General features: G+C 45.8%; 1 protein-coding gene and 1 long non-coding RNA gene across 2 annotated transcripts; one reads left to right on the top strand and one right to left on the bottom strand.

Moving 5' to 3' along the window:
• Window positions 1-26,590: 26,590 nt before the first annotated feature.
• On the bottom strand, window positions 26,591-48,891 carry LOC125757298 (uncharacterized). Its single transcript, XR_007415225.1, has 3 exons — window positions 48,346-48,891; window positions 44,853-45,100; window positions 26,591-27,404 (listed from the first exon to the last, which is right to left on the bottom strand). It is a non-coding gene; the product is annotated as an uncharacterized LOC125757298 (long non-coding RNA).
• A 5,130-nt stretch (window positions 48,892-54,021) lies between these two features.
• On the top strand, window positions 54,022-54,931 carry LOC119381464 (elongation of very long chain fatty acids protein 7). The gene has a single exon (XM_037649269.2). It carries the CDS (start codon window positions 54,075-54,077, stop codon window positions 54,909-54,911), a length of 837 nt encoding a protein of 278 aa, XP_037505197.1. The 5' UTR covers window positions 54,022-54,074; the 3' UTR covers window positions 54,912-54,931.
• The last annotated feature ends 17,158 nt before the right edge of the window (window positions 54,932-72,089 follow it).

Raw genomic sequence — 72,089 nt, 5'->3', positions numbered from 1 at the left:
CGCGCGTCTCGAGGATTAGCCGCAGTTGGCAAGAACAGCCGCCGAGCGAGAGGCGCCGCTGTGATCGCGCGATGTAGGCTTAGCGCGGTGGCGCCGGCAGCACCGCCTGGGAGGTTAGGCTGGCGTACTGGAAGCAGGAGCGAGTCTCTTGGAAGTTTGAAGGCCTGCGCAGGACGGACATCTCCCGCAGTGGGTCGATGGGGACGATACCGCAGCTCGTTTCCCGTGGACCCCTCGTGGTCATACGGACGTCGGCGAGGCCGCATACGCACGTTCTATGTGTTATGTTTTCCTGTGTTTTGAATGGGCATGGTATAAGGTTACTTAGCGTGTTACTAGTTGTGTATCACATTCGGCAGGCGATCTCGTCGTATGTAGCAGTGTTTAATAAATGTACACGTGTTGTTGCACGACCGCGTGAATTGTCTCCAGGTGTTCCGAGAGCGACTCATCAACTTCAGACCCCGCAAGCTCAAGCGTCGTCCAAGTTTTTTCTTTTTTGTTTGCCTAGTAGCACCATTGATACTATGCTCCATCTCAGAAGTTCCCTTCAGCACAGTGGAGGCTACTCATAATTCGTAGTTCCGCGTTCTTTCAGCAAGAGTGCTTCACATAGGGAATAGACAATCATAGAGAGGGAGGTCGCATAGCAAACACACTGCACCATTTAAAATGAGTAATAAAGGTAAGTAAAAAGCAGCTAAATGCAAACAAACTAGACACTGTATTCTTTGAGTCGCTAACACTGTAATTTTTTTATTACACAAATTATTTATTTAAAAAAACGATTATCATCGAGTGATTATGTTTAGTCCAAATAATTACGAAAGTTTGATCTGAATCTGTGAAAATGGAAAGAGCATCTCAATTGTGACATGGTTATGAGTTCCAGAGTAGTGTGGCTGAAATTTTAGTAGTAAACTTAGCATAATTTGTTCGAAGTTTCGCTAATAAAGAACAGTTGGTTGAAGCGAATCGCGTAGACATGGAGTGAGGAAACTGGCTGTCGATAATTGCAGGGAATGGGAGCTTTTCGTTAATAGATTTGGTGACAAGTATTACCAGCGAGCATTCATTTCGTTTTTAACAGCGAAGCTGTTCTTTGAACCATTATTCGAAAAATTGCAGAGTATAATATCCCCGCACAAAGCACTACTGCCAAAAAAAAAATGAACTCCAGCACTTGTCAAATGGGTGCCGCAGTGCCACAGTTAAACTGCCGAGGGGGGGGGGGGGGGTAGGCGAGCCCCTCCTTGATAAATGGAGCCCGTCCCCCCCTCCGGCCCCTGACTTTAAGCCCTGAGCTACACGTGCCGGTCGACGGGAAGTACGAGCGGCGACGGGCCCGTGCTTCTCTGTGCCGAGCTTTGCGCGACTTAGTGCAAACTACCCGCACTTTTTGTACTGACACAGCTACCGCATGCCATTACCAGGCCCCAGTCTGTAGCGGAAATTACCGCAATAATTAATCTTTTTCTGATCAAGTCTGTATCGGTAGCGGCAGGAGTAGAAGTTAAACGCACGAATTTTGGATAGCGATCAGCGATAGAAGCTTGGCCAACACTGTAATAATTGTTGGAGCGCTGTTGGGACATTGTTCATGTACCGAAACCATGATACGATTATGAGGAACGTTGTAGAGGAGGGCTCCGGAATTTTCGACTACCTGGGGTTCTTTAACGTGCACCTAAATTTAAGTACACGGGCCTCAAGCATCTTCGCCTGCCTCGATAATGCGGCCGCTGCAGCCGGGATTCGATCCCGCGACCTTCGGGTCTGCAGTCGAGCACCATAACAACTAGAGCACCGTGGCGGGTGCTTGGCCAACACAACAGTCAGGGTTAGTGAGAACATTAGATAAAAAATGATCAATAAGCGTGCCATGTTTGTTAGTGGCACAGCGAGTTGGAAGCGCAATTAGATTTTCGTACCTCAAGTCATTTAGGCAGCTAACATAATCATTAAATAGCGACTTGGATGTATCTAGAAGGTTAATATTAATGTCACCCATGATAGTGATATTTTTATGCTCTAGTGATAATTTATGCAGCAAATCACCAACGGATGAGCAATACGCACTTCCACATGATGAAGGAGGAGGAGGAGGAGAGATTGAGGAAAGGAAAAGGCGCAACTTCTGCAACCCTAATTGGGAGCACGGCTCAGCGCCTACATGATGAAGGTAAGCGATAGATACAGCCCACTATCAAGTTTCTTATTATCATGTAATAAGAATGAATCATCAAATTCGACACAGATTCGCAGTTCGCACGTTCAGTGTCGAAACAAATCGTCTATCGATACGCAACTCACAGGACACAAAAATAGCCGCAGCGCCATGATTACTGTTATCGCGGTGCATATATTCAGCGGAGTACGAAGGGAAGTTATACAAGTTATTGTGAGATGCGCAGATCTATGTTTCACTAACGCAAATAACACATAACTTGTGACTGGCATATTAAAAGAAAGTTGTGATGCCATCCATTTTTTTTCTTGCAGACAATGCCCATTGAACTGGATTAATGAATGGCCGGGCAATGAAAAATAGGTCTCAAGTTCTTCAAGTAAAATGTGCGAAGCCATTGCACACAACTTAAAGATTTACTATTAGACGGTTTATGCAAAGTTAGGAAATATTACATAAACCAGGATCAGGAGCGATGCGGAATACCCGACTATCGGTGGATTTCCGCACCTTCATCAGGCATTCTTGCGTCCAGGTGAACTAAAATCACTTTTTAGTGGTCCGCATCGCTTTAGAGCACTTCAAATCACCCGCCTGAAAGCGGTCTTTCTCACGTCACTGTTGCCCAGCGCAACGTTGCCCGCCTTTACTGCGAAGCGGCCTGCAGTGGCGGCGTGCACCATTCGGGCATCCGGCAACATCACATGCATGCGGCATTTTGTCGAACTTTCTGTCAGAGCGACTTTCAGGAGCGCGCAACAGACGCGGCAGTACGCGATACCGAAACTACCACTGAGACACGGCCACGTGAGCAAAGCAGGGCACCGGCGAAGCGCAGTTCGGCGAAACGGAACGTTTGGATCACGCGCGCCGTTCCCCTTTGCAACGCCAAAGAGGCTCTTTTTTCCATGAATCAAACAGAAACGAACAAGCAGCATTTTATTACGTCTCTTGATGCATGGAAGTTTCTTTTTTTTATTGCAGCTAGTTTGATTAGGAGTGATTAATTGTAGTCGAACTCTCTCACGTCATCGGGATCACTTCCAAAATGTCCCACTCGTGGCGCTCATCGTGTGATACATTTAGGGACAACAATGGAAAGCTGCACACGTCCGCGATAGAAATAAGTAAGAGACGGTTAGAGTATTGGTGGCAGAAAAGTAGAGATAAAGAACAAAAATAAATAATGGGGGAAAAATAAGGTCATTCTGCCTTAAGAGGAAGAGAGATGGACCGTGAATTTATATTTTTTTGGTATAATAACATAGATTTAATCAATGTAGATAAGGTATTAGGCCAACATGAAACAAGGAAGCTTTTTTTTTTTCTCTTCGAGCCTGGTGGCAGACATGTCACCGCCCCGTTTTAAAGGGGACGCTCATAGCATCCATCCATCCATCCATTTAGCTTAATTTCTCGGTAAGTAGGGCACTGCTGTTGACAATATTGCCGTTTTAGACGTTGTCATACATTGAGCTTTCACTCTGACAGAAATTGTTCTTTGCCGTTGGTGTCCCTTTAAGCAGTGCACTAAACGACCTTAGCTGTGTTAGTCCACTCTGTACCATCATCGTCGTCGTCGTAGGCGTCACGCAAATTGCGTGACCAGAGTGGGAGTGCAGAAAGAAGTAAATAAAACGAAATGAATTTTCTTGGAGAGGCGGGCTTTGACCCCCGTAGGCAAGTGTCATAACCGCTGGGCTTCACACACTTTCACACTTTCAGAATATGAATTTATGGGATGCATATGAATCCGTTATAACGAAGACTATAACACAATTTAAGAGAACACCTACTGGGTGATTCCACGTAAGATCGAACAAACGATGGCTGGTCGACCTCTCAAATTTATTTCAAATTTATATATTATTGCCTGATGAGTGGAAAGAAGAGATCCGCAATTTGTTTGCGCCAAAAATTTTTTCGAACCACAGGAAATTAATAATGACGAAGAGGTGGAGTGGAGCGCTCATCCGCTCTGCTGTTTTGGCCAACTTTCGTTATGAATTGCACAAAATATATTAAAGTTAGGTAGCTGAAATTTAGTTACCTAAATATATGCATGTTTTTGCTTCTGCTCAGGTATTTTTAGTGTTTCATGTGTAGTGTAGATGTTTTTATAAAAAACCTCAAAAATGGCCCAATCGGCAAATTTTCTTTACTTGAAGGTCTTTATCTCAAAAAAGCCTTGTAGCAGAGGTACGAAAATTCCGCATTACGTTCTTCGCATGCGTATCTACCAAACTGCCAAATCTTGTACTTATATAGCTTTTCAGTAAAGAGATATGATCGGGCTAAGTTCAAGAAAACACCGAACAATGAAAAACTTCTGACGACAATTAAAAAAAAGCCCCATTTTTAAATTTCTTAAACTTTGTCCAGTTATTCTCCTCCACAATCAGCTTTCAAAATCATTAAAAACATGTTGCATAATGTCGTTGCACTAATAGTTACGGCCCCTCCAATGAGACCGTTAGGCAAGGATGGGCAATTCCGACTTCTTGCCACAGCAAGTGTATCAAATGCAGGCAGGATTGAATTTCTTTTATTAAAATGTTAGCAGGTGCCTAAAAAGGTGTCGCCGGCACTGAAGACGTTAATTTTGAAATTATTTGGTCACTGCAGCGACCACGAGCGCGGAGCTACCGAGTAGGCGCGCGCGCACCGAGATGCTCGTTGTAAGAGACGGCGCAGTGAGAGCTCGTTCTCGCATCCTCAGACCGATTGAGTTCGAAACAGCAACACCTCTCGGGTGACTTGAATGCATGTGCACTGGAGCTTCGCTATTCTATCCGACCTCTGTTCGCATCTCAGCTAGGCGCTGATAACACGGTGGAGGTGTAAGCAAGATGAAAACTCTATAAGGGAGCTATGAGCGCTCGCTTCACGCACGCCTGCTGCCACAGACACTGCGCTGCGCCAGTTGCGATCAGTGGAAAGCATGAACGTGGCGCTCCAGTGGCAAAGCAAATATTGATTGTCAAAGAAAAGAAAAGCAAAACTATCGGTAACCGGATGCGCTTGTCTATATTAGATGTCGGCAGCAGACGGCGTGAACTGCCGCGCGTTCGGTGCGCTGTTCACACTTCATTCGGCGCTGATAGTTCTTGTGCTTTGCTCTACTCTACTCCTCCTGTGCGTCTCATGACGAGAAAGTATAGCTCTGAATGAGTGGTATTGTGGAGACTACTTTTCGAAGCACAAGAAGCTTAAAGGAGTACTGACACGAATTTTTAAAAAATTCGGATTGTTGCTCTAAATAAAAATACTGGTGTCGAGAAACGTAAAACGACTATTGTGGTGCCTGGGAATGCATCCTATATATTTTAATTAGCGCCACCTTAAAAAGACACTTTCGGTTCGATATCGAGGGGATGGCTTCTCAGTGTCGTTTCATAGCAGTGTGACGTCACGGAGATACAGAAATTCGCGACGTACTCGCGGGAAATCCGTCATCTGCTCGTGGTGCAATAGACAACGATGAGAGTGAATCGTCGTCCAGTGACCCTGACAGTGATTTCTACTATTTAGGGCTGCATGCAGGACGCAGAAACTCGTGAACTCGGAGGAAGTGTCTTGACTTGTCGGGATAATGTCCTTGCAGTGTGGCTGGCTTGCAAATGCTCAGCGACGAAAACTTCAAAGTTAAATTAAAATATTTTATACGTGTTCTCCGACTCCAGTGTGTGGACAGCGTGGACACTGCATACCAACGAAGCAAAAAATGTCTCTTTTGCGATGTCTCAAAATCGTGTCAGTACTCCTTTAATTATTGCAAAGAAGCTAAAATTTCGCAGGTTACCGACCTAGACATAAATGCTTTGAAGGAACGTTTAACGCCCGAAAGATCAGTGACTGTCAGTGAGACGGACTACTTGTGCTACGCGTGCTTTTGCTGCCACTGCAATGAAAGATCTTCACGGAACGCACAGTTTAACGATGACATTCTTATGCCCCCTAAAAGAAATCGACGCAATTAACCAGATCACTGCGACTACCGGTGCACGTACGTTCATGTCACCCGAGAGGTGTTGCTGTTTCGAACTCAATCGGTCTCAGGACGCGAAAACGAGCTCTCACTGCGCCGTCTCTTACAACGAGCATCTCGGGTGCGCGCGCTCCTGCTCGGTAGCCCCGCGCTCGTGGCCGCTGCAGTGACCAAATATTTTCAAAATTAACGTCTTCAGTCCGGCGACACCTTTTAGGTACCTGCTGGCCTTTTAATAAAAAGAAATTCAATCCTGCCTGCATTTTATACACTTGCTGGGCAAGAAGTCGGAATTGCCCATCCTTGCCTAAGGGTCTCATTGGAGGGGCCGTAACTATTAGTGCAACGACATTATGCAACATGTTTTGAATGATTTTGAAAGCTGATGTGGAGGAGAATAAGTGGACAAAGTTTAAGAAATTTAAAAAATGGGGTTTTTTTTTAATTGTCGTCAGAAGTTTCCATTGTTCGGTGTTTTCTTGAACTTAGCCCGATAATATCTCTTTACGGAAAAGTTATATAAATACAAGATTTGGCAGTTTGGTAGATAAGCATGCGAAGAACGTAATACAGAACTTTTGTCGCTCTGCTACAAGGCCTTTTTGAGATAAAGACCTTCAAAGTAAAGAAAATTTTGCCGATTGGGCATTTTGAGGTTTTTATAAAACATACACTACACATAAAAACTAAAAATACCTGAGCAGAAGCAAAAACATGCATATATTTAGGTAACTAAATTTCAGCTACCTAACTTTAATATATTTTGTGCAATTCATAACGAAAGTTGGCCAAAACAGCAGAGCGGATGAGCGCTCCACTCCACCTCTTCGTCATTATTGATTTTCCTGTGGTTCGAAAAAATTTTTCGGCGGCAAAACAAATTGCGGATCTCTTCTTTCCACTCATCAGGCAATAATATATAAAATTTTGAAATAAATTTGAGAGGTCGACCAGCCATCGTTTGTTCGATCTTTCGTGGAATCACCCTACTATGGGCGGTTCATACATTTTCTGAAAATTAAGGTGAAGACATAAACCGTAGCGGTGCTTCGGTGGAAAATACCGGGACATTAAGTGTAATAAAGGTTTAGTTTATAACAAAAGCACTCTCGAGGACAGGATGTAAATCGCCGTACAGCATTGACCGCACCAGCAGAACTTAGAGTTTTCGAAAAGTTAATGCCTAACTCGCGTTGCGGTGGTCGCCAGGTGCAGCTGCTGCGGAATCGTTTCAGACGCTGACGAATGCTAGGTATGAAGGTGAAAGACGCTAAACCGATGCCGTCCGAATATGACGTTCTAGCGAAAGCTGCAACCTATAATAAAACTACGCTTATATGCATCGCTTATACAACTGCCAAAGAAACTTCTGCAAGTATTTTTCATTCATTCATTCATTCATATCATTCATTCATTCATTCATTCATTCATTCATTCATTCATTCATTCATTCATAGCTATGGCTATCACTGCTTCCTTTGGTTGAACATGCGCCTTTTGTGGTCAGGAATTCGTAACCGACATTAAAACAGCACCATTCCAAGCGTTTAATTTGTATTGTATTCGTTTGCTTAAAAGATAAAACAAAAATATTATTGATATTTTGCGGTACTTTTTATTGTGCAGGTTACGAGTGAAGTTATTTGAAAAGGCAGCCGAACATCGAAATACACCGAGATCTAGAACTCAGGCAATTCAGGATGGCTTAGATTTTGTGGGCGCTTAAATATTTGCCTTCATCTGCAGTATATGGGTCAGCCTCTCGGTGTGTTCTGTGCATCCTTGTTCAAAGAAACCATTTGTTTACACGTGTAGGCGGTGTGCAGCGCCTAATGGTCGCGAAATTCAACAAAGTCGGCACCTAGCGGCGAACGGACAAAACCCCGAAGTGTGGATGCCGGTCAGTCGTGGCCGCTTCAGCAGCATTGTATACGGTGCTTGTACTTCGCGAACTTACGATGGAAATTGACGACGACGCTTTGGTCGACGGTGAGTAAACTCTCAACATCTTATTCTTTGCTTTTTGCAACAGAAATTCGTAACGTTAGTCGCTATATTTCGTAAATGCATTGATGCGAAAAGCATTTGCGTGAGGCAACCGCACAATATGCGCTTCTCGCCTTTTAACATGTTGTGAGGCTAAAATGCGTTTCCTTTTTCGTTTCCGGTGCCCTTGTCTTTGAGCACCGTCCTTAACCATGGTAGGAACGCTGTCAGGTGTCTTGTTGAAGGCGACGAGGTCGTTGCAGCGGACCACATTATTGAATGTAGTGCCATCGCGTCCACGTGCTGCTCTGACGGTCCGGTGCACATTATCGCATTCGTGCTGCAATCGCCCAGGCTTACAAAGGATCCACATCGAGTCGACCTGAAGTTGGCCGGCGATGAGAACATAGCAGGACTGCACTGCGCATGCCCTGCAGCTGCAGGGAAAGTAGTGGCAGTGTCACACAGCCCCTTTTATTGCGATCAGGGCCGATGTGGATCAGGTTCTGCTACACGGTCACTCTTAACAGTTATCAGGCCCAATCGGAATCCCGACGTTCGCGGTCTAGGCATCTCGGTCTGGTTGATGTATGTGCCGGATAACTTTGGACCATGCAGGAGCGACCATTGTCGATCTATATCCAGAAATCTTATCCATATCGGCCCTTATCGCAATAAAAAGTGTCCGTATAATCCTCTAGTTGTCTTGATGTAGTTGGTCGCGGCACGTATCGCGATTTGTTTACATCATACTAAGCTGACTTTCAGATTCGGGCGCTGCTAAACCGTTACTTCACATTGTTAAGGGGAAAGCCTTAACAATGTGAAATTGACCCCCAAAGTTGACCGTTGGCGGCGTGAACACGAGTGATGCAAAACATCACGTGATCACCACATGACGTCACAGACAGCCAAATTTTGTGATGTCAGAGTGACGACATCATATGACATCGTCGCTTTGCACTGCCTCCGTGATCAGTAGCCGATGCAAAACCAGGTGAGCTGCAGAAAATTGCAATCACACGGCGTCATCATGGCGTCGCACAGCGCCGAATTTGGTGATGGCACTATGACCTCACATGAAGTGACGTCATGCGATGACGCCGTCACATCACCGCTTTGCACTACCTCGGTGATCAGCCTGGCGATCACGTAGGCAGTGCTAAATCAGGTGAGATGCAGAAAGCTTTGACGGGATGGGGGGAGGATCAATACATTGACTGAAGAAAAAAGAAGATGGCTGTCGCCTTCGAGTCGTCTTATTCGAATGCATAAGGGACCCTGCGACTATTTTAGAATCAGTGACACCTAGTAAATATTCAAAGTAGACTGAAGAATATTTTGCTTACTTTTCCTTTTGGGCACATCTCACGAATACAAGCACTGTGTTGCTGTGCTGTTGCATATCAACAAATTAAGGCAATTAACCTTTCTATCAACAACTGACTTGCCCCAATCATAGAGACAGAACGCAAAGTACACTGTGAAACAGAAATATGAACTATACCCCCATAACTAAACTACCATGCTGCCCCAGACATTGACTTTACTGCCCGAGTTCAGTGTCGGAAGTGGGGCAGGCCTTAATCTCTTGCACGAGAACCCTTAAAGGAGAGAGAGCGAGCGAGAGAATAATATCAAGATCATCAGTGGCAGTTAAACTCGCTTGCACATTTTCATCGCTTTCGTAGCGAGTCAGGGCTCACAAAACGATACTCTTTACCATGCACCAGGTCATGCATACACACTTGCCGCGTGTCGGTGCTCGTATTTACTCTGCGGTACACTGAGGACTTCTGTTAGCTCTGTAAACAAAATGAAAGACCTGCAAACTGCAATAGGGTCCGGGAACACTCGTTTAAACATGCTCGCAGCTGAGCGGCAACTAACATCGTAATCGCAGCGCAGACGGCACATGAAGGACAAAGAGTAAATTCTGTCAATTAATTTTCTTCTTTCTCCATTGATTTTCTTGCGGAAGTGTATGACAATCAAAGCACAGGGAGTCATGACTGGCACACCTGACAAAGTTTTCTTAGGCGTTCCCTTACTGCAACCGTCTGCACGCTCGTAGTGCACAGCAGCAAAAAGCACAAATGCACACATTACCGAAGTTATCGCTCACTACTCACCATCCTTTCTCGTCCGCGAACGCTTTAATGCACCGCCGTCGAAGTGCTTGCTGCACACCATCGCGTACTTGGAAGGCGTGTTGCTGTTACGAAGCCTAACGAGCTAAACACGACGATGTTCTGCGTCGGTGGGGCAGAACTGGAAGCTTATCCCTAGCTCTGTGCAGTATGTACGGCAATATTAGGACATGTTTACTAGCGAAAAAGACGTGTATGAGAAAAAGAAATACAGGACAACGCTAGCGTCGTCCTGTATTCATTCTTCTCGTCCACCTCTGTTTCGCTAGTAAACATGTCCTATTATTCACGTTACCAACTAGCCCAACTTTCCGCCTTAATGTATGTATGGCATTGTGGCACCAAACAAAACCTCACCATCGAAAGCGAAGAGTTCTCTGCGGATACGGAACACAATCACGATGTGAAAACAGCAGCCCCGTACACTTCAACGGACCGCACGAAACCAGTGTCCACACTAACGGGGCAATGGTGCTGCCACCTATTCGCATCGAGATCTTTGAGTGGCGTACGCTCGCGTGTAACGTCAGAGGGAGGACTCGGGTGCCGCTTTTCGCGCGCGCGCTCGCTACGTGAAGGCGGCGTGACGCTGTTGGCAAGTCTGTCCTGCTCGAGTTAAAACATGTGTGGGCAAGTTCATAAAACAATTTATACTTAATGTTCAAGCAAAATGCCCCACGAAACCGACCGGAGTTGTCATCAGGAGCTCGTTCAGTGTCGATTGCTGCTGGTGTCGTCAGCAAGCCATCATTCTGCATGTATGGCGAGGATTTCCTTTCCTGACTGTTCTATGGCGGCGGTGCATACAAAAATGACTTTCCGGCCCGTTTTTGATCACTGTCTTCAACGTTCGGGCTTCAGCTTCCGTGTCTGCGTCATTCGCCGCTAGATCGGCCTATAGGTGGCAGCACCGTCGCCGCGTTTGTGTGGATCGGCTGTCGGCGGCGCGTATACAAATGTACGCACCGGCGCTTCGCCGTATGCGGTTTGAGTCGAGTGTCGGCGAATAAAGCGCGTTGACTGCAGCCTAATGGTGATGTATACGCCCTCTATTGCCACCTCAATGCACAAAACCGACCTAACGTTCCCATTACGTGGATTCAATGGGGTATGGCCTTCGGGACATTCGTGTTTTGCACTGTGCTCGATGTTTTATCTCACTTTATTTGCACGTGTTTAAATTGTGTTTTGCCTATAAAACAATATAAATTTTGTTGCACGACTGAGCCAATTAAGTATTTACTTCTTGCTCTAGCGGATACAAAAGGGAGAGCCTGTATTTCTGCGTAATCAGATGAAGTTCAACTTTGTGCACTCTGTTTTTCTGTTCTCATGAATACGCGTACTGCTATAGAAATGCTTGGCTTCAGGCCTTTTTTGCCGCTAACCGGCCTCTGCACACGCTAGTTCATGCTTTGTCGTGGGATCGAATCCCCGGCCGCGGCGGCCGCATTTTCGGTGGAGGCGAAAATGCTCGAGGCCCGTGTACTTAGATTTAGGTGCACGTTAAAGAACCCCACGTGGTCGAAATTTCCGGAGCCTTCTACTACGGCGTCTCTCATAATTATATCGTGGTTTTGGGAAATGCCAGCAATTATTATTATAGTTGATGCTTTGCGGTATCACAAGGGTTTCCAAATCGCAACCACTTCACGAGATGGTGTCGCTAAAATTCTGCATTCACACCTCGACATTTAGCACTTTTTTTTCGTTTAGCACGAGGCCAAATGAACTATATGATGTGCTTGAACGACAAAATGGTACCCGCATTGAAATAATTTTGGCGAATGGACGGTATGATGGTTAGACCTTGCACGATACTGACACGTGCGTGCACTCGCTTGGAGTGCATACAAGTCTCGTAAGGCGAAATCCTCATGTATATCGTGTAGGCATACGTACAAGCATATGATACAGTGCTAGCACAACAGAATAAGCTGTAATCTGAGGACGTGCATGATGTACGCACACATGCGAACACGGTGTGGCTAGCAGACGATGCAAGGAGCCATCCACACCATAGAGTTTCCTAGAGGGAACTCTGGCGCTAGTGTCTATGGGAGCTGCAACGCATGACGCTTCAGCCAGCATGGGAATGATGGGTAGTACACAAATTTGTCTCAACTTGGTTCTTTCGGCTCCGTTTGGCTCCGCGTCGGCTGCATCCGCTTTGTCGCAAAAGTAAATTCAGCAAAAGTCAGCAGTTCCACTTCCCCACTTTAACTTTTTTAGGCTAACCAAACCAAACCTGGTCACGAAGTTTACAACGGTCCATTCTTTTATCCGAAACGAACGCCAAAACACAGCAATAAACAAAGCCACAAGTACGTTGGAAGCCGCAAGCACGAAGACTAGGCAAATTTGTGCACTACCCATCATTCCCATGGTAGCTGAACGAGCGCAGCGCCAGAGTCCCCTCTAGCTAATTTTAGGAAACTCTATGATCCACACCACGGGGTTTCGTCCACTCGGTGCCGCTAGGCGCCGACTCTGCTCGATTTCGCGGCCAATAGCGCAATGTGTGTACACCGCGTGCTGCGAGTGTTCGGTTGCCAAGCCTGCCCCTTAGGTTGAATTCTGTTCGGAGTTTTAAGCGCATGACAAACGACGTGTGATGTCATTCAAATAAATTCAATAGTCGTTAGAGGCAACAACCTTTGATTATATCCAAATTCTCAGCAGCTGCTGTGTAAGCGCATCGTAAGTACTTAAGATGTAAACAAGAAATAAAAAGGTTGAGAGCTCGAGCTCGACGGTGATATCAAATATTGACAAGTTGTGTGCAGTTTTTTATTATTTTTTTGCGACATATTACAATTCCTACGTTAATAAATCCAAGTTTGTTGACTCATTCACGGTCGCCTGAAAGTACTCTGAACAGAATTAGTGTAATCATACTAAGGTAGATAGATACAAAGCTTTCGCATCGGAAAGTCGTAATAAGATGTATTTGCAATAAAAGAGTGTAAATCACTCTCAACGGTCGACTCTCGCGGTCATTGTAATAAAAAGACTCACAGGGACACTAATGCATTTGCCTAAGATGACTCGAAGGCGGAAGCCATCTTCGTTTTCTTCAGTCGATGTATTGTTCCTCCCCTGCCGCCCTGCGAATGCTTTCTAGACCTAATGTGGTTTCGCACTGCCTCCAGGATCGGAGGCACTGCGAGCGTTCTACACATCACCTGGTGTTGAACTGCCTCCGTGATCGGTGGGCCTATCACGGAAGCAATGCAAAGCGATAACTTCATTGGTGACGCCATCATAAGGCGTCACGTTGTGTGACGTCATGATGACTTCACATATTTTCGCTGTCTGTAATGTCATGACGACGTCATATGGTAACGTCATCATGCAATTATTTTTTGCATCACTCGACTTGATGCTGCCGACGCGGGGCGCCGACGGCCAATTTTCGCGTTTGATGAGGAATTTACGGCAAGATATTCAATCTTGTTACAGCGCGGTAAAGAGTATAGAACGTGTAACGAGTCAAAAGCGCTAAAATGAATGGTGGGAAAGAGCTCTCTTTCTTCCTGACGCCTTCGCTGATTTTTCTTACTGTTTACCAAGCTCTACTATCGGTGTAAAATGAAACACGAACAGCAGAGCGCGTCGCCCAATCATCAGGCACTGTATAGTGCGCGCCGTCCTGTCATCACCATTGGCAGGCACGCACAACCGCTTAGGCAGCACTGCGCGATCGAAAGCATGATTGTGGCTCACGAGCGGCAAACTACTGGAATGTCTCTATCTCTAATCATAAGGGTGCGAACTGTACCACGCGCACCGCTGCTAAAGTTTCAATCGGAGCCGATACTACGCGTAACGTGTTTTAATGTGCATCCAACTTGCCCAATCTACGCTAGTTGTCCGCAATAACCCGCTGGTCAGTGAACTTACCAATTTTACTTTGTCGACAAGCGTTTTGTATACACAGGTCCACATGATTACAATTGGGACTGAAGTGCGAATTTTCGTTCAGCTCAAGTCCGTTTACACAACGCTAACTTTTTGCGAATTAGCCGTAAAATTGATCGCGCTTCGCTTCCACAGCAGCGCAGGCTCGTTAACTTGCTTGGCGAGACGTTCGTGCTTTCAGGCAGGCTATTTCAACGCTATCCAGCCCAGTGAGTGACGTTACTATAAACTTGGCGGCATGATCCTGTCCGCGATGGCTGTGGGTATATGGAAGATATATGTCAATTGTTAACGTTTCTTAACCTACTCTAATGCTGGCAGCCTTCTAAAGTAGTAGTAGTAGAAGAAAATACACCTAGTAGTCAAGGAACGCCGTGCGACGCGAGCGAACTGTAACGAAAATTCTGCTGTTCTAGCCACAGCCTAGCAGACGACAAAAGCCGAATCCTCCCTTCTGCGTCGCCGGACCGCCTCTCACAGCACTGCCATTGGTGGCGCACGAGATGAATAAATCGATCTCGCCGCCAATAGGGGCACCACCGAAAGTTGCGTAGCGGCGGCTGTTGGAACCACAGGCGGGCTTCGTGCCGGAGGCGCCTGCTTTCACTGCGAGCATGGGTGATGTGTGCGCGCGCGATTTGACTCTTGTGCGCGTCCCAAATAATTACTTCCGCGGCGACAGTGTGCGCAAGGGAACAGCACCTTACAATAGTGGACATGCGTCCGATTTCAGAGTTTTATGGCACGACATTGTCACCATAAGCGCCAAGTGTAAGCATGGCCTCTGAGATCCGGCGGGCAATCTCGGAGGCCACGCTCAGACGAGCATCAACAAGCTTCCCTACGAAGTGGCACTCATCGTAAATACGCCGTTTTCTTTATAACGCCCCGACCGCTAATGGCTTCATTTCTTGACGCGTGAACCATCGTTTTCTATGGGAACACTAGCTTCGTTCACATGCCGTGTGTTTTACGGGCAGACTTTGAAGGAGTGCTGTCGCGCCGGCGAATGGTTTGTACAGGTGCGGCCACGTGAAATGTCAGCGTTGGTAAAAGTTCCAAACCAGCACTATAAGTTTGAGAAAAATAGCCCGTATAGGACTCCGGCAATAATTGCGTCATTTGGGTTTATTGGATCATTGGATATTTCGCCGTTCTGAAAATGCTGGCGGCAGATCCTGGTGTGTTTCGTAGGCTCCCAGGGGCTCCCATCCTCTTTAAAATGTCCATAAGGTTACAAAAAAGAGTGGAAGAAGCAAGCATTTAGTTAAAAGTATATATTTTAAGTATTCACAGTTTGAAAGCAAACGCGAAGAGTGGTCAAAAATATTGTTTTCAAATACGTGCTTCATTGCAATCATTTTCAAAGGAGATACAAAAGTAGAATGAGGCAACATCAACACATAATCACCCGTAACACGCAAAAGAAAAAATAAGCAGCGGTAGCTAGCACCACGACCAAGAATAGAGAAAAAGAAAACTTGAAGTTTTTAGAATCGACCCCAGGCATTACACAACTTTTGTAAATACCATAAAGTCATGTTAAGAGGCATTCAAAACGAGGTTTAATGTCCTGTCCAAAGCCTTCAATGCTCACAGGTGCCAGGTTGAATTGAATTGAATTTGAATCGAATTGTTTATTCACAACAACAAGGTTGCGAGAATGACCAGGCAAAAAGCTGCATTGAGCAGCTTGAGGGGAACCTGGCCACCTCATACACTGGGCGGCTTCACAGCGGTCGAACACACGATATACATAATCAATGGACTAACTAAAACAGAAAAACAATAAACATCCACGGTCGGAAATAAATAAACAAGGTTATTGTGGAAACATATGAAAACAAGGGAAAGAAATTAGGCGAAGTGTTAAAGGCATATAAAAAAAAGACAAACAAATGGACCCATGGCAGCACAAGCAATCACATAAATACTTCGCGTAGCCTTTTTAACGACAGAGTTGATACACTGAGACCATTGTCTTTGTATAATTGATTTAGAGCAGCAGGTAAACAAAACTGTAGCATTTGGTCACCGTATTTAGTTCTGTTTTTGTTAACGATCCAAGGTTCTAAATAACGAAATTTATAAAAAGAATTATGTTGCTGTAAGGATGCCAATTTTGTTAAAGCGTTATCATTCTTACTTTTTTCCATTCTATACATGCGGCAAAGCCTATATGTGTACAAAGATTCAATTTTTATAGTTCTAAGCTTTGTAAACAAAGGAGCAGTATGCCAAAGATATGGCACCCTGGAGACAAGGCGTATTGCTCTTTTTTGTAATACCGTCTGCTTGCAAATGTTCTCAGCTGAAGTCGTCCCCGTGACTAGAATTCCGTATTGAACTAGGGAAAGAAACATTGAATTATATAACATCATATTAATGGATGTAGGAAGATAGTTACAATGACGACGCATAGTACCTATTGCTCTAGATAATTTACTAACTAAGTGATTCACTTGGCAATCCCACGACATAGTTTCAGAGAAATATACGGCAAGCGATTTGAAAGACGATAGTATTTCTATTTCGGTATTATTTAATTTAATGGGGGATAGTTGAAATTGTTTGTTGCGTGGATGAAACATCACCGCCTTTGTTTTTTCTACATTAATCTTAAGACAATTACTTGTCGCCCACTTTTGTATACTTGCAAGCATCTTATTGGCTCGATTTGACATTTCAGAACCTAAGTTACCATCAAAAAAACAGACTTGTATCGTCTGCGTAAATTACGCACTTAGCAGATGGATCAACATTGACTATGTCATTGATGTACAATATGAAGAGATACGGACCCAATATGCTCCCCTGTGGGACGCCTGTTCTTACAGATTTCAACTCCGATTGGTCCCCGGCTATAGCTACGAACTGTGATCTGTGCTGAAGGTAGGACGTAATAAGAGAATGAGCTACGCCGCGAATACCGTAGCGATCAAGTTTTTTAAGCAAAACATCATGACTGATAAGGTCAAAGGCCTTAGAAAAATCGAGAAAAATTCCAAGCACCATTTTCTTTTCCTCAAATTTTTGCAATATAAACTCCTTTTGGGTCATTAGGGCTAATTCAGTTGACCTGTTTTTACGAAAACCGAACTGTGCAGGACTTATGATACCAAAGTGATCAGTAAACGAACAAAACCGCGCTAAAATCACCTTCTCTAAACCTTTCGAAAAAACAGGCAACACTGATACAGGGCGGTAATTTGAAAGATTATTCTTGTCGCCTTTTTTAAATATTACTGTCACCTTTGCCGTCTGCATGCTACGAGGAAAAACGCCTGTTGACAAACACAGATTAAAAATGTACTCTTGGCAAGATGCAATTATGTCTATGACGAATTTTACCGGCGCTGTTTGAATACCAAATGCATCAGTGGCTCTGCTGTTACGTAGTGACAAGAATGAAGAAATAACTTCTTGCGTTGTAACACCCCTTAGGAATAATGACTGCTTATTAGGTGAATTCATGTACGAAAGGTCGATACTATCACATGGCTGACCAAGGGACAAAAAAAAATCGTTAAAAGCATTAGCGAGATCAACCCCTTTTAGTTTATTGCCGTCTTTTATGACTGTGGTAGTTTTTTCAAGCGCAGTCCCAGTTATTGAAGCAAGTGTCCTCCAAATTTTATCAGGGCGTCCTGCAGGTGAGTTGAAGATATTAAAGTAATAGTGCTTCTTAGCAACCCTTAATTGTTTTGTGACGTAGTTCCTATATTCTTTAAATGCTTTTAATGCTTCCGGTGATTTAGTTTCTATGAATGAGCCGTACAACCTGTCTCTCTTATTTATAAGCTTAAGCAGGTGCTTATCTATCCACGGTTTGCGACATTTCTTTGTCTGCTTTAAAGTTTTAACCGGGAAACATGAGTAGTATATTTCCGTAAATAATTGCATAAACTTATCATAAGCCGCATCTGCATTTTTTTCTTTATACACGTCATCCCATGTGGCACTTGCAAGACGAGGTTGCATGAGGCATTCAAAACGAGGTTTAATGTCCTGTCCAAAGCCTTCAATGCTCACAGGTGCCAGGTTGTATACAGCCAATACGCAGATAGCTAAGGCGAAGATTCTGCACCGAAGATCGCATGCCAGTGTGATAGATAGGTTGAGCATGCACCCAATTCCGTGCAGCACATGTGTGATTCAATTGCGCTTTTCTGAAGGTGCCGTTACCTGCTTTGTAACACGAAGTCCTTTCTTTAAAGCGTCTAAGCACAGTTACTTCTTCATAGCTTTACTCCGCCTTGTCAGGCTTTGCGCTTCGCATATTTCGTTTCTTTTGAAATGCGGCATTGTGTCTCATGAGTAACAACAAGCTCATGTGCATTGTAGCTTACAGAATGTAGACGAGGCGACCAACTGTAATCATGATAACGTCCTCTAAAGGCGTAGCGACATAAAGGAATAAATAAAAACACGGTAATCGTTCTAACACTGACGTAAACGAACCGCGATTGCTAACCTTCTCTGTCAAACAGCGGAATCGCTCTTTCTCGTGAAGCAGCACCGGAAACTTGTAGAAATGTGTTCCTGGCGAGTTTTACGAGCTGGCTTGCCAGGTTCTTAAGCTGGGGCGAAGTCCCGCGCCATAACCTGTATCCATCTATTCAAAGCGTCGTGGAACGCGAAGAGGAACGCTACGTGCGTCGTGTCTTCCCTCTAGCCCGACCGTTAATTCTCAAAGGGCGAGCGGGAAACGCGGCCGACAGCCAGGCGAGCGTCGGACAGCTATTTTTAGGGCCACTTTTCGTGAGCCTCTCGAGGGCAGTTTTCAAATTGAAAGAACATTAGGAGCGTTGCGTCTGCAAGTGTCGGCAATGGAGAATCAGACGCTCTTAGATATTTCTTGTATATGTACTTCGTCAATGTGTATATAATTGTAAATTGTGGTTATAGTTCATCAAAATTGTAAATTAATAAAACATTGTGTACATATGTATATATAACAACGTATGTCACGTCTTCATATGATGGTAGAGGGGTTGTGCTAAAGATTCACGGGTTTTTCCGGTCATCTCCGAGCCAGCTTGTTTTTTGTACGTGTTTGAGCAGCCAACTACGCAGCAATTGTTTCTGGGCATCGCTGAAGGCTGACAGAAGCATTAAATTGCGATGGAAGACGCAACTATGCAGCAACAACAGCACTCGCCTTGACGCTCACGGGAACAATGCTCACCCGAGCCTGCCTACACTTCCGAGCCGTGGCGACAGGCGGCGTTGTCGGCGCTTTGCGTAGCGCCTATAAGCAAAAATCATGAGTTAATTTGAAGCCGAAAATGTGCCAACTTGAGCCGGTACCACACGTGGTCGCCAGAACCTCGAATACACTAGAGTTGCTGTATATGGATCCTTTTGCGGTAGCATATAGAGCAACTATAGAACACAAAGCAGCAGCAGCAGTTACCAAGTGATGTAAACGGGCGTTTGTAAGGTTCTTCTGTTTTAACGCGAAAGCCTTAGATGCCTCATAGACACGAGAATTGAGCGTCGGCGTCGGCGGCGTCAACACGAGTGATGCAAAAGATCATGACGTGATTACGTCACAGATCGCAAAAATTTGTGACGTCATTATGACAACAACATGGCGTCACATCTCGTTACGTCATCACATGAAATCGTCCCTTGGTCAAACGTGGGTCGATCACGGAGGCAGCCCAAAACAACGGCAGAAAGCTTGCAATGCTTCCGATCTTGCAAAAACCACGTTAGGTGCAAAAGCTTTCGGAGGGGGTTGTGGGGGGTTATTACCCCCCCCCCCAAACCCCTCATCCCTTCATCACAACCATCGACTGAGAAGAAAAGGATGTATTGAAGAAAAAGAAGATGGCTTTCGCCTTGGAATCCTGTGAGTTTTTTCTTTCTTTTTTTTCTGTTTGCCGCTACACACCCATAACCTGCTGTAGTGAATGATAGCGCACGTAGGACACATGATAACTGTGTCTTCCTGTATGTATACTTGTCGTTTCTACGGTGTGCTTGTTGCCCAATAGTTACGCTTACCTGTGCCCAATAGAAGTCCCTCTGTGAATTCTCGAAGTGAATGGTGTTTCTGCCTTTTTAAGGCGCTGGCACACTCGATTTGTCGTACTGCGTGCGTAAGCACTGCAATATCCCGAGGTGCAATACGAGTGGACGAGAAAGGAAACAACCTGCCGTCCCACCCATTCTTGCTTTTTCGACCTCCTTCAGAGAAATAATGCTTTAGTTATCAATGCTTCCTTGTTTCACCTTAAAATAAAAATGTGTAGCGCTCGCGTAGCACTTGTTCGAACACTCGAATTCGTCGGGATATTCGCCGCTGTAACAGCGTATTCGGCCGTGGCCGAAGATGCTGTTATCTGAAAATGCTGTGTCTGGATGTGCTGTTCAGCGGCCATGGTCCCTGAAGTCGATGAATTGTTCGCTGTCCATGGTCATCGTATTCATTCATGGATAAGCGTGACTGCACGATGTTCGCAAATTGAAGCTTAATATCATTATTGCCATAGATACCTCGGGTAAACTGTTGATGCTGTTTCCACGAGCGTGACATCGAGCGATTGCATGCGAACACACCATGGTGTTGGGTAGAAGAATTTCCATGCGATGCACACCATATTACCGGCCTCTTGTACAGTAATGTCTTGTTTTGTCCAACGAATGACCCGTATAGATGCCACCAATTTTAGACCACCGTTATCGACAGCTATAGTTATGAAATGCGTTGCAGTTTCCTTAGTGCTGAAACCTAGCGGAATATTTTTAACACGAAAGTGCTTTTACCGGAGTCCACAAGACTTCAGTGACGTATTTCCGTCACGGAAATGACGTATGCACAAGATCCGATGCAAAGAAAAACTTAAAGAAGTTAAATCTACGGGAGTCGAACCCACGACCTCTCGGTCCGCGACAACAGATGCCGGGCAGCGCATTTACAAAGGCGAGCGGATAAACCCCCCCACAATGCACCGCGCCACGGCGCTCTCTGGGGCTATGCATTTTGGCCAGCCTGATTGTGTCGGGCGGCTGCCAGTTCCCGTACTTTCGTATCAGAACAGCGACGGCGGTGAGCGCGCTGTACGCCTGTACTGCTGTGCCAATGCCTCCTTGGCTGTGCAAACACAAGTGCTGGGACGACGCGACCATAGTAAGCGCCCTACGATGAATCGGATACACGCGAGTGCTTCGCGAGACGCTGTGCGCACAGTTCTCGCTGCCGAAAGCCGTCTCGTTCAGGACGCATTGAAGCGGACACAGCCTGCAGTGAAGAACAACACGACGGCGGGATGACGGATTTCTTGCGAGTCAGCAACGATATTGCAGATGTGGCGAAGCTAAGGAAATGTGGGCACTGGGACGATGGGATCAAGAAAAGCCCTCTACGATGGATCGCATACGCGCGAAACTGTAGATGCTTCAAGCAACGTTAGTGCGCGCGCCGTTATCGACAATGCCCTCATCTACCGAACGTTGCGTCGATCTGTTTGCAACGACGTAAGTATCGATGTTGACAAAGCCCTATGCGGTTAAAACGACGGCATGACGGATTTGTGCAAGCCTTGACGCTGCTCAGAAAGCTGGTTTCGAAGAATGTCATTCCCTGCGTCGCGGTCGTCACTTCAGCATTGATTAGCTTCAGCTGATGGCCCAGCACTGGCTTCGAATTATTTTAAGCTACGCACTGTGAATGGGGACATGCGATGCAATAGGAATTCAAGACCTTCGAAACGCCATTGTGCTCCTTAAAACACGCTTTCAGCCGTTCGTATATTTTTTATTATATGGATAAGATGGTGCGCGATCATTAAGAGAAAAATACGCTGCCGCCAGGATATCACATATGAAAAAAATAAGGTTCAAACACAAACGAAAATTTTCTGGTGTGCCCTTCAGCCCTGCTCCTGCCGGTTTCTTTTTTTTTTCTGCAACCCACCCTCATGCAACAAGCCGTCATGCCTACTTGAAGGCAAGTAAAAAAACCTACCTGGCCACAAGTGCCACATAGTCGTCACATGAAACTGAAGTAAAAATAGGAGTGCATACCATGGAAGTCGCCCACGATCTTGCAAATACACAAACACACCTTGCTTTATTTTTTGCATTACTTAAACCCAATGCATTGCAGGTGAAATGCCACCTGGAGTATCACAGGGATCATTGCTTGCACCCTTCGTCATCCTACCTTATATAAGTGATAGCCAGTTTTGTATGCATGTGCCTGTTCAAATGAACCTTGCGTATGACTGCATGATTTGTGCATGATTATAATACAAAATCAGACTTCACAATTCAATATTAAACACTTTAGAAACATATAAAATTGAATGCAGCAAATAGCAATAAACTACCTCTAGCGACACAGCATGTGCCAGACAGAAAATACTGCAAAGGCAAGTATATTCCGGAAATTTTAGCACAAGCCTTCACAGGGAGCCTGGCAAATATCTCTTAATGCCAGCGATGTGTATTTTCTGAGAAGCCTAGGAAGCTCTTTTCTTGTACAAGTTGTGTCAAATGCCTACAGACCTCTTCAGCCTATAATCTTGGTGCTTTACCACAAGTACGTAATGCAAAAATCACGGGAAATGTTAAAACTGGCTCAAAGATTTATGAGCTGTTCTATAAAAAAAGAAAGCAATATATTTTTTTTGCTTTTGCAGAAGCATTCTGAACAAGAGTAGACCAATTGAAGCTGCCACAAGTGTCCTTGAAAATGTAAAAATACTTGCCAGTGGAAGCTCCTTGGGGAATATGGTGGCCATGCGTTTTATTCAGCTGTACGCATTTCTGCTAAATCTTTTTAATGCTATGAAAATACACAAGATAACACCTATGATGACACAGCATAACACACCCAGTTTCTTATGTCTTTTGGCGTTGAGGATAAAAGGTAGCTTATTCCTTCATATAAATTTCGCATGTTTACAGTTATGTAAGTGAGAAGCTTGACAACTTCTTGCATGCCAGTTTATATGTCTCTCTACGAGATGTGGACCATCTATAAATCCAGAAGCCCGAAATATCACTTTTGACAAATCTGAAGATGTAGAGATGCAGAACTGTGAAATGTTATTTATTCTTTAAACGAACTTCCAGTTCAGCGAAGCATTATACGAGTACCAATGTTCATATGGCTCATGACTGGCATGTGGAATGGTCTTTACAAAGGTTCTCCACTGCCAACCAGGGTTGTTGCAAGTGTTGTACTAGGCACGTGTTCCCCTCTCCCCCCCCCCCCCCCCCCAAAAAAAAGAAAACCCTGTGACAGCACTGCTGCGAGCACCATGGATGAAACAATGCCAGCAACGACTACAGTGCTAAATGCATGAAACACCTCGCCATCAAGGTCGAATCATTGGGCTATGGCCCAAGAGGAGCAAGGTATAGTTGCACAGAGAAGTAGATCGGGCAGTTTGTAAAATGCATTGCCACGAGGCCCTCTGAGCACGCAATCAGTGGTGCTTTATGACTTCTTCGTGGCACTCTTTCCATTATGAGAAAGACATTGATATGCTGCTTTGCTGATATAATGATTTCTCCTAAGTTACAAAGTCTACAGTGACTGCCAGCTGTGCTTAAATAGGGAGGGTAGTGTAAAGCCTGGCGATGCAGCTTTGCACCATTTTTATAGAACTGTCCCTCATTGTGTGGCAAGAGGCATGCTTTGGAGGTAGTAGCATCGACCTACTTTCTAAATTTGAGCAAACGCCTTTGTATGCCACTCAAGGCATGTCAGAAGGTATTGCATGTTCTTGTAGCCTACTTTGGCAGCCTCAGATACACCCCAAATTTGGTAATAAACTGCCATGAAGATTGCATCCTTTTTCAAGCGGGGGCTTTTATTTTAGATGTGCAGCAGTAGCGCAGGCATATGTGCCATGAATTGCACATATATTGTGAAATGGCCAGTCATTAATGACCATTTTGTGATTGTCATAATAACACTAGCATTTGTTGTTTTTATTTAAATCTTCCCAGAGAGCAAAAAACTTATTTGTAATGCATATAGCTATTATTTTAGAAGTGGCAAATTGTAGCTTATCGAGCCTAATGGGTCAGCAATGGTAAGCATCATTTCTGCAAAGTTTGAAATTGTGTTCTTTCTGTGTTATACTGATGCAATGCTGCAGAAAAGATATATTGCACATGTTGATTGCCAATTACTGTATTCATTCATCACTAGTTTATAAAATCTTCGCATGGGAAGAATGTATTATGTAGCACAGTGTTAATGTGGTGCTACATGGTGTGACAAATGGCCACTCCTAAATATGAAAAAGGACCTTGAACCATACGAAGGGCCATGCTGTAGTCTTACTAATGGCCAACGTAACTGATGAATGTGAACCATAATTAGAGTGGGTGTACCATCAACTCAGAGGTTACTTATACAAAACATTTATGCAAGACACGGTGTGGCAAAGCTAACTTATCTTTAGTGTAGCTTACATATCTTGTTCCTGCACGGTGCAAAAAGGCTGCATGTTTTTTTTTAAGAATTCATAAATTCAAAAACTTGTGAACTGCTTTTTATGAGACATCAGCGTTGGTTAGAAGGGATAGGTTACAAGGAGCGCTGCTCATATTGCCTGAAGTACACTAGTTACCCCAATTAGAATAATTTATTTACATGTCTGACAGTTTGTACATGTTAAAAAAATGTTAAACGTTGAGATATTGCCAGCAAATAGCATTTTATTTAAAATATTTCAAATGCATTAAAGAAAAACTGAATTTGTTGCACTTCGCAAAGTACACTCAGCACTCAAAGGGTTCAAGTGTGTCCGACTTTGTGTTCATCTCTGATGAATGAATGATAACCTTAAAGTTTAATGTTCTGCTCTATTCTCAATTACCCATTTGATTCTTATTTTGCACTGTATTATTATGTTATCGTTATTTTGTGTTTCGCTTTTTTAAATATCTTCTTCAATATTTTCAATATGTGTTGCGTTATTGTGTTGCCTTTTTCGTTATGCTTAAGCAAGTCTGGTATTTTTGCAAATTTTTATGCTTGCTGTTTCTTCTATTGTATCTTTTCTTCTTTTGCTACCCCCCTATGTAATCCCTCCCAGGGGTTTCTTGAAATAAAAAAATAAATAAATGTCACCCCTTCTTTAAACCCTTTCAGACGCCACCGATGAAGAACTGTATGTAAACGTCTCAAACTGATACAACATTATTTGACGGCACTCAATATTCGATTGCAACAAAAATAGTGTCATAACATGTTAGTTTATGTGTTATAGTATGTTATAGTAACTAATCCTAATTAAGTAGTAATTAAAAATGTATTTATCCTAACGACGTTGGTGCTCTCTTTCGGCATAAATAGAATGAAATTTTAGGCTAGAAATATTGTTCAAATTCATTCCTGGTTATGTACATCTCGAGCAAAGAAAAATTATACTTTCCACATGGCTTGAAGGCAGCGGCACATCGAACGACTCAAACAATTCATCTGCTGCGGTCCACTCAGGCATACCACAAGGATCAGTCCTTGGTACACTTGTGTTGCTAATTTATATTAACGACCTCACGTCTTCGATTTCTTCTAACATTCTTTTTTTTGCAGATAATTGTGTCATTTTTCATTAAATAGCCAGTGATAATGACAGTTCATTCCTCTAGTCTGATCTTAACGTCGTAGCAGCTTGGTGCAGCAGATCGCGAATGAATTTAAACATTGGTAAATGTAAGGCATTGCGCGTAACAAGATCTGCCACCACCCCGCTAACATACTTCAACAATGTCGCACTCAATCCGGTAAGCTCGTTTAAATACTTGGGTATTCTTATCACATTGAACCTATCTTGGGCACCTCACATTGAATACATTACTAATAATGACAATCGCATGTTAGGCTACATACGTCGCAACTTCTCAAATGCACCATCTGCACTGAAACTACTCTTATATAAAACATGAATAAGTTCCAAACTTCAATATGCCTCTTCTGTGTGGGATCCTTACCACGATAATTTGATTACTTCAGTTCATGTAGTACAGAATAACTCCGTCCGTTTCATACTTTCTAACTATAATCGCATTGCCAGTACGACGTCAATGAAATCCAGTCTAGGCCTTCCTTCTTTTATCCCGTTGGAAAATATCCTGTTTGGCTACATTTCACAAGTTATTCCATCATCCCACCCTGCATGACCAACTAAACCTCAATCTTCAGTACATATCCCATCGCATCAACCACCGTCATAAGGTTGGCATCGCATTATGTAACTCCCAGTGTTTTTATCGATCATTCATACCTCCTACATCAGTAGATTGGAACTACCTACCTGAAGACATAGTAACTATTACTAATAGCCATCTTTTCCAACAAACTTAATATTTTGCGATCAGCAATTGTATTATGTTATGTATTGTTATGTATCATGTTCCTATTGTATTGTGTTCGTTGTCCTTTTGTCCTTACGCAGCTAACATTGTATAATGATGACTTTATTGTTTGTTGAATAACTTATTTTCATGCTGTATTTTATTTCTTGTGTACTTGGTAACCACTCCCCTCAATAATGCCCTATGGCCTTGAGGGTAAATAAAATAAAAATAAATAAATATGCAACAGTACACTGCAAAATGAAGTTAAATGAAGAGAAATGTATTACGCAGAAGGTTCAATTCATCTGAAGCTCGATATATCTTCATGTTTCTTAGCCCCTAGTTGATACAAATAGCAAAATCAAGTGGTGTACATAATTGTGTACATAGTGTGTCAAATGGTTAAGATTCCTTATGGCATTCCTTGCAAGCACTGAAAACTTATGCTGGAGTCCTTTTCATGTCAAGTTACAGTCCGATTTTAGGTGTCAACACTCCTTTAAGAGATGCAGTTGGCTTGTTTTGGAATAAACAAAAGCAAGAACTTCCTGCATTAAAAAACTATATTTTTATTATTTTTTAGTCAAAGTAGTAATATGAAGTCTCAACACTTCCAGGCTTGCTCTTGTAATTGTTGGGCTCATTTATTATTTGAGTGAAGTGAACAAAGGTTAAATTGCACAACAGTTTTCCATTAGTCACAATGAAGAAGCATTCAGAAGTATTGCACAAAGGCAGGTGCTGTCTTCGTCTCAGTACTTGTCCACAACGAGCAGAGCATTGGTACCTGGTGGCATTCAAGCTCCTAAGGACCCAGATTCACACTGTTTTGGTGGTCAGCCTGTAAGTGGAGGAGATACCAAAACGTTTTTAAGTACTGAGTTCCGCGATTTGCTCCCTAGTGACGTTTTATTCGAGGTTCTCAGAGATTTTCAAAGGAAAATGAGGAAATGGAAACAATCAGGAATCCCAGATATGTCAGCACCATAACACAAGTCAAAGAGAAGGCATAAAACTGAATACAAACACAGAGAAGCACACAAGCAGCACACCGAAGAGAGGACCCCAGAAAAAAATGCATACAACGCTATGCATTGCTAATAAAATTGTGCTCTTGATGACACAGATTTCTATCACTAAGCTTATCCAGGTATACTTTCAGCAAACAGCACATCTATTGGGCACTGCACATGGAGATACATGTCAACTATGGGCGTACGCTATTCAGTTAACGTGGCTCACATTTTTCTATTGCTGCATGGGCATGGAGGACTGCCATGTGGAGGTGTGTGGCAATGATTGACAGTGCTTGTGCATTGAAAAGCAGCAAAGTTGGCTCAATAAGCAATGAAAGCACCATTTGCAAGCAAAAAAAGAGATCAATTTGCATTAATAGTCTGTTGTTACTGCTATGTATGTCATTATTGCACCAAAGCCATTAAAATCAAATTTGGTGATTTTATTATTTATAAATAAGTGAATAAATACACAAATGAAATAAAAACTGTGTTTTGTTTGCATTATTTGGTTTCTTCCACACCCCATGGGCATCGGCGAGGCTTGACGAGACCATCAGAAGATTCTGGTGGATGAGGTATATTGAAGATAACCCAGTTCTACCTTAACTAGTGCTTATGAGTAATTCAGTTTTTCAAAGCATATGCAAGTTTTGAAGGCCAAAATGCAAGGACTTTCAAGAATGTGAGGCAGCACCTCAAGTAAATGTATTTCACTTTAACAATTTTACCAGAACATTACAGATAGCTCCGTGTACTTAGATTTAGGTGCACGTTAAAGAACCCCAGGTGGTCGAAATTTCCGGAGCCCTCCACTACGGCGTCTCTCATAATCATATCTTGGTTTTGGGACGTTAAACCCCAGATCTTATTATCTTATTACAGAGAGCTTCATTGCACTAAGAATACAGGAAATCGATTAGAAATGTCCAGTCCTGCTTACAGTGAATTCCTAATATGCACGAAAATTGACGATTTGTATGCTGGGTAACCTTCAGTTCTCCCATTCAACATTTAAATGTAACACATAGGTCTGCAGCAGTCTGCTCTGTCAGAAAACATGCATGGGATTTTCGGCCACTTCTTCACACACTTGTCCAGCCGAGCCAGAAAAAGCAAGAACTCTCAAGTCTAGTGATTGGCAAACAGTAAATGTGAGGTTATAAGGAAAGCAATTTGGTCGAATAATTTGAAGTAAAGTAGTTAGAATTGAATATATAACATATTACAAAGAAAAACGAGCATTTTTATTATGATCCAACGACTTTGCACAACAATTTTAAGAACGAGGACTAGGCTTGTGCGAATATCACTTGCGCTAGTGTCGTCTGGTCTCCTTTTGACAGTGTCCTTTTGTGTTGTTATACCAGGAATGTCTCCTTCTTGGTGTGAAGCGAAGCTGAAGCAAACTTATATTGAGTTTAGGATTTGAATATGAGTAGGTTGCAAGTTATACATAGTAAAATATTTGTTTAAAATTTTCCTACGTGGCCCATATAACAAGCTTTTAAACATAAGGGCACAGAGTAGGCCCTATACCTCCTGAAGGTGCATTTAAGACCAATTTCCTCGGAAACTACTACCGTAAAATACCAAACAAGCACCCCTACCTAAGCAAGCGCACTCTTCCCCTTTTCGAAAGACTTGAAATATGCGCCAAAGAATGACCAAGCCCCCTCACCCCTCACCATTTTTTTTCCAAGCTGTCCTCGACTATAGACTACTGCAATAGTGGATTCTACGAACCCTAGTTTCAGGAGTCTCTAGATATGTGCACAGTTTCTTAGTACCTTTACAGTGTGTTGACTCAAGGTTGCATTGCAAGTTGTCACAAATTGTTGGTACTTTTGAAGAACATCTTTCCCCCATTGTCATAACGCACAAAATTCCACACGAGGGTTCCCTCCGGTTCATTAAAAATAGTAAGTGCATGCGTATTGAATAAAGCTTAGTTGGTTAGTTTGTTTTTTATGGCGCAAAAGCAGCTGAGGCTATGCTGCACCAGTCACAAGGTGTTAAATAATGGGCAGTGATATGATGCAGTTTTAGAGCTTACTTAAAAAACCACATTCTTTAAGAAAGTTTAGCACATCAGACAATGGTACTAGAGGATGATCTCCTAGAAGAAAAGTAGGGTGTAGAGGTATGTGTTGTTTGTATAATTTGCTGAAGCATTTTTGTCTCTGCGTTTCAACGTCGGGGCATGAGATTAGAATGTGTATGAGTGTTAACAGTTGTTGGCATTTTTTCACATGTTGGTTGTTCTTCTTTTATGAGTAGAAAGTTGTGTGCCAGGTGTGTGTGCCCAATTCGGAGTCTGTATAAAATGACCTCAACAAAGCATTCTTGGTGATGACAGGTCTTCCATTCTCCAAGTACAGGCTTTACCGCATGGAGCTTATTTTTGCATGAGTCCCACTGTTGCTGCCATTTCGCTAACAGTGCTTGACGAATTGTTCTTTGGCTGTCTTTCAGGGGAATTTTTATTTTTGCGAGTGCTTTGTGTGCTGCCAAAGAGGTGCATTCATCTGGTTTTTCATTTCCCGGTATCCCAACATGGCTTGGCACCCAGCAGAAATGGATAGAAATTACTACGCTATTTGAAAACACTATGTTTAAAATATCGCCAACTAATGGCTCACACTCGGATTTAACATGCAGGGATTTCAGTGCGCTTAACAAGTTGGTGTATATGATTGCTTTCTTTCCGAATGATTTTCCGCAATGATTTTCCGAACTGCTTCATATAAGCCGTAAACTTTGGCTGTAAAAATGGAAATAATATGTACTCTCACACTAAGGGCACTTTTTCCAGTCACGATCCCAATACCTACGTGGTTTCTTGTTTTCGAGCCATCTGTGTAAAATTCGGCATAATCCCTATATTTATCCTGAAGTGCACGAAATTCCTGGATTAGGTGTTCTGATGGGGTGTATTTTTACTTTAGACGGCTTTATGACAAATCGCAGAGCTGCGCCAGGTCGAACCATGGCGACAGTCTTGGTGGTTTCTTTGAGACATTTAGTGCCTCTTCAGGGATGACATATGTGCGGCAGTGCTCCTCAAAACGTAAGATAAGTGGCTTGATTAAGTTCAGTTTGTTTAGGTATACACTTTGTGGCAGCATTTCGGAATTGAACCGCATGTACTCTGTCGATACCTTCGGACACATGTGCCATCAAATCGGCCTGAGGAAGGGTGTAATAAAGATCTTTGGAATCGATTAAAAATGCTAAATGATTCGCTTTTTCCTTGCCTGTGAAAAAATCTAGCACCTGTTCCGACTTTTTCACCAAAAAAGGATCGTTAAGAGAAGTCAACTTCAAGTACTTTTGTAGAAACAAAGCAATGCACTTTTGCCAGTTTTCATTCTCTGAAATGATCACTCGGAAAGGGCAGTCAATTTTATGCGTTTTTGCCGTGAAAAATATCTCTAGATCCACTTTTTTTGTCTTCTCCATTAACCTAGCCAGGCCTTAAAGAGCGTGTGAAGCACACGGATGTTGTTGCTGTTTTTAGGTTCATAGACGACTATCTGATGCTAATAATGAACGTAACAATTTTGATGCGGTAGTTTCAGAAACTCTAACCGTGTTCACGACAGAGTTATCTCCCCTAGTGCCGACGCATGAGATAGCTAAAGACTTCAATAAGATTTTTAGACCTTGGTCTGTATTTTTCGCCGGCAGTAGTGTGCTGGAGCTATGAACCGTGAGGAAATAAACCGGTTCTTCCGTTTACATCCGCTCACTCAAAATTGGTAAAGCGTGCTGTGATTAATTTGTTTTCAAAATTCACAAGTCGTGTCACCACAAGCTTGATGCAAGCTTGTGGGCTCAGGCTAAATGTTTAATAGATTCTGGTTATCCCATGCGTCTGTTGACCGCTGTAACCGAAAATGTGAGCAGGAAGGGAAGGGCAAACGCCGGGGAGCAGGCAGCCGCTACTAAGGCAGCCAAGGTTGCTGTAGTGCCCTAAATGCACGCCATTTCGCATAATTTGCAAAGGATAGCGAGGAAGGCCGGTGTGGACGTGGTTTTTTCTGCTCCCGAATGATTACAAGGGATGTGCAAAAAGGTAAATGCAGAGAGTAGCGGGAAGCGGGATTGTATGATCAAGCATCGGGAAAAATTTGTCGATTGCAGTCGAGGCATTGTGTTTTGTATCCCTTTGACATGTGAGCGCATTACATAGGCCAGACTGGAAGGTGTGTGAACCAAAGACTTAGGGAACACCAGTACAATGTATAAAAAGCTCTATCTGGTCATTTGGGAATTCACTGTCAGAGGTGTGATTGCGCCCCAATGGTTCAATATACCCGTATTCCCGATAGGGCCTGCAGCAGAACCATGCGGGAAATAATTGAAGCCTACGAAATCGACAAAAGGAAAGAAAAATGTGTGAGTGTGCCATCTTTAGCTTTGTCAGCTAAAGAAAAGATGTATCTGGAATCATCGCTTTGACGTTGGCGGGTGCAGATTGTTGTGATTAGTGGTACACGTGCAGGCTTTGTGCTGTATCTTTACATGCTGTTCTCTCGATTTTGTCGATCCACTCTTATTGTATAAAAGGCATGTGTGATCGCAAATAAAACCATTAGTTGCAAGTTAGCGGCGTGTGTGTGCATCCCTCTTATCTGTTGCTGTCGTGGTGCGCTACGCCATATGAATTATGATAGTTTTTAATGCGTTTATGTGTGCCAGAAAATTGAGTTTTCGGTCGAATGTAATTCCTAGAAATTTATATTGTTTTACTGGCATTTCGATGTTGTTTAGTTTAAGAACAGGGTCAGGGAATAGTCCTCGTTTTTGCGCAAAGAGAACAGCGGTAGTTTTATGTGTGGAAAATCGAAAACCATTGAGGTCAGCCCATTACGTCAGCTTATTGATGGTAGTGTGGAGTTGCCTCTCACAGGATGATTGGTTCGAGGCACAACAGGCGATTTGTAGATCGTCAACGTAGAAGGAGTGCATAACTGTGTGTGGTATGACCATGTTAATGGAGTTCATTTTAACTATGAAGAGAGTTGTGCTCAGAATGCACCCTTGTGGTACACCATTTTCTTGGACAAATATTTTTGACAGTACTCTGCCAAGACATACTTGAAATGTTCTATTTGACAGGAAATCACATAAGCAGTTCAACACTCTTCCGCGAATCCCCAAGTCAGCTAGGTCTCAGAGAATTCCATATTGCCAAGTTGTATCGTATGCTTTCTCTAAGTCAAAGAATACCGCGAGACAGTGCTGTTTGTGTAGAAATGCATCTCGTATTTCGTGTTCTAGTCTCACGAAATGGTCAGTCGTTGAACAGCCCTTTTTGTATCCGCGCTGGTGTGAGTCTATAAGGTGTCTTCTTTCAAGAATGAAGGTAAGTTATGTACATATTGCTTTTGTATGTTTTTGCGAGACTTGTTAATGCAATGGGCCTGTAGCTACTCGGGGATGTTGGGGGTTTACCAGATTTGAGGAAAGGTATAACTATTGCATTTTTCCAATCTTCAGGCATTAACCAGATTCCCATATTTTATTGAAAAATTGTAGAAGTGCCTCCGCCGATGCCTGGGATAGGTGCGCCAGCATTGTGTAGTACACATGGTCAGGCCCTGTTGCTGCTTTTTTACCAGCGGAAAGTACCCTGTTTAATTCTTCTAATGTGAGATCATGGTTATAGAATTCCTTTGAGGCACTTTATTATTTATTTATTTATTTATTTATTTATTTATTTATTTATTTATTTATTTATTTATTTATTACAATACCCACAGCGCCTTTCGGCATTACAGTGGGGGGGGGGGGAGTACAATAAAAACATAGCCAACCAAAAGCAGGTAATTGAATAAATGTACAGCAGCAAGTAGCCAAATGGACAAAAGAAAAGCAAAACATTTTTAGTACTAAAAATACACAAGCAAATACCCCTCAGGGGATCACGAGGACTATTTACGATACGAGTTCTGTAAAGAGGAAGCAAATACTTCAGGGGATATAACAGTGGCAATGTCATGAGGCAGTTTGTTCCACTCGCGAATTGTTCTGGGGAAAAAACGCCATCCGGAAATAGTTCATCCTACATCTTATCTCCTTTATCTTGTAGGCATGATCAAGACGGTAATCAGGATTGTGCATGTAAAAATCCCGGTTAATACCAGTGTTGTTATGGAATATACTGCGAAAAAATTTTAACCTTACGTATTGCCTACGCTGCTGCAGTGACTCCCATCCAAGGCTTTCCTTTGCACTGGTCACGCTAAAGTGGCGGGTATAATCAGAATGAACAAATCTCACAGCTAAATTTTGAATTCTTTCAATCCTTTGAATGTCTACTTGCTGCCAAGGGTCCCAAACGCAACAAGCGTGTTCATGTATTGGTCTAACATTGGCTTTATACAAGAGCTCTTTTGCGGCAATAGGTAAATTTCTTGCATTTCTTCTAAGAAAGCCTAGAACACTTGAAGCCTTGCACGTGACATACTCGATATGGCGACGCCAGGATAATTCTGCTGTAAAATAAACACCAAGATAGTTATGGTCGAACACTTTTGCCAGTTTTTCTGCATTAATAGTGTAACTAAAATCATTACACCACTTTTTTCCACTGAAGCACATATAAACAGATTTTTTCACGTTTATGTCCATGCGCCAGGTATTACACCAGCTAGAAGGGCCATGGTAGGGGCTAGTTGATTGGACATATTTGACACTTGCGACGCGCTGTTTTAACGCGAAGACAGCACGTCGCAAGTGTCAAATATGTACAACCAACTAGCCCCTACCATGGCCCTTCTAGCTGTTATTTCAAGTACATCGGGCTTCTTTGTTCCGGACCTGTCGCCCCTTCAGCGGTTGTACTAAATTTGCGCTCGTCTGTGTACTACCTGTTGTTTTTCGTGTGTCTTCGTGTTAAAACAATGTGTCGCAAGTGTCAAATATTACACCAGGTGCTAATCAAATCCAAATCGTTCTGTAGCACAGTGTGATCATCTACGGTATGAATAACTCTGTATAATACACAGTCATCTGCAAACATTCGGAGTCTGGACGAAATACCACAACAGATGTCATTCATGTAGATAAGAAAAAGAAGCGGCCCCAGCACTGACCCTTGCGGCACACCTGAAGTAACATCCACTTGATCGGACTGCATTCCATTTAAAACTCTGTATAGTACGCAGTCTGACTGATCTGCCGTCTCAAGTTCAAATATGCTTTGATCCATTCAATAACAGTAGAGTTTATGTTGTACCAGGACAGCTTCTGAATCAGTAATGAGCGAGATAATAAATCACACGCTTTACGGAAATCCAAGTACAAACAGTCAACAGTATACCCGTTATCCAGTGCACTAGCCAAATCGTGTGAATTCAGTCAACTGTGTAACACAAGAAAACCCATGTTGCTGAGGCGATAATAAGGAGTAATTTTTTCAGGCGATTCATAATGTTTGTAAAGAGGATGTGTTTTAGAATTTTACAGCTGATGCAAGTGAGTGAGATCGGCCGGTAGTTTGACGCATTGCTGCGCGGGCCATACTTGTGCACTGACACAACATAAGCAAGTTTCCAATCATCCGGCAAGACACTTTCACTCAGTGACTTTGAGAAGATAACAAACAAGTATTTTGATACAGAATGTGCGCACATAGAAAGTAAAGCAGATTGTAGGCCGTCCGGACCAGTGGCCTTTGAGGCACACAATTGCTCTAACAATTTCTGGATGCTCCGCTGATCAAAAACAATACCTTCCATTTGCTCTCCACTCACACAGGTTTGTGCTGAAATGGCACCGCCGCTTGAGCGGCCAGCAAAGACAGAGCTAAAATATTGGTTAAGATGTGTGGCTTTTGTAATGTCACTATGAAGTAAGTTTCCCTCTAGTTCAAGTGGAGGAATAGACACTATCTTTGCCGTTCAGTTTGACTAGCTGCCAGAGTTTTTTAGGACTTCTTTGTATTCCTATTCCAAAAGACCCGAAGAAATTTTTCTGTATGCTTAACACACTTTTCATGTGCTTCGTTATTACCTCAAGTCTTTTGCGCAAGTGCGATGAAGGTGTTTTTCTGTATGCAGTGTAAGCGGTTGCTCGTTTCCTGGCTAAGCTACGCACTTCCTTTGTGCACCACGGCTTAGATCTGCTGCGCCGTGGCGTCATTATCCATGACGGCACATATCGGTCGCGTAATTCGAGAAGTTTTAGCTTAAATATTACGAGGTCTTGGTTGAAGCGACGTTTATTAGACCCTAGGCCTCGGAAGAGAATTGCCGAACGTGCACACACCCGATGATGATGAGAATGACACACGGTGATGATGAGGACAGAGAGACAAACGGATGATGATGATTATGATAATGCACAGATGAGAAAGAAGCACATAACTAGTGCCCACACTAATTTCCCCCACGTGTAAGCGGACATCCTGGCCGCTGCAAGTCAAGGTGACGGGGAACGTCGGGTGAAGGGTTTCATGCGAGAAACGTGCACAATCTCGGTGCTGCGGTAACGGCGGTCTGTTGGGACTACAAGTGGTGTCACCCGATAATTAACAGGCGAAGTCTGTTCCAGAGCTATGTACGGCCCGATGAAGCGTGGTTGAAACTTGTCACAGAGACCAGGTGTGCGAATAGGTGTCAAAAGCAGCACCGTGTCACCAGGTCGAAAAGATACAACGCGATCGGATGCGTCGTAAATGATCTTCCGCTCTTGTTGTCTCACTTCTGTGTTGATGCGAGCATGATGGCGGGACTGGGCCAGTCGAGAAATGTAGTCTTCACTCTTGAAGTCTTCGCTCTTGAAGAGGGAAACGTCGAGAAAGGTAGCAGGGGGACGTCCGTAAACGAGGTAGAACGGCGAGTAGCCGGTTGTGCACTGAACGGCCGTGTTGTAGGCGAAGGTGAGGAATGGTAGCAGGGTATCCCAGTTTTTGTGGTCCGGTTGGATGTAGATGGCTATCATGTCAGCAAGAGTACGATGAAACCGCTCGGTGAGACCATTGGTCTGAGGGTGGTAGCTTGAAGCTGCCTTGTGAGTAGTTCCGTAAGCGCGCAGTACTTCATTTAACATTTGTGACAGGAACACCCTTCCACGGTCGCTAAGCAGTATACGAGGAGCCCCATGACGCAGTATTATGCCGTGAAAAACGAAGTCAGCAACCTCGGCAGCTGTGCCAGTCATCACAGAGGTTGTCTCAGCGTATCGCGTCAAGCGGTCTACGGAGGTCACTATCCATCGTTTTTGCCAGTAGATGTGACGGGAAGAGGCCCGTAAAGGTCGACACCTACAACCTCGAATGGCATTGTGGGGCACGGAATTGGCTGTAGAGGTCCAGCAGGTGCAGATGTCGGGAGTTTACGGCGCTGGCATGGGAAGCAGGAACCGACGTACCGCGCTACGCTAGTAGAGAGGCCGGGCCAGTAGAAACGACATCGAATGCGGCCAAGAGTTTTTTGAAACCCAAGATGACCAGCAGTCAAATCATCATGGAAGGCTTTAAGCACATGAATTCGAAGAGCGCGTGGTAGCACAGGAACCCAGCGTTGACCGTCAGGATGGTAAATGTGGCGGTAAAGAACGCCATTTTGCAGCTTAAATTGCACGAGTTGGCGACGAAGTCGCGCGTTAGGTGGATGGGAGGCTCCCGAGAGGTGGTCCGTAATACGCCTGCAGTATGGATCGGACAGCTGGCGGGAGCGAAATGTTGGCTCGTCGTCCGAGAACAGATGGCCTATTGAGGCGAGCGTAGGAACTGCGGTAGAAGTGACGGCCGAGGTCTCGCCAATGCTGATCTGGGTAGTAGGAAGCGGGCAGCGAGAAAGTGCGTTGGCGTCTTGATGTTTTCGACCAGACTTGTAAATTATGTCGAAGTCATACTCCTGCAGTCGTATCCACCGACCCAAGCGTCCGGACAAGTTATTCAGAGCGGAAAGCCAGCATAAGGCGTGGTGGTTCGTAACAATTGTGAAGTGACGGCCGTGGAGATAGGGACGGAACTTCTGCACCGACCAAACCACAGCCAAGCACTCCTGCTCAGTTATCGTGTAGTTCTTTTCGGCAGCGGTGAGTACGCGACTGGCATATGCAACCACTCTCTCTTGTGAAGAGGTATCGCGTTGCAGAAGAACGGCACCTATACCGCGGCCGCTAGCGTCAGTATGAAGGATAGTCGGTGCGGCTTCGTCGAAATGACAGAGAACTGGTTCGAACGTGAGGGCGTCCTTTAACAGGTCGAAAGCTGTTTGGAATTCTTCAGACCACCGAAAGGGGACGTCGGAAGCAAGTAGCTGGTGTAGTGGAGCAGCTATTGAGGCGAAGTTCTGAATAAACCGACGAAAATAGGAGGCGAGGCCCAGGAAACTCCGCAACTCCTTCGGTCTTTCCGGGCGCGGAAAGCGAAGAACCGCAGCAATCTTCTCAGGGTCTGGTCGAATTCGATCTTTGCTAACGATGTGTCCCAAGACCTTGATAGATTTGCTGGCAAAACAGCATTTCTTGGTGTTGAGTTGGAGACCAGCGCCGGCAAGGAACGTCAAAACTTCATCTAAGCATTGCAGGTGCTGAGGAAACGTTGATGAAAAGATAACAATGTCGTCCAGGTAGCAAAGACAAGTTTTCCATTTGAGGCCGCGCAGCACGGTGTCAATCATGCGCTCAAATGTCGCGGGCGCGTTGCACAGCCCGAAAGGCATCACGTTGAATTCGTATAGTCCGTCGGGGGTTGCGAACGCCGTTTTCTCTTTATCGCCTTCATGCATGGGAATTTGGCAGTATCCTGAGCGCAAGTCGAGGCTTGAAAAGTATTCCGCGCCTTGTAGGGAATCGAGGGCGTCGTCAATGCGTGGCATGGGGTACACGTCCTTGCGGGTGATCTTATTGAGCGCCCGGTAATCCACGCAAAAGCGCACAGAGCCATCCTTTTTACGGGCCAAAACGACAGGAGACGACCAAGGGCTAGATGAGGGGCGTATTACCTCACGTTTGAGCATGTCGGCAACGTTTTCTTCTATAATTTTTCTCTCAGCAAGAGACACGCGGTATGGCCGGCGGTGTACGATAGATGTTCTGTCTGTCTGAATTCGATGCGCTGTAGTGGTAGTGCGGCCCAACGTAGACGAGTAAACAGCGAAAGAATTTGCATGTTTCTGTAACAATTCGAGCAGCTGCTGCGTCTGTGAAGCTGTCAAGTCGTTGCTGATGGCGGCGGTAAAGGCGGAGGAAGAAGCACGCTCCCCGACGGAAGGGTCTTTGGATGAGACGGCTTGCAGGGGCATGACGAATACAGGCTCGTGGTCGGCAACACGGGCCACTGTAGTGTTCTGTGCCAATAGAATCTTCTCCGATGTTGAATTTACGGCGGTGATGAGAGCAGATCCCTTGCGAAAACGAACGACACCGGACGGAAGAAGCATGCCTTGACGAGCGCAAAGTGATGAAGGGAAGATCAACACGTCGCCGTGGTCGATGTCGTTGGACGTAATGGTGACAATTTGTTCGTGGAGTGGCGGCAGTTCGGTGTCTTCCGCAGCGATCAGATGAAGTGGCTTCTGGGTGTCGTCGTCGAGCATGAAGTCGGTGTCAGTGAGGTGGACGACGCGTTGGCCACAACAAATAGCCGCGGAAGCAGATGAGAGAAAATCCCACCCTAAGATTAGTTTGTGAGAGCAACGGGGCAGGACAGCAAACTGGATGTGATGACGGATACCGTCGATAAAAACACGAGCAGTACAAAAAGCGGAAGGACGAATAATGTTCCCCTGGGCAGCGACTAACCTGGGTCCATCGTAAGGCGTCATCACTTTGTTCAAACGTTGACACAAATCAGCACGTATAACAGAAAATGTCGCACCCGTGTCCACCAAAGCATCGACATGCACTCCTTCCACTACGACAAAGACCATGTTGCACGGGCCTGATGGAGGAATTTCAGTCCTAACTTGGAATGCAGTTTTTCCTCCAAAAACTGCATCACCTAGTTTTCCGACTGATTATCGGTGGCGAATGAGGCAGGCCGAAGTGGAGAAGAGGAGCGGCGAAAGGGCGAGGGTGAGCGGCGTCGTGCGGATCGGCTGTTCCGTGGTGGATTCGACGCGGGCGGAGATGAAGACCGGTGCGGGGGCGACGAGTAACGCTGACCATGATAAGAGGCCCCAGTTCTAAAATCCCGTTCACGCATGTCGTAACCTCGACGCTCGTCCTGCTGGCGCTTTCGGCAGAAACGAGAGATATGGCCGCGATACCCGCAGTAGTAGCATACTGGGCGGGACGTGCGCCACGGTGGCGAGTAGTAGGCGCTCGGAGCACCTGGAAGTATTGCGGTCAGGTGGGCAGGTGAAGGGTCAGGCAGCGCCGAACGGAAGTGGACCGGGGGCGCGGCAGCAATCGACGCGTATGGCAGCGGCAAAGTCCTGTTTACGTCGCCGGGAGGCGCGGCGGCAACATGGGCGTAGGTTGGGATGGCCCGAGAAGCAGGTGGCTGTACGTGCGCAGGGGAGGTCATGGATGTGAGTTCCTCCCGGATGATGTCGCGCAAGGCCGGTCCAGAAGAATGCGTAGAACACGGTGACGGAGGTTAGAAGCCCATCGACTGTAGTTCTTCCCGTATTATGTCCCTTATGAGGTCACGGAGATGTTTTTGAGACGTAGAGTGGTGTTCACCAATGTCAGGTTGTAGACGAACCGAGTCCAGGGCATCGGGGCGCTGACAAGTCGTGACGACGTCAGCGATGGTAGTTGGATTCTGTGCAGCGAGGGCATTAAAGGCAACTGTCCCTATGCCCTTCAAAATGTGGCGTACTTTGTCCGATTCGGGCATGGACGAATTGACACGCCGGCATAGCGCAAGAACATCCTCGATGTACGACGTGTACGACTCGCCGGGATGTTGTTGGCGAGTATCGAGGGTCTTCTTCGCGACGGCGGACCGAACGTCCGGTGTGCCAAAAACATGGCGGAGCTGCCGCTGGAAGGTCGCCCAGTCGGGTAAGTCAACAACATGGTTGAAGTACCACGTCTTCGCGAGGCCGGTTAGGTAGAGAGGGACGTAACGCAGTCTGGCGGCCTCGTCCCACCGATTAGCGGCACTCACGCGGTCGTAGTCATCGAGCCAGTGTTCGACGTCTTCTCCACGAAGACCAGGGAAGAGCGGGGGGTCACGGTGGTGGCCTTTTACGATAACAGGAGGCAAGGTGTGCGGCGGTGGCGTAGAGACGGCATCAGCGCCAGCAGGCTCGTTCTGCGACATACTGCCGGAGAGTGGGGGCAAGCGGCGGCCTGAACGAAGCTCCAGGGGGTAAAACTGGCTGGGAGAGGACCAAGGACCGAAAATCCACCTCCACCACGTATGAGATCTTGGTTGAAGCGACGTTTATTAGACCCAAGGCCTCGGAAGAGAATGGCCGAACGTGCACTCACCCGATGATGATGAGAATGACACACGGTGACGATGAGGACAGAGAGACAAACGGATGATGATGATTATGATAATGAACAGATGAGAAAGAAGCACATAACTAGTGCCCACAATATGTTCCATAATTCATCTGCATTTTTGGTTTCCGCTAAAGTTTCAAAAACATCGTAATATGCATCCAAATAACTTTCAATATCACTTTTACGAGCTTTCTGATAACTATAGATCTGTCGTCTAGCGCAATTTGCGATTTTTGCATACTGTAAATTTAACTCGCAGTGAACAACAGCATGATCACTAATGCCTGGAAGTACCAGAGAAGACTTCACAGCTGTGGGGGTGTTCATGAGCATGAGATCTAATATAATGTTTCCCCGTGTTGGCTGCAAGACCATCTGTGTTAAGTCATAAGTGCCACATAGTTCGATAATCGCTCTGGTTAATTCACTCTGCCCGCTCGATGTGGGCTCGTGAAGAGCCCAATTGACCTCTGGGAGGTTAAAGTCGCCTCCTATTATCACGTAGTCCGTTTTGACAGTTTCAACCGCATCGATTAGTTCATACAAAACATTAGCTGTACTACTTGGTGGACGATAAAACGAACACAGAGAGACAGTTTTGCCGTTTGAAAGTCTAATCAGAGCCCAGACGGCGTCGCTGTGGCTAACTTCCATTTTCAGTAGCCTAGAGTTAATCGCTTCATCTATTAGACACCACCTCCACGACATTTACGATCCCTCCGATAAGAAATATATTTTTCAGGAAAGATTTCCGTATCACTAATGGTTCCATCAAGCCAGGATTCTGTTCCCAGCACTACAGAAGGCTGAGTCATGTCTAGAAGGGCAGCAGACTCGTCCGTTTTGTTCCTAATGCTCCGACAGTTCACAATCAATACTTTTTTTAGATATGTAGACGACTTTCTCGTGATTTTAAGCACTAATCCCTTCCAGACGACTACTAGTGCTGTTGATGATATTTTAAACCTGTTTAGACGACATGGAAAGGGTTTAACCTTCACCCATGAACTTCCTAACAATGACACCTTGCAATTTTTAGATCTTAATATGCTTTTAAGGGGGCAGCATATTTGCTGGAAGTACTCTCCGCGAGCCCAAAAAGAGCTTTTACCCTTTGATTCTGCTCATAGTAAGGTTGTAAAACGAGCTATTGCCTCACAATGCCTTGAATCGGTGCTGGCAAAGTCCTGCGTTCACTTGGCTCAGGATAGTTTTAATAGCCAGATTGAGCGCCTACAGGCGGCTGGGTTCCCTTGCTCGAACTTGACTGCTGTGTCCGAAACCCTTCTTCAGAAACTGAAGGGGAAGAAGAGGCCTGGCTCTGCTCGTGCGGAAAAAAAGGCCGGAAGTGGTGCCGTATGTGCACAAAGTGGCACACAATTTAAAAAATGTGGCAAATAGGTACAATGTACCTATAGTTTTTTCAGCGCCGCATAAACTGGCTGGGCTATGCCCTCGCATTTCGGGACCACTTAAAAAAACCGACGTGCGGAAAAAAGCACGTTCGGCCCTACGTCACATGCGCCGTAGGCGTCGTGTACGAAATCCCACTCACTTGTGGCAAGGTTTATATCGGACAAACTGGTCGTTGCGTCAACGATCGAGCACGGGAACACGAGCGATCTGTTAAAAATAATTTGACTTTTCATCTGCCTATGCATTGTAGGACCTGTGCCTGTGAGCCAGTGCTGTCTAGCATTCGAATTCTGGGCAGAAGTGGGAATGCGCTGGCGAGAGAACTAATGGAGGCTTATCACATTAAAAAGAAAGACCGTGAATGTATCAGTGACACTTCTGTTGTTCTGCGCAGTAAGGAAAGACTGTTCTTAGATACTTGGTTATGATGCGAATATGTTTTGGTATCCCGATCCTGATTAGCATTGTCGACTGTCATGTGCATTGCGCCTGCGCGCGCCACTCGGCTGTGTATATATGTAGGAAGACGTTTCTGAATAAAGCTTAGTTGCGAGTAGCGCCTGTCCTGTACATCAGTGTTCCTTCTCAGTCCTTGTCCATTTTCGCGCTAGCCAATTTTGAAGAAGATGAAAGCAGTGACCTATTTGTCGACCGTAGTCAGTTAGCACGCCTTACTTGGCCTAGCGATTCATCAAAGCAATAAAAGCAAATAGAATGCGATGCGGCGAAAGAGCACAAAATGACGTCATTTTCGGTACACACGAACATCGCGTAGCGAATCACTAGCGACACTTGAAAATGCCACTGGGGGTGGAACCGGCAGGGAATATACTAAGTAACCACGATAAGAGTGCTTACTAACCTGCAGAAAGAACAGCGTAAGCGTAAGCGGTGCAGTCATATCTGCACCGGTTCCATGCCCCAAGCTCCGAGTGAAGAAGCAAGTAAGCAAGTTAGTACATACTTAGTTAACTACAAAAGAAGCCACAAAACGTCGAAAAACGGAAAAAGCAGAGCGGCAGAAAACAGAGACAGAGCGCAGAGACGTGGCACTAACAACTGGCGTTTATTTCGGAAAAACCTCCCCCCCCCCCCCCCCCCCCCCCGACCGTACGATGCATGCGCAGCTGACAAACAAAAACCAATCAACCCAAAACCCAAAAAGCACAAACAGCTAATCTCAGCAGATCACCTCTGTGCTAGAAACAAAAATTCTTTCCTGGTAAGATAAACCGAAGCCGCACTAACGCATTTGTCTGGACCAAGTTTCCAGATATGGAATGCCTCAATAATCTCCCGTTCTCGCTGCGTCTTAGCTTTACCTAACATTGTCACCTTATCAAACAGAGGCAAACAACCACACAACTTGCAGTGCAGCGGCAAGTCACCACCCGTGCCCGTAGGTAGAAGATTTTCATGCTCCCTCAACCTAACATTGACACATCGACCCGTCTGTCCAATGTAAAACTTGTCACAACTTAAAGCGATGCAATACACCACACGTGTTATACGCACAGTATTTTTTGACATCTTTTATGTCACAAATCCTGCTGATCGTGCCACGCTGCACAACCTTCTTACAAAGACCCAAATATATACCTGACACCGTTTAAGTACAGGGAGTCGAATTTAAGGCATATTTTATCATTTTCCTTTTTATTTGCCTTACTGTATTCCAGCAAACGCTTTCTTTTTAGTCTAACAGCAGCAGAAAAATCTTCCGATATGCTTATCTTGGAGCCCTTTAGTTTTTTCGCATTTGACAAAACAGCTTGCTTGTCTTTGAATGAAGCAAAACTAGCGATTACTGGTCGAGGTCGGTTTCCAGTGAACTTGCCTGAGCGATGTGCCCTTTCGATTGTAATATTATCGCGTGTCAGAGTGGAAGAACATATCTCTAGCAATTTCTTTTTAACTACGTCATATGACTCACTCTTGTCTGTGTCCTCAATACCAAAAAAGATTAAATTACACCGCCAGCTACGGTTTTCAATATCATCCACTTTTTGTTCAAAAGAGTGCATTCTCGTATCCTGATTTGCACAGCTTTTTTTACACTGTAAAACTGAACTTTTTATTTCGTCCATCTTACCTATGGTCGATTCTAGTTTCGTTATGCGTGCAAGTAAGGCTAGCCATTGCTGATTTGGTTTCAGCTTGTGACTTCTCAATGGCACTAAGTTTGTCTTTTATCTCCTGCTGACCACTTAGGAGCTGTTGCAGGAGTATGTCGGAAGGACCCGGGTTTAATCTACGTCCCCACACGAAAGCAACAAAAGCAAATAGAATGCGATGCGGCGAAAGAGCACAAAATGACGTCATTTTCGGTACACACGAACATCGTGTAGCGAATGACTAGCGACACTTGAAAATGCCACTGGGGGTGGAACCGGCAGGGAATATACTAAGTAACCACGATAAGAGTGCTTACTAACCTGCAGAAAGAACAGCGTAAGCGTAAGCGGTGCAGTCATATCTGCACCGGTTCCATGCCCCAAGCTCCGAGTGAAGATCCGTGCTATTTGTAGGCTGCAGTCGTCTGTGCGATCAGTCCACGGTTGGTTGACCGGCAGTGGCCAATTTCAGCTGCGAGGCACACTCGTTGATTTCCATCGTTTTGGTCAATGTCGCTTGATTCCCATGTCGCAGTTGAACAAAGGTTCACCATCCGGCAAAAACTGAGCTGGTAAGTCATCAGGCTGTAGTTCGAAAACTGGTTTGCTTGTGGTTGATCGGAGCAGTACCTGCAGAAAGAACAGCGTAAGCGTAAGCGGTGCAGTCATATCCGCACCAGTTCCACGCCCCCAGTCTGCGTCGGCAGTCTGTGTCTTTTAGACGATTCTTTGTATTTGAGGAAAGCGTTTGTGTAATTCCCTGAAGATGATACTACCTCGTAAAAGTGTTCGCCTAATAGGTTGGCCTGGTCTTGTAGTGTTGTTTGTGTCTGGACTTGTAAGAAGTGGTATTGTGTACGATGAGTCTTCTCCTCTAAACTTCCTCACCTGGTCCCAGATACATTTTGGTGTGACCGAACTATTAACTGATGATATATATTTTTGCCACGAATCCTTTTCCGCCTGCCTATGAATAAATCGTGCTTTGGCTTTTGCCTGTTTGAAGCTTATGATGTTGGTGTAGGTGGGGTATCTTCATAGCATTCCCCAGGACTTATTTTGTTGGTTTTTTGCCTCTGTGCACTCGCTTGTCCACCAAGGATTTAGTTTAATGCGCACAATGCCAGATGACTGCGGTATCGCCTTTTCTGCCGCTGAGATTATAATTTCAATGAACTTTTTGTTAACTTCCTGAACAGAAAGTTCCAATGAGAAAACTTCTTCAAGCTTTGCATTTTCTGTAAAAAGCGGCCAGTTCGCGAGCTTCAATTTCCACCAGCGTGGTTTGCTAGATAAAGTATGGTGGGATGACATGAGTTTGATGATGGCAGGTTGGTGATCATTACCATATGACGTGTCGAGGACCTCCCATTTAAGATCGTTAAAAAGACATGGTGAGCACAAAGCAAGATCTAAACAACTAAAAGTGCGTGAGGTTGCTGAAAAGTAGGTCAAAGCACCTGTGTTTTAAAGGCAGATATCGTTTGACAAGACAAAATCTTCAACGACCTGCCCTCTTTGATCAGCTTTGTCACTACCCCAAAGAGTAAAATGAGCATTAAAATCCCCTACTAAAACAAATTGCTTTGGTAACTGTTCTACTAGATTTTCTAGGTTTTTAGTGGTAAAATGGGTGTGGGGTGGGATATAAAGTGTGCAAATGGTAATAGTTTTGTACGATAAAATGGTGACTGCTATGGCCTCGAAAGATGTACTGAGTTGGATATCTCGGGTAGGAGTGCCACCCCTGGAAAACAATAGCTACTCCTCCTGACAGCGTTCGCGCTCCTTTCGGGCAACTGTAAGCCCTTGAGAAATTGAGCATGTTTTGCACCTAGATTTCATAGCAGGGAACAGCGCAGAAACACGAGACAAGAGAGGTGACAGGACTTGGCGCTGGCTAACAACATGAGCGTTTATTTCGTAAGTGCACAAATATATATATATAAGACTGAAGTGATCTACGAGGTACCTACGTCCTGCGGAGGTCTTTACGTTGGGCAGACGGGCCGCTGCATCAACGACCGTCCGAGAGAACACAAGAACAACCTCAAGGCGCGTACTGGAAGCAATTTAGCTATTCACTGTGCCGACTGTGGCTGCAGTCCTAATTTTGATCAGACGCGCATCTTGCGCAGATATCGTGATAGCCGAGCCCGCGAAATCTATGAAGCACTCGCAATTCATTCCATTGGACCATCATGTGTAAGCACACCATCGATCGCACTAACCGACAAGGAAATTAAGTATCTCCGCACGTGATCATAGCACCGTCATGGACTAGTTGGGACGCATGCGTTGACTTCCCCCCTCTCTCTTTTGTTTATTTCCTTCTCCCAAAAAGCGTATATATTTGTGCACTTACGAAATAAACGCTCATGTTGTTAGCCAGCGCCAAGTCCTGTCACCTCTCTTGTCTCGTGTTTCTGCGCTGTTCCCTGCTATGAAGCCAAGCCAACAAGCTCAAATTTACACCCTTTTTTGCACCTAGGTTTGTCTCCTGGAGGCAGAAAGCCACTGGTGAGAACTTATTGATGATGTCCTTTGAGTCAGCTAAATTATGCATTAATCCTCTACAGTTCCAATGTATGATAAAAGCCATGATGGAATAAAATTAAGCAAATATACCTGTGGGGATTGTTCGATTAAATTAAAAGATGATAGGTGACATTGTTAAGACAAAAGGGATAACTGCGCTACCTGACACACACATACAAACCACATACACACACATTATTAGCATTATCAAGAACTTAAACTACAGACCAATGCGATAATCATTATGATTATCGCTTTGCTTTGCGTGGTTATTGGGACCTTGTCCAGTTGGTGCGCTCCAGGGAGCGCATGTCCTTCGGTGTCGATGACACTAAGTGCTGTGTCGGCGGCTGGTGGTCCCGACGAGGGAAGCAGACGAAGACGACCGGCTTGACGAACGCGGCCGACGGGGACGCCGTCCAGCCCCGAACACGCGGGTTGGCGCGAAGCGCCGAAGAAAAGAAGCACGTCCGCTCACAACGAGTACTGCTCACACACTGATTTTATTTACAAGTGCGCCTGTAGAATAACGACACCAGAGCGGCGCCCCCTGGCATCTTACAAGGCATTCTCAAAACCGAAAACCGAAACACAACACAACACTAAGGTTTTCAGTCGATCTCCATCGCCCTGTCAGAGGCGCTGGAAGATCGAGAGCTTGGCGCTGAGACGTGGATCTCGGGCCTTGGCATTCGAGTGATTTTAGGGCCCAGGGAGACCGGAGTCTGAGGGCCCTTAGAGGTCGATGGAGCAGCAGACGCTGCTTCCATGACGGGAGCGGAAGGAGTCACAACTGGACCACTCTGTGTGGACCCAGAGGATGTCTGAGGCCTCTGTTACGCTGCCCCCGACTGCGTCACATCAGTGTAACTTTTGCGGAAAAGGTACGACAACCGTTTCCGCGCTTCATAAAACGAGATCTTTTTTTGACGGTGAGAGCAACTACTTCTTTTTCTTTTTTCCAGGATGGGCATGAGCGGAAGTATGCTGGGTGATCCCCCTTACAGTTCACACAAAGTGGCAATGATGCGCAGTTTACAGCTGTGTAGTCGTTTTCACTGCATTTTGCGCATGTTTCTTTTCCCCTGCATGAGTGGGATGCGTGACCGAATCTTTGGAATTTAAAACACCATCTAGGATTAGGAATATAGGGCCTGATGTTTATTTTCACGTAGCCTGCCTCGAGGGAGGTGGGCATTTCGCTCGTTCCAAAGGAAAGTACGACGTGTTTTGTGGGGACTTCCTGATCGTTGCGGCGGATGACAATTCTCTGTACCTTTATGACGTCTTGATCCTGAAACCCCTCGAGGAGCTCCTTGTCACTTAGGCCTAAGAAATCTTCTTCAGATATTCCTCCCCTGCTGGTGTTAAGGGATCTGTGGACAGAAATTGTTACGGTAGTGTCACCAATGCGGGCGAGTTCGGAGAGCTTTGATACTTGTTTCTTTTTCGGCTAGCTCTAGGAGCAGGTGACCGCTTGACATTTTCGAAACTTTGTACTTGGGTCCAATTTCTTTCTTTCAGGCACTTGGCCACCAAAAATGGAGATAGCTTTCGTACTGGTGTGCCTTCGCTGTGGATGACATGGTGCTTTTGGAAGGATACTTTGGATTGTGTGTTGAAATGAAAAGTTGCCTCGGTGTGGCCTCTTTTCAGAGACTGATCAAAAATAGTGGATGATTGAGAAGCCATAAAAAGATGAAAGTGTTCGGCAACAGCGCCAACCGCCCACCATGGAGCCCAACAAGGGGACACGGCTGGACTTGTCAACAAGCCTGCATGATGCCAGCCGTACGCAGTTACTATAACCTCATCTAATTACTCATGGTTGGATATTCACACCAGGTTAACCTTTGCCGCCATGAAACATGGAAGTAAATTGAAGAGAGAAGAGAACAGGAAAGATGAAAAGTGAGAGAGAAAGACGAAAATGTGGAGAGATAGAGAGATAGCAAAAGACTACTGCCGATTTCCTCTGGGTGGGTCAGCCCAGGGGTGCCGTCTACGTGAAGCTGGGGCCAAAGGGGTGTGTTGCCTCTGCCGGGAGGCCTTACAGGTCCAATCACCCGGCGTCGGCTCAACCCCCGGGATCCCCTTTTCCTCGGACACAGCAAAGCCAAGCATGGCGAGGCGTGGGAGGGGGTCGAAACCCCCCTGTTGGCTCGGGTCCGTAGTGACGCCATTCACCAAACGCCTGCTTGCGCAGGCGCCCCTGCGGGGTATTGAATAAAGCATTTCATTAGAAGCACAGATGGGTGTTCTTCTACACCACCACATCGAATTTTGGTCTACGACCAAACGAGGACCCCCCTCCACATTGTCCAATTATCTTTCACCGTGCTTGCTCAGAATTTTACAGTATATGTAAAGCATTCATTTGATTAATTTTATTTATGAGCGCATCTCTTGTAATGAAGCTAGAATTACAATTGCATTTCAAGTGTTGACATTTTTGCAAATTTTTAAGCAAGGCAATATTTTTTTGTTATTTTTTAATAAAGCTGCCAAAAAATGAAAGCTATTTGCATATGTACAACATTCTAGCTCAGCAGCTTTGTACTGGTGTTCACTTTATTCTGTTAAAAAATCAGCCTTCTGTCCTTTAAAGTTGTTCTGATAATGAGGCACACAATTGATTCTTGAGATATAGAGACTTAAAGACAAAAAGCAAGTTTATTTCATAATTTTTCCAGAAGAATATGTACTTAGCAATTTAATAGCAATGGGCCATATTAGTGATCACACGAATAAACCTTTTGCTTCTTGTTTTCTTGGTTCCCTCGCTTGTTCTGTCATCTTCTGTCTCTTTTTTGGCAACATACTATCGACGGTGGTCAATCTCGGCCAACCACGATACATTATCGAATGTATCGGAAATGCAGATACAGATGCTCGTCTTTCGAGGCGTATCGCGATACAGATACAAGATACCCAAAGAGTATCTAATATAGTATCTAAAATACATGCATCTTCGATAGTGCCCAGCCCTGCTTGCGCGTTCGTTTCATGCGTCCTCCTTTGTATTTCACCAGCGCGCTTTAACTGTCAAGCTGTGGCAGTTGTTAATTCGCGCTCATCCTGTGTATGTTCGTTCGTGCGTCCTTTCTTCTTGAGCAGCGCGTTGCAAGTTTCGAGCCGCTTGTCATTATTTGCGTGACGTTATGCTTGTTGCTATAGCATCCATTCCTTCACCCTCGGGGTTAAACAATGCACAACAAACGCTAAACTACGTCTGTGAAGACACGTTTTACTTTCGTGTTATACCGATTCCTATGACAGAGGAATCAGGCATGTTTTTTTTTTTTTTTTGAAGTTGTGTCGTCCAGCCGAGAGGTATCCGCTGCCGCCAGCGGATACCTCTAGTCCCGCCGTGGTGTTCAATGACTGTTTAACATGTGGCGGTATGCCGCATGCCTAATTTCTGCGTCCAGTCAGCGACGCTCTTCTGGCTGTCACACCGTTTTCGTTTATTACACTCTCACGGTTAACTACTACAGCTACCACGAAGGTTTCTTTAATCATTGATCATGGACGTTAGTCGTCGTGATGGAGATGTGCCGCCAAGCGTCAACTTGGTGCATCCACTTTAAACGCTGCTATAGCTGCGAAACACCAAGATTATCTGGGCAAGCTCTCATATATTAATGTGCAGTAAACATTTAACAACTTCTGTAAAGACGCGTTTTACTTTCGTGTTATACGAATTCGTATGACGGAGGGATGAACCATGTTTTTGGTACACAGCAGTAGCACGTCTAAATATTAAAGCCGATCTATTTACAACTGTAGTTTCCGATGCACAAAACCAACGACGGCTGCACGGACTAACCTGGAGACGCGTGCTTCAATTAACGAACCTTATCTGATCCCGCGATGCTGCTCCTGCAGCGATGTCAAAAGATAACAGTGCAGTGCTGCAGGGAACGTGAGGCCGCGAAAACAGACGTATCTCTGTAACGAAGGCTAGCAGCACAAACAGTGCATAAAAGCAAACAATCAATGACCCTTTATTGTATGTAACAGCGGTGACCACACTGCTGCGTAAGTGGTGTAATGCTATCTGAGGGAGGGAACGAACAGTGTTTTAAGGATTAAGCCCCACGATTGTCCAACTTACAAATAAATATTCTATTCCCTACTCCCATCAAACATTGCGTCTGTTATGTCCAATTATGTTTTTCTCTTTCATGTTTGAGTGGCCGCGTCTGAGTTTTGTAGCGTTAGCTACACTTGCCTAGCCGCAGCCGATTTCGCGTGGATCCTCATGAGCTGTGCTGCGCATGCGCGAGGATCAGTGATGTCACACAGCTGGCTCACCGGAGCCGGCATCTCACGCGGTCTCCGCCACCGCCGCGCGCGGCTCGCCGCTGCTGGTCTGCGTGTTCGGGAGGAGTGGCGTCGTAGCCGCGGCAGACACACTGGCGCCCGCGCAGACGCTGCCACCGCCGCGCGCGACTCGCCGCTGATGGTCTGCGCATTCGAGAGGAGTGATATCGTAGCCATGGCAGACACACTGGCGCTTGCGCGCGCGCAGCTATTCGCCTTCGGTCTGCAGTCGCCGTCTGACACTGCGCTAGAGCCGCTTGATAGCACCTCTGACTGGCGTTTGCAGGTGGGTAACGCCATGGCGAAGGAGAGCGCAAATGCTGCTCAGCGGCGCGGAAGAGCCGGGAAGCTAATCTCATCGGATCCCGAAGTAGTTGCCTGGCAATTAGCGGTTTAGCGTACAAAGGATGAACATAAGAAGGCTAATAATCTTAGACAATCTGGAAAGCTAAGAATAATCAGCTGAACCTTTGCTAACGCTACGTGTATCCTGGCATAGCCGAGCTAAGCCACTGCAAATTTTTTACACAGATATGTGTCTTGTGTGACAGCGATTGAATAATTAGTGAGTGTGAGTGATTAGTTGTACGACTGGCACAGTGTAATCTTGTATTTTTAACACGAAAGTGTTTTATGCCGGGTTCCTCCAAGACTTCAGTGTCGTATTTCCGTTACAGAAATGACGTCAAATTGCGCAAGATCAGATGAAAAAGAAAAAAGTTCCGTCTGTGGGCGTCGAACCCACGACATCTCGGTCCGCGACAACACATGCAGGGCACGCTATCCACTGCACCACGGTCTTTTGCTTTATTGCCTATTTCCAAGCATGAAGTACATGATCAAGCGCACAGCGGTAATAACAAATAGTGTCAGTCCTACTGGACGGACATCACTTTTAAAATTCCTTGAGCACTTTCAAGTCACACACTCTGGAGACATTACAAACGTGCCTTTGATACCTCGCGCTTTCCTCTTGCAGTGCGCTTGTTCGGCGGGGTAGTGTCGCCGTCTGGGTGCGGCAAAGTGAAGTAATGCATCAAGACCGTGGCCTCCGCGATTATCTCCTGCAACGCGTCGTTGCTTCGCGTCCGTCCCATTCCGCACGTTTCCAATAGGAGAAGTGCAATTTTGTCAACGCCTTGACACACCGCTAGGTGGCGACCTTTAGCCAAGGCCTCGACCTCGCTCATAGCATCCATCCACATTAAATAAAGGGGACCATGAGGCGATGCGAAGCAGCGTTTTGGCATGTCGAGCCCGCGTTTCAGAGGGGGAGACGAGAGGGAAGGGGAGATGGGGAGGGGAAGTGGAGAGGGGTAAAGTGGGAGAGGGGGAATGTGGGAGAGGAGGTGTGTGGAGAGGGTTCGCGCAAGGGCAGTAGGGGTGGTCACGCCGCACACCACCACCGGATTGAACTCTGCTATAAGATGTTTCGCATCTAAAATATCTCTGCGACGCACGCTTGCCTTGCCTGGCTGTAACACCGCGTCCCCCGCTTACGCTCGCACCGACAAAAATTGCCGCCGGGCTAGAGGGTAGACAGGACATGTGTTGCGTTTCCCTCTAGTCTGGCCGTGGTGTTCAATAACTCTTTAGGTTGACGCGGGATGGGCACCTTAGACGAAGTTCTGCGTCCAATCTGCGACGCTCTTCTGGCTGTCACACCGCTTTCTGTGATTACGCTCTTACCGTTAACTACTTCAACTGCCACTAAGATATGTTTATTCGTTGATCACGGACGTTACTCGTCAGGATGGAGATCTGCCATCAAGCGTCAACGTGGAAGCATTCACGTTAAACGGTGCTATAGCTGCCAAACACCAATAGACATTGTGCAAGTTCCCTTATATCAATGTGCAGTAAACATACTACTACTGATGTAAAGGCACGTTTTACTTTCCTGTTACACCGATTCACATGACGAAGGGGTCAACCATGTTTTTTCTATACTTTCCTCCACTGCAATACCTGTTTGCACTGTGGGTAATGAAATAAATAATAAATCATTTAAGTAATTAATAATTATTTAATTGTATATTTACGTAACAGATACATACACATTCACATACACTTATGAGGTGCGACAACGTTGCTCTTAAAAGCCGTCGCCAAAATAATATTCTGCTCTTAAATTTCTAATCAAACGCAAGAAAAAGCCCCTATTATAAAAATGTTGACAGCTACTGAGCGACACTATAAGGTATAATAAAAAGAAAACGTTGCTTAGTAGCGCATGGATGCGAGTATTGGAGGCTTTGTCTCACTTCAGCAACAACCTGTGTGCGAAGGCTTCGAGCTGAGCGCTGAACTTAAATCGAATCAATGAATACAACAGACACGTACTGCGTATAAAACTGAAAAATTAGAAAGGAAATCAATAAACCCGTTACAATAGACAGGAGCGCGCATAGCAGTGAAAGCATGCGTTGCGGGCGACGGGTCTCTCACCGGCAGTGCCCCACATCCGGTGGGGCCAACGCCACCGCGCTGTCCCACTTACGTAATCCTGACCCACATGGCACCAAGCCTCGGCCAGCCCTCGCCCTCGGCTCCTTTAAGAGCGAAAGTCGGTCCGTCGTCACACTTTCTTCCACGTGAATCGGTCGCGGGGCCCAGCGAGGACGCAGCCGTCATTGACAGCTTGTGTGGCGGCAAAGCGAAGCAGCAGCGCACGCAGCCATGACCTCACTCAGGATCGACTACGTGGACCAGCTGCGCCAGTGGTTGTACACCAAGGCTGACCCGAGGACCCGCGACTGGTACACCGTGGGAGACCCCGTGTTCATCACGGTCACAGTGTCGAGCTACCTGCTCTTCATATACGTCATTGGACCGCAGCTGATGGCGTCGCGGAAGCCGCTTCCCATCAAGGGACTCATCAACGTCTACAACGTGTTCATGGTGGTGTCCAACATGTTCTTCTGCTGGAAGTTTCTCGCCAACTCTTACCTGTACGGTGGTTACAACCTCTTCTGCCAGGGAATGACCTACTCGACGGACGAGCACTCGCTGAACATCATGTACTACGGCTACTTCTACTTGTTCGTACGCATCGCCGACTTCCTGGACACGGTGTTTTTTGTGTTGCGGAAGAAGTACGACCACATTACACGCCAGCATGTGATGCATCATTCCCTAGTGGTGGTCAATGGCTGGCTCTTCCTCACGTTGGGCGGCGATGGACAGACGCTCTTCGGCCTCATCATGAACTGCGCCATCCATGTGGTGATGTACAGCTACTACTTCCTTGCCGCCTGTGGGCCCCAGTACAAGCGCTACGTGTGGTGGAAGAAGCACCTCACCACGGCGCAAATTGTGCAGCATGTGCTCATTATCGCTCACGGCTTCATCACTATCTTCTACGACTGTGGCTATCCCCGGTACTTGCTGTTGGTGGCGATGCCCCAGGGAATGCTGGGACTGGCCCTCTTCATCAACTTCTACTTCTTCGAGTACAAGCGCAAGACGTTCTCGGAGGCACTTACTGACGGCGTGTGCATGCTCAAGAGGGACTAGCCTGACTTCGTCTGTGGCAGTTCTTGGCCATGAAACGAGAAAGGACTACGGGCACCTAGAGGCGGCGCGAATACAGCACTTCTTTAGTCATTTTCTGCTCCTCAACACTACGCGCAGCCTATCAGTATGCATTTTCCTTTCTGCTACTACCGAGCCTGTTCTTTCATCCATGTCATCAAAGCGCCACAACAGCCTTTCCGTGAACCAAGTGAACCAATGTTACGAAACACGGAGAAGCAACCTCATCTTCCATGCAGGCTGAGGAAGCCTGCAACCATATTGTGCTAAAGAATTATTCCGGTTCCACGTGACGCACAAAAGACACCAACGTCCTGTAAGCGAGCTCTGTTCATGCAAGCTGCTTATTAATTGTCTTTGTGAAGGGTTATGGCACAGCCTAAAATGTCTGCGTGGTTTAAAATTTTCAGAGTGAACAGGGGATTAAGCGTTATGCACATATATTGTTCACAAACTCAGGGCAAGTCATTCCATATTGTGATGATAATAGTGTCCATGTCTTTAGTTCATAGAAAATTCATGTGATCAAATTATATCGGCATGTTTTTTTAAAGAAAATGCGCTTAGTGAACTAAAGTCCTCTGTCATCTAAATGGGGGCTTCATACTTAGATACAAACAGATTTCTATTACGGCAATACCTACAACGCTCTTGATGTCGGCTAAAGGTTTTTTTCAACAGTTTAAACAGCTGTGATTGATAACATCATAGATTTTTGCAATATATACGCGGGTTCTTGTTGTTCAATGATAAATAAGGTGCAGTTAAGAGATCACCAGAGTGATGTATGCCTTGCTGATTATGCAGTCTATACTCGTATGCTACGGTAATGCGGTAGTTTGTCAATACAGTCGGCGGGCACTGTAGTTCGTAGTTTGCAATGGTACCAACTACAAAACAGAAGTTGACTTTAAACGTAATCATTTCCGGTGCTCTCAGTACCTCTCTCTAAAATGAGAGACGACATGGAGGGATCTTTATTTTTTGCAGGCAGCTAGGTGAACTGAAATAATTTGCTCAATTTGAGTGTGTTTCATCATAAGTGCAGGAAAAAAGACTAGCATGTTTCACACCTCGGTTACGCGAATAAATACATTTTTTTTACGTAAGCACCTAGCACAGAGGCCAAGTTACGGGTCACATATTACCGTTTTAAGTAAATGAAGTGGAAACTACACAGTATGAGTGGTAAAGCATGGCTTTCGCTATCAAATGTGTATCTAACCAGAGTAAGCTAACCACGCAAACTCTCTCAGCAGTGTGGATCTGAAACAGCAAAGCAGGGTTCAACAATGAGCACTTTTTCAGAAAACACAAGAACAATGAAGAAGCGAAAAGTAAAATACATGAACGTTGTATTTGTATTGTATTTTCGCTGGACTGGACAACCTCATATAATCGAATGTACCGTTTTTGGTACGCAGTTTCGCTCTGTGCAGGCAGCCACCGGCATGTTTAGCCCACAGTTAGTTTTGCTGGGATCATGTGCAGAGTTTTACTAATTATCGACGAGAGAGCGACGTCGTAAGCTTGGGCACCAGTATGCTTCACAACAGCACGGCTAACTTCAAGTTATCGATTGTGTATATGGGGCGCTAGAACAATGAAGAACGTTAATTCTGTAAGGGTACAATAGCTTATGCAACTCTGATTTATCATAGTGTGAAAGTCGTATTCCCACTGGGCATTCGCCCAGGTACTATCCAGAGCCCTGTCTCTACACCACAAGCAGCAGCCTTATTAATAGATGAATATCGTATTTAACTTATGTCACATGAGTATCAAAGCATGTAACACGATCATTTCAGCGCCACAAATAATAAAACTTCTCATGTATAACTTTTTCATACTCCCATTATCTCCCTATTACTCCTGTACTAGTTCCTAATAACATGCTAGCTTCAAACTATACGCATGCATCTGTAGTCTCACAATGTGTAGTTCCTAATAACATGCCAGCTTCAAACTATACGCATACATTTCTAATCTCACAGTGTGTTAAACTCAATTGGCGGCCCAGTATTTGTGGTCAGTCTTAGTCCGCGTATTTTTCATCACGTGCAACGCTACGGCATTTCAAAATTTTGCCTTTAAGAGCATAAATACAGGAATACAAATGACAAAAACAACGAAGAAGCTTTTTTAACTTCCGTATGTAAGAGTAACGATAATTCCCTCCATTTTCTAAATCTCCACGTTTGACTCAATTAGCACGTAATTACAAATGGGCGTAATTGCGATGCGTCGTAGAAAGATAGCGAAAATACATTTAAATTCAGGGCATTCCCTTTTTCTAAATAACATTTCGACGCTTGTAATATGTTGAATGTGAAGGACCACTTGTTGTGGAGGTATATCATCTGGAAACAGCGTTCTTAGTGCCACTAGACGGAGACGTTTAAAAGTCACACCAGCTGAGGTCATACCATCCTGATTTCCACCCTCGAGCGAAGCCGCGTACCCTGAAGACGCATATGTGTTCTCTGTCGCTATCGCATACAAGGAGGCGTAAAGCACGACTCCGATACCGCATTCTGTCAGTGCCATTGCCGCATAGGTCCGATGCATAGATCGCCCGACAAGGCAAGGCACGTGAATGCGCGATTTCATTGCCAGGTCTCGGTGTGGCGGTGACCCGGTTTTCGCCCAGCAGCTCGCTCCCTGCGCGCGGTCAGGCCGGGCCGCCCGTGTATTTGGGACGCCGTTGTGCAAGTGATTCAGGCAGGGTACGTCTGGGGCACCACTCAGCTTGGGAGTCACTTTCTTTCGCAACGCCTTTCGCTCTAGGGGCGCAGGTGGACTCGATAGCGCTTACGCGGTGCTCTCCGTTGGCGTTGAATTGCACGTAGCTTATGGGGCTGCTGTTATCTTTCCCGATGAGTAATGCGGGATTATCCTGTCGAGAATCCCCTTGCTTGACGTCATCAGAACGGTGGAACGAGGAAGTTGTCGAAGCTCCCCGACGCCCTGACGAAAACATACCCAGCGTCCCCTCGTGAAAACGTTTACTCCAGCGACATTCCTTGGTCAACTATCCTCATCGCTTCAAGCCGTTATGTAGTCCTGATCGTTGTCAGTTTGTATTCCTTTGAAATCGAACTTGGTTTCGTAACCCCTTCAACGCACCCTCTCTTTATCATCGTTGACGCTTAGATGTTGCAACAAACTGTCTAATGATCTAACCTTTCGCAGGAGAAAACCTCAAGAACAGCAATGACAAAAGAGATTGAAAAAAAAAAGGTAGTTCTGATCGAAAAATAGCCGAGTATCAAACTGTGGCACGAATTGATATTGTGTTGGGAAAAGTCGGTGTGATTTTTGAGCGTCAGTATTCACCTGCTACAAAATTTTAGGCTTCCAAGAGGCGGCCACAGACGCAATATTGACCAGACTAACTGCGTGTCCTTGTAAGCGCTTCTCGTTTGGCGCGCGTGAAAAAGAACAAAAGACAATGTCCGTGGGCATGGAGAGGATATAGATTCTTCAACATAGCACCTTCTTTTATATAAGCAGAATTTATTCTGCACGATGTGGTCGACTGATGGCGGGCCATTTCTGCGATGTCAGGAACTCAAAACACAATGTCATCTGCGGCATGCCTTCACTGGCAGCTCTTCCGAGATCAAAACGAGGGGACCCTCTCTAGGTCAGAACGCGCACGCTCAAAGAGGCGATTATATTCATGTGGCATTTACATGTTTCAGGGGTGCCAACTGATTGCAACTTCATAGTGTGTCTTCTTATTTCCTTTCCTGAGGTGCGCTTCACTTACTTATAAGAGATGTGAATGTAATAGCAGCCACTGTGTATGCAACCTGAAAGTCGCGCTTGCCGAGCCAGGCTTTGTCAAATCTGTGTTTGTAATAGTAAGTATTCATGTTCACAAGTTAGCATATGAGCGTGTAAATATGCAAAAATTATTTCTTCTCTGCTTGTCTGTCTGCCAGTTTCACTAGGTGCTCGCCTAGTTACTAGACGCAGTCTTCTCTTTTGTCGACTGTTTGAGAACTATCGAGTTTGCTGTTGGGATGCACGCGCAAATTTCACGATGTCATTGTTGTGCAAATGGTAACACTGTTATCTCATGAAGCCGCTCGACGATAAAGACCGCAAGCATACATACGGGTATCGCAGTGTAGCCGCCCATAAAGCGTTGAGTGCGTTGGCGTATTCTGTGGTTGCCTACGCCATACTGAACTCGGAGCGTTGCTCATAATATTGCCGTGGCTGTTAGCTAGGACAGCCACAGTATATAGATTTGCATCCACTCGAGGATAGCTACAACATGACCTGTAATGGCGGTGCCTGCGCTGTGATCAGAGGCTGGTGCTATTCTGCGCGATGTGAACGTTAGGTGTAAATTGCACTGATTTACGCGATGTATCTGAAGGGCGGTAGAGAACGGACGCGTTGCCGTCGCAGTGCACATTAAGGGAAAAACATGCCTCACATGCGTTCTTTGCGGTTACTTCACGAGAAAAGTGCTTATGAAAGAAAGCTGAAATTATTAATTGAACATGCGAGACTTTGTAGCGCTTATACAGGTTTTGGCTGTATAGTTCTGACTGTACAAATCTGTTCCCCTTCACAGCTTCCACCGTAAAACAAAAGAGAGAGGGAAAGAAATAAAAAAAAAACTTGGGCAATACTATTGCTGTTATTTCGACACTTTTGTGCTTCGCTAAACAAGAACACAAAATCGCGCAAAAAACACAAAGAAAACACACAGACAGCTTTCTCATCCGCTGGCGTAGTACCTGCTTGGCTCGCAAACAGGCTACTGCCCCGCTGTGGTGTTTGGACGACATAGTAACTCGCATTGTTCCTCTTGGGTGAACATATTTCAGGTATTTGTTTGTTGGTCGAGTTTGAATTAGAACGAGGCCGCTGTCGTTTTCCTGTGTACGTATGAATTCCTGTTGTATAAATATGCGTTTTCTTTTCAATAAAATCCAGCCGCGAGTCCGCGCCCGTCCTCGTTTACATCCTTGTCCCTGTTTAATGATCCTGTCTGTGTAGTCTCGCAAAGCGAGTATTGCGCCATAGCCTTAGAAGTAGCCACCAGGGTAGTCAACGTAATTATGGCACAGCTTTTCATTGTGCGGTGCGCTCGCTCACACGCGCACCCGGCAACCTTTCTTTTTTTTTAATAAAAATTTGCGCGAAAATAAGACACGTTCACAAGCGAGGGCACTGGGACAAGCGCAAACTCACTGCAGTATCTTTCCTTTTTTTTCGAAGATCTCTATCAACTTTGAAAGAAACATACAAGCAATCTTTTAGCATGTTTTGTCTCGCTGTTTTGTTGGACGTATCTGTGGTTCATGAGGCACGTACTACATGTCAAAGCGTGCACGAGAGGGTTTTGTTTAAAGTTTTGCTTCTTTCATTTTATCATTTCCTCTCAGGGCCTATTCCATACGATGTCTGGACTGTCCGAAAATTAATCGTTTTCATAACAGTGCACGTGCATTCAATACTTGCGCCTGCATTCCGTTGCATAAACTTTGAATTATTGTTAGTAATGAACTCGGCAGCGGTATAGTTAAAAAAATTATGTTGACGCATTACAGTACGATGTATCATATGTCGTCGCCGAACTAACCGTATTTTTCAGCAATAGCTATAAGTGAAAGCATGGCTTCGCAACTACATAGCTAAACATATTAATAAAGCTATGCACTGCTCACACATGCAACTTCATCAACCGGATAACTTTGTATTTACAGAACGCACTTTGTCCTGGTTCGTCTTACCTTCATCTTTACTTATTAAACCAGACACAATTATAAAGATCTTCTTCATGTAAACTAGCATCACACGATATTGTATAGTTACTTTAACCAATGTACCTTGGTTTTACGGGGTCCTTCATTTTTTCGATGCTTCCGATGTGTATAGTTATTGCTTGAATCGTACCAACCGTCTACGCTACAAAACCTTCTACTGAACGTACTTGTTAACCTAGAATGCTGTGCTTGCGCATGCCAGCTTGTTTTGTTACAAAAAATACAAAAAATAACGGAGGAGGCCTGTTTTGCTACGGCGCCTCTGCACTCTGCGGAATTGAGTGTTGTTGAGTTTTCAAATAAATGACGACGGATTGTCAAACTTCGTTTTTATGTTTTATTGAATTCCATCCCACCTGCCAGGAATTTGTTGTTCCGTGTTATGGTATGTTTCTTCTCTCTCTTTCGCAGGTATAAATTTTGCAGTTTGCAATTCTCGTTGGCCTGCGTGCGAGGCGTCCATGACAGCATATTATGGTTTCATCCGTGTCAGATCAGCAGCTGATACCTTGAAATAAGCGTGCTAGACACAGGCAGAGAAGGAGACAAAAGCTTTGTTGCTGCAGAGATTTTCATTGACAATTTACTGTGGTCGGGCCCTCTAATGCATGGCTTCAGTAAGTCGAGCCATTGGTATCGCCACCCGATCTGCGAGATTTCTGGCAAGTTGCATCCGAACCAAACAGGGTGGCCTCTCACTGTGCTGTTATCTGGTATCATGTTTTTGATATTCTGGTTGTGTGTATGGGAACACATCGCATGGGATAAATCTCACGTCTGATTGCAGCGCGCCCATTGCGGCGTCGGGTAACGGTCCTGGCAATACTTTCCTAGTGCTACGGGGACCGAAAGTGTGTTCGAGTGGAGCTGTCAGAGCGACTAGATCAGAGGGGTTCGTGAATCTGAAGTTAGGCAGCTACACAAACAGACTGGGAAAGAGAAGGTGTACGGCGGCCTGAAGCCACCTTCTGAAATAACTCGCGCCCCTCCTTACGTTACCGAAAACCTCTCCTTTGTTTTCAGGAAATATTGTCGCGAGGTTGTGACGGTGAAGCAAGCAGAACTCAAGCAGGTAAACATGCGACACTTTATCGGGCGAACTTGTGCCCCGCAAGAAAAGAAGTGACAAACTCAGTGCAACGATAGCCTCGGGCACAATCGTCGGTCATCGGCCGTCGGTAAGCTGATCGGCGGCGGAATGCGCCAGCTTTTATACATGCGCCACAGTACCTTCTAGTGTTACCACTGATGCTCGCGTGCTATCTGGAAAGTACTCAAACATATATGCGTCGGGCATGAAATGTTCATGTAACAGTCGGCGTCATCCGCGATGCAGCGTGCAATTTGAAGCACGGCCTGCGCCATGCAATAAAGTGTGTCGCAAGAAAGTGTAAATGGCGGTCCCCATGAAATAAAAGAAAGCGAGTAAGCGTGTCAACATGAGTAAAGAGATTCAGTTAGCTCGCCAGTCATGATGGGTAAACCTAACTTGAGCGTCGTATATGTGAAGCATTAAAGAGGAGGATAGTGAATGTTCAGTAACTATTACTGAAGCTCACAATTAAGCCACAAACAATGATGCTTTGCTATGCTTCACACTTAACGTGCACCCAGTTTTCACTAAACATATGTACTGCGTATGTATGGAATAGCGTTATCTGTGGTCACCGAGAACCGTTGAAGATAGAATGCATGAGACACCGTCTATCAATTGATATGTTTTTACAGGAAACTGTAATTGACTCACTCGAGTGCGTTTTTGAGCACGCATTGTTTCCAAGCACAGGTTGAAATCAGCCATACTCCTTTCTCGACTCCCTGTCTCGTATCGTCTTTTTAAATGGGTAAGCACTTCCTATGCCGGTGCAGAGGAAAACTGTCCAGCAGAAAATGTACCAGCTTCAGTGAATACATGTTCTGATGCTTCAGATAACAATGGGTTTTCGTAATTGGTATAAAGAGCTTTTACCCAAAATGTTCAAAGTGGAATTCGGCGTGTTTTTCTCGGCTGCACAACTCAATCGTTACAGCCTGTGCTGGTATCGCGGCTTTTTGGCGAGGAGGTGCTATCAGGAAAAGGCTTGATTCCTGCGTTTAAGCAACGGCCATGACGACGGCATTTCCATATCTGCCAAGTGCGAAAGTGCCCGTGTACTATCGCGCTCAGTATGAGCTACACCGCGTGGCTCAGCGCTCTGCAAGGTGGTACAGTGGCGCCGGTCGCGACATATTTTCGAGTTATCGGGAGAGTGTTTCGCCGTTCCTGCGTGTGCGCATTGCCCCCACTTGCTTGCCCCTCGGAGTTATCATTTTCAAAGCTAATATCGCCACAGCACAAAACTAGGAGGATGTGGAAGCAAGTGGAGGCAATAAGCACTCGCGGTAACAGCAAAATCCTCCCATTATAACTCAAAAACATGTCACGATCGGCGCAACTGTGCAACCTTACATTGCGCTTTGCCACGCGGTGTAGGTCATACTGAGCGCGATAGTAGTATATACCTCGAATAAGGCGCACGTCAAACTACTCTGCGTACTCAATGGTAGTCCCCCCTTATTGCGTGACACTTAATAATATCGTGGTTTTGATGCGTGAAACATCAAGGATTTATTTATTTATAAGATCCATTGGCGCCGCAGTATATTACGTCACTACACCACGCCGAAAATAACATGTCTGGGTAGCAAAAATAAGGAGTGCAAGAAAGGAGCGGGCGACAGTCGATGTCAGAAGAGGAAAGGCGTGAAAGTTACGAATGCAAGCGAAAAGCACGGAGCGGAACGAATGGCCGCTGCAGCGTGTCCGACGGCAGGCAGGCGTGGGACGTACGACGGGCCGCCTGTATTACGAAACTCGGCGCACAGGCGGTGCGAAAAAAAAAAGAAGCGAAAGATTTCCTGTGAACTTGGCTGACAGGCATGTGGCGACCCTTGCATAGCGTCAAGGAAAACTAATAAAAAGAAGGAACGAAAATACCCGCGAACCGCGCAGTGAAACTGAAGGGTGTGCGAAGTGCTGTCCGTCAAGGCGCTCAAGCGTTTCACGCCTGTGGTCAAAGAGTTTCCCTATAGGAGACGCCGGGCACTTTGCCATAGGCGTGCGATGATACAAGAGATACGTGAGAAAGTGATGTGCCGGAGAGAAGAATATATCTAATGAGAGCAAAGGTGTCACATCCTGTCTCCGTCTGGGATGGCATACTTGTATGACGGCGGATATTTGTGCATCTTTAATAAGCTGTATCTAAACAGACCCCCCTCCTTAAAAAAGAAAGAAAGAAGCAAATAATGCGAGGAGATCCTTCGCTGATGTAGCTTTCACTGATGTAAGCAACAGGGGCGTAGCCAGGGGTGGGGGCTGGGGGGGGGGTTAACCCCCCCGCCAAATTTTTCAATTTTGCTTGCGTGTATATACACGCACACATACAAACGCACGCACAAACATACATAAAGTATGGTTGAACCCCCCCTCCCCCCCGAAAAAAAAATTTCTGGCTACGCCCCTGGTAAGCAAGAGAAGATGCGCGATGGAGAACGGATAAGAGAGGGAGGTTTTCAAAACCTGCTATTTCTCCGTTCCCGGCGTTTCAAACGTTCTCTTGATCTCAATGTGGTGTGTATACTGCCTAAGCAGAAAACTCTCCTGACACACAATGGTTGTGAGAAAAGACGTTCTCGTGTATCGTTTGCAAACAAGAGGACACAGTGACGTCTGACACACTTTTACGAGGAGCCGCTGTGAAGCGAATCACGTCCCCACTTACCACATCTTAGAAGCTACGTGGCTGTCAGTACGTCCCGTGATCTATGTGTACCAACAAAGTTCTAACAAAACCGCTACCCGCTGCGGTAACCTAGCGGCTTAGGGTGTTAAGCACGAGGATGCATTTTGATGAGGGCGACGCGCAAGAACGCCTCTGTACTTAGGTGGCGGTGTGCATTAATGAGCCCCAGGTTGTCACACTTATTCCAGCATACCACCACTTAATCATACCTTGATTTTGAATGCGAAGCGTTTCTTTGCGAGCCTGTGTAGTGCGGGTATACATCACCGATTATTCACAGCCTACATCGAACCAAGAACGGCGAGAATGGACTTTGGAAATAGTAACCCGATTACGTGAAAGAGCCCGTCACAGAAGATCTGCTGCCCGCGGAGGCTACGTTCCCGGCAAGCTGAAAATCCTGATGGGTGCAAACAACAGGAATCACCGTTCGAGCCGGATTCAAACCCATTGAGGCATTCTACGTGGCAGTCCAGTATTTTACCGCACAGCCACACCACTGCCTGTAACGGCTTCGGAGACATTATACAGGCGTCATGTCGGGGCGACATCATTCGGGCTTGCAATGTTAGCTGAAGGTTCGTTACACTGTAATAAAGATTACATTGCTAACATTAAGTTGAACGTTTCCACACCATATATGTGACAATGACCGCTACTAATGATAGGCGCATCGTAACACCGTAGCGTGCACTCCATTTCGATAAAACCGATTTCTGTGCTCTAACGTGAGTGCCGACGTTATAGGTCGCAGCATAACCTGCCCTTCAAGCGCCAGCGTAGTCGACTTGCAAGTGACGGAACACGTCCGTCCAGTGTAGTCGAGGTGCCTGACAAGCCTTCGATATGCCGACAACTACTCAATTTACGCAAAGACGTCGATCCACCTCCTAATACTAGACTAAAAAAAGTCACAGTTTCGCCGCAACGGCGAAGCAATAAATGCGATATCAATAAATTGGAATGTAACGCGAAGAACGGAAAGCAGCTAGAAATTGCCAGCGCGTCGCTCGAGCCCAAAGGACGCACGAAAAGAACGCACACAGGACGAGCGCGAACTATCATGCGTCACAGCTCGACACTTGAAGCGCACTGCTCAAACAAAGCAGGACGCACGAAACGAACGAACAGGTACACACAGGACGAGCGCGAACTGTCACAGTTGTTGCTTATTTCTGTTTGAACAGCGCGCTCCTTTCGCAAACGCGGCCGCTGCGAAGTGACCTTCGTACGCTCTGTGATTTCAGCGCGGACATCGCGGGGAAAGCACAAGACACAACCGCCCGCTCCACCCCCCCCCCCCCCGGCCGCCCCTTCTTTCCTCGAGATAAGGGCACGAAGGCGACCACGCCCTGTAGGGCGAAGACCAACGGCGTTCGCAGGAGCGGGACGATGATCTTTAAAGCGCGCAACACGCGCACATCGCGCCATCTACGTGGCGAATAAGAAAGCATGCTGAAGGAAATGGTGTATATAAATAGCTCGCCGTTAGCAGGCTGAAAGACTGCTAACGGCGAGCGGGTGCTGTTGGTGCTGTTGGTGGCGCTCGCTGGAAAGCGAGAGGTCGCCCGTTCGATTCCGCGCGTCGGAAAGTTTTTCTGAAATATTTTTCTTTGTGGCTTTTATATATATATATATATATTGTTACGTACTCTGGAGTAGCGTAAGGGGGTTTTTAATGGGCACAGAGACCGCGGAAATCGTAGGAGCTACGTCGTCGTCCTCTTTCTCTACCCGCGCTTCCCTTGTTTTTCACCGACAGTGACACTTCGTATCATTCCTCCTCTCTCAGACGAAGCCCTCTGGGCGAGTCATTCTTGTGTCCTTCGTGTATACGGCTTCAGGCGGGCAACATGCGTCACCTCGGTCTTGCATGAACGTCGGCCACTAGTAGTCAGACGTGCGATTTCGTAGTTTACCTCGCTTAGACGATGGAGGATCACGAACGGACCGGCGTAGTGTGCGAGTAGCTTTTGGCTCAAGCCACGTCTGCGTATTGGGGTTCACACCCACACTAGATCACCGGGAACATAGGTTACATGCCGGTGTTGACTGTCGTAGCGTGTTTTGGAGGAGTCTTGCGCTGCCAATGTACGTAAGCGTGCAAGTCGACGAGCCTCTTCTGCGCGACACAAAGTCTCCGCAATTGACAAGTCGTCGTGAACGACAAAAGGAAAGATAGTGTCCAGCGTATGTCGAGGCGAGCGAGCGTAGAGCAGGTAGAAAGGGCTGTAACCTGTAGTTTCGTGTTTCGCAGAGTTGAAGGCGTACGTCACGAACGGTAATACTTCATCCCAGTTCTTGTGGTCGGAGGTGACGTACATGGATAACATGTTGATGAACGTTCGGTTTGTGCGCTCGGTCAGACCGTTAGTTTGTGGGTGATAAGCACTTGAGTGTCGGAACTTGGAGGCACACAAGCGAAGTAATGATTCTACCACATCGGCGGTAAATTGGCGACCACGGTCACTTATCACCACGCGAGGTGGCCCGTGCCGGAGTATGACTGAATGCAACAGGAACTCGGAAACCTGGCCTGCCGTGGCTGAGGGTAAGGCAGCCGTCTCGCAGTACCGCGTCAGGTAGTCAGCGCATACAATTATCCACCGGTTGCCTTTTGAAGAACGGGAAATGGTCCCATAAGATCAATGCCGACCTTTTCAAAGGGAGAACTGGGGGGCATTACGGGCTGCAGATGACCGACTGGACCTGAGGTGGGCCGCTTGTGGCTCTGACACTGCGTACAACTGGCCACATATTTTTCAATTGTCTTGCGCATTTGAGGCCAATAGAACCGCTCTTTGGTGCGACTAAGTGTTCGTGCGGTTCCTAAATGACCAGAGGTCGGGTCGTCATGCGTGAGACGCAGAACAGATGTTTGAAGAGACGCAGGAACGACCAGCAGAAAGCGGGCGCCCGTCGTTGACAAGTTCCTCTTGTAAAGAAGACCACCTCGGACGCAAAACTGGCCTTCGGGTATTGGCTCGATTGTTGCAGGGAAGAGAGCTTTCAAGCTTGGGTCTTTGCGCTGCTCAGCGGCGAAAGTCACGGCATCAGGAAAGCCAGGCGACAGCGAAGCGATAAGGTGGTCGAAGTTATCGGCCTCACAATCCGTCGTAGGTAGTGGCATCCTAGAGAGGCAATCCGCATCAGCGTGTCGACGACCACTCTTGTACGAAATGGTGAAGACATATTCTTGCAAACGAAGGGCCCATCGTGCGAGGCGGCCGGAGGGGTCGCGAAGGTTGACCAGCCAACACAGGGAATGGTGATCTGTGACGATGGTGAACGGGCGGCCATAGATGTATGAGCGAAACCGCTGTACTGCAAAGACTACCGCTAGGCATTCCTGTTCGGTCACTGTGTAGTTGCGTTCAGGCTTGCTTAAAGAACGACTTGCGTACGCCACGACGTGTTCCTTGTTACCAGAGCGCTGAACGAGAACGGCGCCGAGACCGATGCCACTTGCGTCCGTGTGGATCTCTGTTGGCGACGAGGGATTGAAGTGCCGAAGTATCGGCTGTGAAGTTAACAAGCACTTCAGCTGGCGAAAAGCGGCATCACACTCGGGGCTCCACTGAAACGGGCTGTTCTTCTGGAGAAGTCTCGTCAGAGGATGAGCGACATCCGCAAACCTGGGTATGAACCGCCGGAAATACGAGCATAGCCCGATGAAGCTGCGAAGTTGTTTCACAGATTTGGGTTGCTCGAACGATTCAACGGCCGCTGTCTTCTGTGGGTCAGGTCTAATGCCATCTTTATCGACGAGATGGCCCAGCACCAATGTTTGTCGCTCGCCAAAGTGGCACTTTTTCGAATTCAGTAGAAGGCCAGCCTTTTCAATACAGGTGAGCACAACATCTAGGCGCGTGTTATGCTCCTGAAACGTGCGTCCAAATATTACGATATCATCAAGGTAACACATACAGATCTGCCATTTTAAACCACGCAAAATAGAGTCCATGAATCTCTCGAACGTCGCAGGCGCATTACATAATCCGAATGGCATTACGTTGAACTCGTACAGTCCATCAGGCGTAACGAATGCCGTCTTTTCCTTGTCAGCTGCGTGCATCGGGATTTGCCAGTAACCTGATCGTAGATCAACAGAAGAAAAGTAGGAAGCGGAATGCAGGCAATCAATGGCGTCATCGATGCGCGGCAGCGGATAAACATCTTTCTTGGTAACAGAATTCAGGCGGCGGTAGTCAACGCAGAATCTCCATGTACCATCCTTTTTCTTAACTAGAATGACGGGAGCGGCCCAGGGACTCGCCGATTCCTGAATTATCCCCTTTTCCAGCATCTCTTGGACTTGCTCGTCGATGATTTTGCGCTCTGATGGTGCCACTCGGTAAGGCTTCTGCCGTATGGGATACGCCGACTCGGTGTGGATCTGATGACGTATCCGGGACGCTGGGATTGAGGGCGTTTGGCTATCTTTACAAAAATCGAACACTTTTGAATGCTTAGAGAGAACGTCCAGCAGTGTATGACGTTCGCCTTGGCCAAGCGACTTGCTGATCATTTGTAGCAATTGGGAATCCTCTGAACCTTGCGAATCTGGGCGTCCATTCTGGTCTGTAGCATCAACAAGCGCAACCAGCGTCGTAGACGATTCAGGTTTAAATAATGCAAGTTTCATGCCGGCTGGCAAAACTGCAGGCTCCATGGAAGTGTTCATTGTCCACACACCTGCTCGTCCATCAACAACAGACACCACGCAATGGGGAATTAGAATGTTCTTCTTCAGACAGGGCCAAAGGAATCGGTTCGAGTGTGGCGTCAAACAAGGCACAGTTGTTACCAGAACAAGTCACGGGAACGCACACGGCAGAAAACGCAGGAACGACTGTGTCCTCGGAGACGAAAAAGATGCAGTCATCACGATAGGAATTCTCTAAGAGCGCAGCTGGAAAAGTACCATGCAGGGAAAGGTGCCCACCTCTGCAGTCAACAGTTGCCCCACACTCACGCAAAAAGTCGATACCCAAAATAACGTCATGTGTAGACCGTGGAATAACCGCAAATTCTGTGCAAAATACCTTGCCACACAAGGAGACGTCCGCAGTACAAAATCCCACCGGACACAACGCGTCACCGCTCACACCACGGAATGTCACACCAGGGCTCAGGCAAAACATCACTTTAGGTCCGAGAAGGTTCTTAAAATTTACACTCATCACGGAGATCGTCGCGCCTGTATCTACAAGTGCCATAGTAGGTACCGTATCAACAAGTACGTGAACTCTGTTCTTCAACATAAACGCTGACGGGGGTATATCTGTAGATAGCGCCTGGTATCTCGCGGCCTCACCCCCATTGGCCGCACCGACTAGTTTTCCGGCGGCGGTGACCGCGTGCGTCGCCGTGGCGACGGTGATCGCGGAGCTCGTGGAGCTGGTGGCGGCGTCAAACTTCGATCAGAAGCCGGCGAGGGGTAGCGGAATCCGGTTGGTGCGCGTGGTGGCCGTGGCGTGTAGACTGGACGGTCGAACGGCTGAGAAGGCTGTCGCTGGTATGGGCTGCGGTGGTTGCAAAAAACGTGCGATGTGACCCGGGACGCCACAGTTGTAGCACACCGGATGTGGTCGAGATACAGGCGGCTGCTCAGAGTAACCACTCCTCTCAGAAGGCATGGAATAGTAGTGCCGCTCTTCAGGGGCACCGTAGCCAAGCGACGTTCGTTGACGGTAACCAGGCGAGCGGAAACGCCGTCCGTAATTGGGTGGTGTGCGATGTGAGAACCCAGACTGCCGTGTGCCTCGGTATTCATCGGGATCAGCTGCGTTGACCGATGGCTGCCATGGAGCGAGAGTAGCCGGAGTTCGCGCATGCTCTGGTTCTCTTGCATAGGCCTCCTGAAAGTTGTTGGGGTGATGAGATGTTTGCTGACATCGAAGCAGCTCTTCTCTGACAATCTGCCGTATTGTGAAGGCAAGGTCGTTGGGCGACACTGTTTCGACGCTAGCCACAGTTGGGACGTTAGACAAGCGGCCGAATTTCGGAGAGATCCGTCACATCTTCAGCGATTCAAAGGTACGGCAGTGCTTCATCACGTCAGACACGGAGTTCAGGCTTTCCTTTCCAATTAAGAAATTGTACACGTCTTCGGCTATACCCTTAAGAACGTGTCCAACCTTGTCTTCTTCAGACATCCGAGCATTGACTATCTTGCACAGCTTCAAGATTTCTTCAATGTATGTCGTGCATGTCTCTCCTGGAAGCTGTGCCCTCTGAGCCAATGTCTGCTCCGCGCGCTTCTTCTTTGCGTCAGAATCACCGAAGCACTTCTGCACTTCTTCGACAAAACGGTCCCAAGTCGTAAACATGTCCTCGTGGTTCTCGTACCACATGAGAGCGGTGTCAGTTAGCGAAAACACAACATGCCTGAGCTGTGCTTCCGAGTCCCAGCCGTTGCTCCTGCTCGCCCGCTTATAGTTCTTGAGCCACACGTCGACGTCTTCTTCTGAGGTTCCGCCGAAGTTTGGTGGCACTCGGTAGTAGGGCACGGAACCCGTCGGAGTTGGCGTCGAAGCAGCAGAGGTTTGCTCTTGGGACATTTCGATTGGCGAAGGCGGGAGTCCGGCAAGGCGGCGGCTGCGGCGAAGTTCAGGTAGTGAAGCTTCCGTTGTTGGGTTCGTCTTACCCAGCACCTCCACCAATCTGTTACGTACTCTGGAGTAGCGTAAGGGGGTTTTTAATGGGCACAGAGACCGCGGAAATCGTAGGAGCTACGTCGTCGTCCTCTTTCTCTACCCGCGCTTCCCTTGTTTTTCACCGACAGTGACACTTCGTATCAATATATATATATATATATATATATATATATATATATATATATATATATATATATATATATATATATATATATATATATGTATATATATATATATATATATATATATATATATATATATATATATAGTAGTGGGAAAAGAATCACGCGGACCCCGATAGAATAAGGAATGAAGAAAGAAACTACGACTTTCGTTGGTTTGGCACTGTATATTTTCACTATACAGTGCCAAACCAACGAAAGTCGTAGTTTCTTTCTTCATTCCTTATATATATATATATATATATATATATATATATATATATATATATATATATATATATATATATATATATATATATAGCCCCGCCGCGGTGGTCTAGTGGTTATGGCGCTCGACTGCTGACCCGAAGGTCGCGGGATCGAATCCCGGCCGCGGCGGCTGCATTTTCGATGGAGGCGAGAATGTTTGAGGCCCGTGTACTTAGATTTAGGTGCACGTTAAAGAACCCCAGGTGGTCGAAATTTCCGGAGCCCTCCACTACGGCGTCTCTCATAATCATATGGTGGTTTTGGGACGTTAAACCCCAGATATTATATATAATATATATATATATATATATATATATAGATATACACATATACGGATGCATGACGGCAGCGGCGACGGCAAAAATCAGCCGAGACTGTCAATAATTGCTATCGCAATAAAACAAACAAACAAACGCGGCATGGGCAGCTACTCGCTGACTGCTTTGCATGAAATCGATTACCACAAGGCGTGTGGTCTCCGAATATTTTATTCATG

This window comes from Rhipicephalus sanguineus, chromosome 2 (genome assembly GCF_013339695.2).
Source record: "Rhipicephalus sanguineus isolate Rsan-2018 chromosome 2, BIME_Rsan_1.4, whole genome shotgun sequence".
Classification (NCBI taxonomy): domain Eukaryota; kingdom Metazoa; phylum Arthropoda; class Arachnida; order Ixodida; family Ixodidae; genus Rhipicephalus; species Rhipicephalus sanguineus.
The sequence above is the reverse complement of the archived record's forward strand: the minus strand, read 5'-3'. Positions and strand labels throughout refer to the sequence as shown.

Excerpts from the sequence above, each read along its gene's own strand:
- LOC119381464 (XM_037649269.2), top strand. The coding sequence starts at position 54,075 with ATGACCTCACTCAGGATCGACTACGTGGACCAGCTGCGCCAGTGGTTG.